Source organism: Ambystoma mexicanum, chromosome 9 (assembly GCF_040938575.1).
Source record: "Ambystoma mexicanum isolate Mex_15411 chromosome 9, UKY_AmexF1_1, whole genome shotgun sequence".
In the NCBI taxonomy this organism is placed as follows: domain Eukaryota; kingdom Metazoa; phylum Chordata; class Amphibia; order Caudata; family Ambystomatidae; genus Ambystoma; species Ambystoma mexicanum.
In genome coordinates, this window is record NC_090931.1 from 1,277,181,112 (window position 1) to 1,277,253,200 (window position 72,089).

At 45.3% G+C, this 72,089-nt stretch overlaps 1 protein-coding gene across 1 annotated transcript; it reads left to right on the plus strand.

The window, feature by feature from the left end:
* The first annotated feature begins 1,889 nt into the window (after nt 1-1,889).
* On the plus strand, nt 1,890-39,083 carry DBI (diazepam binding inhibitor, acyl-CoA binding protein). The gene is made up of 4 exons (XM_069616608.1): nt 1,890-2,012; nt 20,406-20,523; nt 22,283-22,345; nt 38,836-39,083. The coding sequence occupies exons 1-4, from the start codon at nt 2,004-2,006 to the stop codon at nt 38,907-38,909; spliced, it is 264 nt and encodes an 87-aa protein (XP_069472709.1). The 5' UTR covers nt 1,890-2,003; the 3' UTR covers nt 38,910-39,083.
* Nucleotides 39,084-72,089: the final 33,006 nt, after the last annotated feature.

Consider the following 72,089-nt stretch of genomic DNA (forward strand, 5'->3'; position numbering starts at 1 on the left):
CAAAATGCAAAACACAGGGCAGGGCCCCTGTGAAATTTTAATGAAGGTTGTTGTTTTTGTATACTGCAGGTTCACACCCATCAAGGGCTTTGACATAACATGATGGTAAAATCATAGCAGGGTTTCACCAGCTCCAGGTCTGTGTCTTTCAAGTCTGTTCTTTCATTATTAGGCTGGGACAGACAGAAGTATGAAACAGAGTGCTAATGCCCCCCCCCTCTAAATTCACAGCTCACTGGGAAGGGCGATTTGCATTCCACACCCCTCACCCTGTCTATGCTCCACAGTAAATACCTCCATCACATGAACCTTTATTTAATCTATTTTGTACCAATAGTAACTAGTCATTGACGTGTCTATTTTGATAACATGCAAACAGTGGGGCTCATTACGAGTTTAGTGGTATCTCTGTGGTAATACCACTGAGATACAAGGGTCCGACTTGGTCCGACAGTATTACCATTGGCAGTTTACATCTGGCGGTAATACCGGCATTTACAAATGGCGGTGTAACTCCCCGATTTTATTGAGTCCACGGGACTCCATTGGGGAATTTTGGTGGTATTAGAGGAGTAAAAGTGGAGGATTTACCTCTAGTGTCATGCTGGAGGTGAATCCTCCACTTAACCTCTAAAAAGCAGTGGAATTACCACCTTGTAATTCCTCTGGCGGTAATAATAGCAAACTATTTTGTAGTAAAAGTTTGGCAGTGCAGGAAAAACGTAGGTGCCGAAATGGATGCCACTTTTTTTTCTGCTCCACCAAACTCATAACGAGGCCCATGTCTTAATAACGTGTGCTTTAACATTTTATTCACAAGATGCTTGTGTGCAACAGTGACTTCTGTTTTAAACTACAGATGCCTATTTGGTTCTTGGACGCTAATACATTTCCAACCTGTGTAATTGTTTTACTGCCTCCCTGATTTTGGGTATAACGGGTCTTTCAAATGAATGTTGAAATAAGGGGCCGTTTTAGAAAAAAATGCCGACAAACACGGAGGAACTTAAAAATACGTTAAGTAAAAAGACACGCAGGAAAAACGTTACCAACGCCTTTCTCGTGGTTGCTTAAATGGCGTCCAGGTAAATATCAGAGTATAGGTACTGTTTACCCTTCTTCAAAGTAAACAGTAGAAATGCTTAAATACTTACCCCAAGTTCGCACTATGTATCAATGTTCCTTGCGAATTGACTAGAAAATGAAATATCGACACTTACAGCTCTGCAAAAGAATCATTTGACCTTAGGGGGAAAAAACGCCGCATGACTAGGTGCTGACAGTGACAAATCACAGCAAAGCAAACATGCCCCCCCCCCCCGTAAAATGGCAATTAAAAAAAAGATAGCTCGCCCAAATGACCCTCCCACTCATCCTCCAGTAGGCACAAGCTAACTTCTATCCTCACCCGCGCCGCGCACCAACCACTGAACTCGCTGAGCGGTCAGGTGATCTAATCATCCGCGCAGAAAGTAAAAATAGAAAAAGGACGTCTGTGTTTCGCTATGGGTTTGGTGACAGCCTCAGTAAAAATGATGACCATCTTGGATAGGAAAGATATGCAAACATGGGAACATTCATTAAAGTTTATTTAACCGTAGTCCCATTTAAATAGTGTATTATTTGCTCACGTTGAATAAAATATTTTTTAAATATACTAACCTATTGAAATATGTTAAGAATATTTTTATTAGAAGTCCAACTCACCTTCAAATATGTTATGTAAGTGTTTCAATGTGTTTAAGTCTTCAAGAAAATATGCCATTCTCGACTTTATCTTATTCTGTGTTGCAGTCAACTTGATATCGCCAGTCGTAACATGGCTTTTGTTTCTAATCAATTTGTCAGCAGGCCATGGACGTCCCCTTTCTATTTCTTTTTGGGCGTGGTCTCGCTGGGTGTGTGCCTTTTCTCTACGCCCATGCGCTCGTCTCCTTCTTTCTTTAGCAGCAGAACAGAGAAGTGACTTTGATTTTCTCGGACTTGTCATCGGAATTCTCACCATGTCTCAGGTAATCCAGTGAGCAAGGAGACATCGCTATAGAGAGTTGCAGAGGTTTGGGGGAGTATTTCAGTTTCCTTTGATGAGTCTCCATAAAAATAAAAAAGATTCCCATTTATAATGAAGGTGCCCACCTTCTATCCCAGGCAGTGGGGGGAGACATTGCATTCTCTGCATCTGTCAAGCAAATGGTAGTGCTCGAGCACTGCATGGGGTTTCCAGTAGATGCCCCCAAGCCCTTTGTTAAGCAGGCAGGCATACCTAAGTGTGTTTTCCACCCAGGACCTTTGCCTAGCTTTGTAGTGTGGTGACTTGAGAGAGAGAGCAACCGCACGCCACCGGAAAAGTGACCTCGAATCTGCCAAAGAAAGATGTATATGCAGGGAATTTAGGGTTGCGCCCATTCTGAGCGCCATACAAAATAATTGTCGTTCCTTCACGGAATGACACTTTTATTATTTTATGTAGAGCTCAGTTATGGGTCCGGGAGTGTCTTATGTAATCTTTAGAAATGTACCTGGCGGGTAGTATGGGCTGCACCAGTTGCTTAAAGGAGGTGGCAGAACAATGCATGGCAGCATACCTTGCCCCATGTATAACAGGTTCTCTATTATTCTGGACTGGCGCACGTTTCGAAGTGGCTTGCAGGGGTGTTCAAGTGCAGGCTCGAGGCAAATAAAGGGGTGCCGCCAGCTCGTACAATGTAAAATCAGCTTGCATTCTGGGAGCTGGCGACGCCTTTATTTGGCCATCACCTCTGTCACTCACTAATAGAAAATGATTGACCCTCTAGTCTGCATCATGTAAAGTGTCAGTCAATGACTTCTTACTAGTGAGTGACGGGCGTAGCTCCTCACCCTGCGCCAGGCGAACAGGTGCGGGAGCATGGAGGGCTGGCCCGGGAAAGCTAGTGCTTTTCCGGGCACTCCCTCCCACCTAAACTCATGTCATCACCATCCGAGCTGCCAGGGGGAAGGGGACCGGAAAAATCTAGCACAGGGCGCTGGTAAACGTGGGGCATGATGCACTGGTGGCTTGCCATTCGTTTACTAAGCATTTTTTTCACACAAGGAAGTTCGTTTTAATTACAGTTTGATTAGTATAGCCTACGACTCGTCTGTAGTATAATATTTTGTATGTTTGCGGATCAGTTCGTGCATGGTTTGGTGGAAACCCTAGTTGAACATCCCCAAACGTGATCCAGTTGCGGGTATGTAACGTTTTGACAAAATGGTCTGTTATATTTTGATTTAACCAGTAGAGTTTTCCATCTATACATATATAATAAACATCTGAGAAATACCGTAGGTTTTTTTTTTGTTTTTGTTTTTTGGAACTACCAATAAATTGCAGCCAAATATTTGTCAAAGAGACAGCATTGTGTGCTTTAAGTTATTACGTGTGTAGCGATTTTTTTTCCCTTCGAGTGCTGACCCTTTCTGGAGTGGTTCCTGTCTGATACAGATTTCCTTTCTTGCACTCAGATTACAAAACCTGCAATGCAGTAAGTACATCACCTGTAATCCAAGAACATCCAAAACATTTTATAGATGGTAAAATAGATTATCCATTTCATCCTCCTTGGAGACTCATCAATGGGGGGTGCTAGGGTGCTGCCTCAAGCACATTTGGGACCCTCTGGGTGCCAACAGTATTCTGGGTGATGTCGCAAAAGAAATCACTTGCATTATGGAACAAGATTTTATTTTCTCCACTTGTTCCAGAATAAAAACAAATCTGCAAATCCAAAGTCAGGGTGGTGTGCCTTACACATCACTGCGCATCAAACTTGTCATAGACCCCTAGGCACTGATTGATGGACAACCTGTGATCTCATTTACTTCCATGGATGCTGGAAAATACAGCACACGGAATAGATCAAACCTCTGCACTCCTCCCTCTTTCTCAGATCAAGGGCAGTTTCAGAATGCTGACCTTCCTATGGCCTGATTCCCCAACAGGAAAGGTGAGGGGGTTAAAGGACTAACCACCCCTGATCTGCTGCATGAATGTTTTGCTGGAGGAGGCTTGTGCAGGAGCCAGGAGGGAGAATATGTAATTGCGTGAAATACAGAAGTGTTTAAGTATGTATTTGTATGGTTGTGTAAGTAGGCGTCCATGAGCGAGTTTGAGTAACAAAGAAGGATGTATGCGTCCATGTGCCCATTATGTATGTCTTTCTGTGTATTCCTTTTTTACTGGAGGACCGGTCTGCACTCTACTTCTAAAACTGTGCATAGTGGGGCTGGTGAAATGTTTAGTGGGAGGATTGTAAACATTTTCTGTGAATATGTGCGAGCGACCAAGCGCGGGGAGGAAACCTGAAACAATCCAGCTATTTTGAGCTGCGTAGAAAACGCACTAGGAAATTTGGCATGTAAATAGCATGGCATCTCATTGTGTCTATTTTTATAATATTTCCCTGAAGAATCACCCATAAAGGGGAAACCAGTCAGGACAAGATTGCTCTTTGTGCAATCAACATCTTATTGTGTAATTTTATTTTAGAGTAGCGCTAATGTCTAGATTACGCCTCCGATGATGCAGAAAACCCTTTTTAAAATATAGTTCTCCTTTAAAATTTTATCTGTTAAAGAGTGTCTAACCACTTCCAAAATGTTACGCTGCCTACAGAGATGTTTTTCCTTCCATACTTAGCCAAAAAATATGTTGTTTGCTTTATAAAACGGCCCCAAAATAGATGTTGCCATTTTGCATTAAGTGACTCCAAAGTATTTGCTCTTTGGGAAAAGTTATCAGTTGGCAACTGGTTCGCTTTAAATTTCAGGTATATTCTTCCGTTTGGAGATGGGATTAAATTCAAATTAGGCTGCCTATCTAGTTTACATGCTCAATTAACACTTGTTTTGGCCAAGTCAGTTGGATATTTTCATTAATACATATACAGTCGCAGCACTGGTCTTCTAATATTTGTTCATAAATTCCCTTCCTTCCCAAAGGCCTACGGATTTGGTTTCTGAAAATACTGTCTTGAATTTTCATCAACTCTTCATCACTTAAAACATATTTTGCTATGGTATAGTAAACATTTAACAAATACCAAGTATGATGGAGGGGGAGGGAGAATAGAATACTAGTTCCAGCCAGATACCACCTAGCTGGTACTCTTCTCCTTTCCCGCCGCACATCCCAAACATTTTCAATGCACCATAATTTGTACAAGATGGAGAGGTTTGTGAGTTCGAAGAGATTTTAAAGGATCGACCTTCCAAGTAAGAAGTGATTCAGTCAAGGGCAGATTTGCAAAACCCAGGGTACTGGAAGAATGTGTTTAGAAGAGTTTTGAGTAGTGAGCGTTCTAGAGCAATTTACAGGCATGCATGAGTGCAGTCTCTGGAGTGTTTACTAAGGAAGCCACATTGAAGTGGATTTCAAAGGCCATTATCCTAAAGGTACTTATGATCTGCTCAGAGACCACCCGCTCAAGGACGTCTAAGTAATGGTGGAGTAGAGGAACTAGGCAATAGTTTTCTGCGCTGTTTGGGTCAGAAGAGGGTTTCCTCAATGGGGGGGAAAGACGGTTGCCGATTTTGACGGAAGTAGGGAAGAGTCCAGCAGGGAGAGAGAAAGAGAGGTTAAAGAACTTGGATAAGGGCAAGGGATTGAGAATAAATCTTTGACCATCAATGGAGAAAAGGGGTCGATGGCAGTGCAAGATAAGTTGGCACTGAAGGATGGGTCCTAATTCAGTAAAACAGATAGGGGAGCTGTAGTCAAGAGTTGAAGGGGTGGTGATAAGCATTGGGGATGGAGAGGGCAGGGTTAAAGGTAGCCAGTTCTACTGCATGTTTCACTAATGAACAGATATTTACAAAGCGCATTAAGTGTGTGTGAGGAGGATGATGCCGTGTTTGTCGTTGGCAGGATCTATTATATTGTGGATTAGTACTTGTGGCATGCGGATCAGAACTATGGGCTGATAAGGGTAGTGTTAGTAAATTTGGTTCATTAGCTGTGAGCTTACAGTTGGGTACCTTATCCTCGACCTTGCTAGAAGAATTGGGGAGATCCACTGATTTAGCCCTTAGTCTGGCCCTGCAGTTCCTCTGTATAGCAGAGATTAATTCACGTGACGGCATTTTAGGCAAGTGGTGATGGACTCTAGCGCGATGTACAGGCAGGGCAGGATGAGTAAGACGTCTGAAGCCACTCTCCCTGTAGCGAACCGGCATGGAAGCTCTGGCGTGCCTGTCAACGTCTAAACGGGGCTGGGGAACTGCAGACCTTCTGGGAGTTGGTTTGGCGGTGAGCTTCACGTACAAAGCAGGATCAAATCAATAAAGTAAAGTTGATGCAAGCGTAACAAGTTAACAGCGACAGGTCTGCTCCTAAAAATACATTTTGATAGATATACAAATTAATATATTTTTAAAAGCAGTTCTAAGCTAATAAGAACAAGAAAGTTAATAAAAACAAAGGAAGTTGTTAGTAGTGGTTAATTTAAAATAGCAACAAGGAGATTTCCTCTTGGTCATTGAAGAGGGGAGACGAGGCGTATAATGTGGAGGGACCAAAATGTTAAAGTGAACAATGGCGTGATCGGAGAGAGTGGTCAATTGAGGTGTGTGAAGTAGAAAAAGATACGGGGAAGAGGTCCTCACCCGAGTGGGGTGGCTAATCATGGAGGGAGTGTAGGAGGGAGTTAAGTTCAAGGCAGGTGGCTGCAGAGGGCTTGGGGAGGTTGAAGTCCGACCAGCATGGCATTGGGGATGTCGGTAAGAAGTGGCTCGAGGAGAAGGGCTAGATCGGTAAAGGATTTACGAAGAACAGGTTGATGGAGAGCCAGAACTGAGTAGGAGGGAAAGCTGAATAGTCGCAAATTTAAAAGGGGAAGAGTTTGTCAGACAAGGGGGTAGCAGAGCAGTGTTGAGGGCCTTATTGATGAGGAAGCTCCCCTTCCCAACAGGTTGGGGAGAGGGTAGCTGAGTTTGTGTGGAGATCTACTAGTTTAGCAGTCCGGAAGGGATATCCAGGTTTCTGTAATGGCTAGTCAATGATGTAGAAAGACTGTTGCAAAGGGATTGGGCATTCCAGAGGCCGAGTGATGGGAGATGGGAGTGAGGAGCAAGTGTTGTGCAGTAGGTGAGGGGATAGATGAGGTTGGTTAACAGAGGTGCATGGGAGTGTCTTATTTGAGGCATGTGGGGGCAGGGGAGACTAAGGAAGATGGGGTCGGGTGATGCTGGAGAGAGATGCAGAAGTTACACCTTCAGGCTGATGGATGTGTGAGAGAAGGGACGAAAAGTGAGTAGGGGGAATGGAGCAAAGTCCAGATGCATGAAGAAGGGTAGAAGAAATTGGAAAGTTAAGACCAGAAAGGCTGCGTACCAAGAGAAATCTGGTAGGTGGGTGAGCGGAAAGGGAACGGGTGGTTGATTTGCTGAGAGAAAACTGGTGCATTTTCTGATTTGAGTTGTAGATGCGCAAAAGACAGTTAGCTGGCCCAAAACAGAAATGTTCCTTTGTCGGTTGGGCTAGCTGGAGCTCCGCAGTGAATGGATATCGAATGGGTGGAAGGATCCCTATGCGTGGAAGCAGATGTCGGCTAACGGGTGAGCTCAGTGAATACACGGCTTGATCAGGGGTTGTTCTGGGCCCTTTCCAGCGTACCGGATGAAACTGGGAGCTGTCATTGTTACTTTTGTCCATTAGCTGCAGATGCCTGGGCTGAAGGCACAGGGGAGACAGAATAATGGAGGCAGCGTCACATGTCCCTTTGGGAGCCAAGCACAGTGCGCCAGATGGCTTCCACACTTTCAGGCAAAGTCCATGACCTCCATGCACAGGGTCAGCTGGCAGAGCAGGATGTGGCCAAGAATGAAAAGAAGTTGTTTTGAAAACGAGCCTCCAGGTACCCAAAGAGTATGTTTCTTTCGAAGCGATATACAGTAGCAACTTTCTGGGACTGTTAAATTTGACGGTCATTTGGGAGGAATATTGTTCAACAGTGACATAGCCCTAAGTGAAACATTAAGCAACTACCAGACTTGACCACCCAGTGAAAACAAAGTGCCCAGTGGTTACAAGTGAAATTTAAGTCCAGACGAGCAATGTGAACATTTAACATAGACTTGACTGATTTTTCCTGCAGGGGGCACGGAATGTGTAGTAGGACAACTGCATAAGAAGGGACTTATTTTCAGACAATGATTGTGATCTGAGGGGTAAATATGATTCCACACAATAGACCTGGGCAAGGTTTTGTATCATTGCCTTCACGCTCTGGGACGTTTTCTTTATTTTGGAAGGTGAGGAAGGGGCACACAATATAAGAACCTTTTATGCCTACTACCCCATATGCTCCACCTAACGAAAGTGAATGACGGCGTGTTATTTTCGTGCTGGTGTGGATGCAAAGGGCAGGGAAGCATATTTGTTGGCACTTGCTAAACGCAGGTGGTGTCTATTGTTCACCCCCCACCCCACCCCGAGCAAGTGTAAATTAAAGGCAGCATTTACACTGTCCACTATGAAGTGGAAAGAATGGCTGTTTTTGGCAGGTTTAACACTTTCTTTTTGTGTGCGCGCACTTCTGGAGCAAATGATGAAATTGGCACAGAGCAGTCCAAAATGCACATAAGTGCATGGGTAGGGAGCCCCCACCCCCTGTATGCAGTCTCATCAAGTCGGGCAAAATAAGCCACCAACTTCGGGGGCACCTTTATACGTTCTTGTTTAGTTTAACTTGTAGTGATGGCCTTCGCTGTTACCGTGATTCTACCACACTAGCATGAAGAGTACTACAGGATGACATTATGCAAAACGTACCAGGTTCATTGAACCGGGATAAGCAGTCTCCCCTTTCTAGTCACTGTCCATAGCACAACATGAATTTGGTATTCCAGGAAAATTGCAAAAAACACTAGAAAGATACACAAATGGACTGATGAACGCCTAGTTGCAAGTATTGCACGTAGCATCCCTGGTTTAACTGCATTCTCTCACGCTAACAATGTGTGGAATACATAGTGTTTATGTACTGGGCAGTAAACACTTTGGTAATCCTGTTACATTTTTCGAGGGGTGTCTCCATGTCGCACGATTTCACACGCATGCATGTTGGGATAATTAAGCGCTGCAAGGTCTAGAACACCTGCTGTTTTTGTGAAGATCATCGCATCTAGACTCTGTTTTTAAACTCTAAACTGCTTGTTAACCGCTGCCATGGAGTGTAATTTCACAATAAGATGAGGATCATGTCTCGTCTTTCTATTAACCTGTGCTGCCGTGAATACGTTTTTAGGGGGATGCACGCCGAGGGCCTCTTAAAGTGATCAGGAGGGGGCACTGCTTGCATGGTGTATTAAGGTCCCATGGCTCATTTGATATGATTGGAAGCCATCCCACCCTGAGTCCGTTTTTTGTTGTTGTTGCTTAATACAATTTGAAACGTCTAACCACGTAAGTGACAAAGCCCAGCCACGCGCCATTTTCTCACTCCGCTTCTGCATTAGTTGTAAATGTTGCAAAGCTCTACAATGTAAATCAGTTGACACTTTTTTGGGTGGATTATGTGTGGGACAGTCTTCTGCAACTTTCAATTTCCCTAGTACAGGCACTTTTTTCATCGTTTGAACAAATGTGTACATTTTATTTTTTATATGGTTTGCAAATAAACTTTTTTTTCACACATTGTACAATAAGAATGAATCACACCATACATCAATATTCAAAATTTTACAAAATACTTTTAGCAATATTCATCACACCCTACAGCTTCACACAATATAACATTAGTACATTTTTAAAAATTACATTTATACAGTGTTAACGTTAAAGGATATCTGTACCGCGAACTATCACCACTGGAGTGAGTGGTGCTCTGGCAGCTCTGAAAAAGGGAAGGGGGGGTGAGTTAGTGGGAATAAGCTGGAAAAGTGCAAGCGAGCAGTGATGTGCTGTTGGCAGCCTCAGCCCGGTGCGTCCGTTGGCTGGGCTTGGGTGTTTTACGGTAGTCGTTGTGCGAGTCTGTGTTGTTGTTGCAGTGTAGTGAAGCTTGTGCGGATTGTTGTGTTGTAGGCTTGTGGTGGTTTGGTTAGAGTTTGAGAGGTGTATGTAGAGGGGTGAAATTGTTAGTGGATCGGTTAATTGGCATTGCTGTCCTTGCAATCATGTCTAGGTGTGATGCTTGCTATCATTCACTATTCCAAATGAGTGTGGCACTTGGTAATCTTCAATATCCTATCTAGATGTGAGGCAGGCTAGTGATCACGATTCCATTTAAGTGTAGCACATGCTAACTTTCACAATCCTATCTGCATGCAACACAGGCCAATCTTCAGTTCTCTATAGGTGTGGCACTAGTTAACATTGGCAAGTAAGTTAGTGTGTAATGCAATGCAACATTTACAGTCCAGCCATGAATAGATTTAGGCTGGTGGTCACAAATGTCTCTAAGTATGCATGGTGTAAGTCTATGGCAGTCTACGTTATGTAAGGTAGAGTGGCGGGGGCTTTCTGGTGTAGAGTAATTGCTCTACACCCCACCCATGCCACACTTATGTTGGTGTCTGTTGACTGCTGGCTTCATTGGCTTCCCCTGCGGACACGTCTTGGAGCCACCAATGTAGTAGCCGCCCTTAGCTGCAGAGGGCTGCCCTGGGAAGGTCAGTTATGACCAGGTGTACGTACCAATCGGGATATGGCCGGGTTGGAGGGCGGGAGGGGCAGTGTGGGACTGGGAAAAGGCCAGACCCGAACAAAGGACTACACCCCACAGCTGCACCCTCTGGATGCAGCCCAGCAGAAAAAAACAGGCTCAGAAGCCACAAAAACACTAGAAAAACACACCAGTTTAGCACACAGTGCTCACCCAAAAAATAAATAAACAGAAGCGCACTGAAACAGTATTTATGAATTGATTAAACATGGATTATTCTCATGTCAAAAATAAATGGATGTCTAACAGTTTCATTTTGATTCCATATTTTGTTTTAACATAATTAAATTAGGAGGGTAAAAAATCGAATCCATGCTATTGTCATGGAGAGTTCAATCCCGGCTACTTATCGCTGCAAAAAGCTGTGTATTTACCCAGTACGTATTGTGGACACATTTTTCAAAGATTTGACACCTTACATTACTCGGGGAGGTGCATTCGATAACCAGGTGATTCTATGACATTAAGTGCTTCGCAGTATTTACAGGTATTTGGAATATTAGAGCCTTTACTTTACATGGGTATCTCATTCTTTCTAAATCACAGATTTTGGAGACCGCATTAAGAATTGTGCTGTGGCACCTAATGTCCCAGGAAAGATGTTTATATAGTTTACACGTTGATATCCCCTCCCTCATATCCAACCAATCCTTTTTAAAAAAATCTTTTTTTTCCGCCTCATATGGGTTGTCAATGAGGAATCTTAAAGGTAATGCATTCGAGGTTAAAATATCTCAATTCAGTTTCAAAACGTGTCTTAAGAAAAAAAATTCTATAAAATAGTAGTACTTTCCAATGATGCCATCCTCTTTGTGAAATCCGCCCCAGTTCATCTCTAATGACTACAATTTGGAAGATTTGCTCCATAGTTTTCCGTCTACCTTTTATTAAGAGCTATATATTCAACAAAGTGATTTGTTTCAGTCCCATACATAAGTGAATGGACAACCTTTCCTTTATACAAATCAATAGAAGTTGAATTGAGTAACAGCAGTGATTGATGGTTTTCATCTGTGACCCAAAGCCACTTGCTTTTTCTACTAACTCAGCATATAAAGAGATTCATTTGTAGGATTAGATTGCAGATGTATGCCAAAACGGATGAATTCTTTTGTGGTTGCTAGAAAGTTACCCATTTTCCAGAAATCGCCATAATTCTTTGTGGTGAATGTTATAATTTTTATTTTTGTGGTGGTCTTAAATCGTTGTCAGTGTATTGTAAAATATCAGATGCTGCAACCCTATCTGGGCATGGTCAATAAGGATACCATTTACATAGGACAACCAGCTGATTTATTCACAGCCTTTGTGTGGTATAATGAGCAGTGATTTTGAGGACTCTCTCTCTCATATTGCAAACATATAGGTTGAATAAGCAAGGAGCCAGTATACAGCCTTGACAAAGGCCTTTGTAGGTATCCACATCATTCGTCGTGACTCCCTGCAAATTCAACTAACTCTGATCTTGATCTCTTAGTAGATGTAGAGAAGTATGTTCAGTAGGCTCTTCGGAATGACTCATCTTTTTAGTTTTTTTCCAGAGTTTCTCCCCATTAACCATGTCAATACGCCAACATAAATCAAAGGCGCATCTTTGGCCAAGGCTGTTTGGGTCAAGATGTTATAAAACCATTCAGCGAAGTTTTCAAACCTTGGGCAAATAGCACAGGCGTTGGCCAAAACAAATCTTCCAAATCTCTGAGCACCAATGCAACCAACGGCTTACTGTCTGCTTCTAGAAGGGCGATGGGTCTATCATGTATGAGGATAATATTTGACAATTTCCGTTTTGCAAGTATGTCAATAAATAATATGGAAGCCAATATCTAGCGTGTTCTTGAACACATAATTACTCAATCCGTTTGGACCTGGAGCTTTGGAAGCAGATGCTTTGGATATTAGTCTTATAGATTCTATTAAAAAAAGTAAAGCCCACTTCTCCACACCAACTGATAAAGACTTGATTAGAGAGAGCCTTATATAAATTGGCATAATCCTACTTGTGGCATGGTATGGGGTTGGTTTGTGCAATCGCCTAAGTACAGTTAGTCTAGTTTTCTAATATCCAGCAATTACACTTGCACAAGCTCTTAGTATGGCTTTACCATCATTTTGAGCCATTGTATGGCTATGTCTTTTAAGCCAGTTCTTATAACCTTGCTGCAACGTGCACACTCTCTGAGCCATGTAGTAGCTGATAATAATCTAAGTTTAGCTTCTTAACTAGTATTAGATTTTTTTCTTGATTCATTCTTATTACCAACAATTGGATCATAAATATTTTCTCCTTTTCACTGTTTTGGGCACAGTAATTGGTTGAATTGGCTTTCAATAAAGAATGCAAAGTTTTCTAGCTTGAAGATTTTGTTTTCCTCCAAGGTAGTACAAGTGTATAATTTAGCCACATGTGTGTTACACACTTATGTCAGATTTTCCAGCATAAAGAATTTCTTTGCATTAACCTGCACATTTGTCATTTCTAGCGATGCATTGCTTTCTAACTAGTCCCGAAACTGTTGAAGGCACGCCCCTACATCCACACACCAGAAACAATATGCTAGGGGAAAAAGGCCCAAGAAACTCTTGCAAGGATAACAAGTTTTATTTCTGCAAAATTGGTGCGTCAGCAAAGAACTCTGCTGCCATGGAACGTTCTGGGCTCAAAGGGGACATTCATATACAGTGGAATCCCACGTGGCTGGTTAGTGCAACCCTATATATGGTCTGCCTACCCCATAGGTGATGCCAGGCCATTGACCCCGTCTGTCTTCATCACCTGGGATCTGCTGGGCTCATTGTCTCCAGGGAACCAAGGTCAAATAAACAATAGCTACATTTTGCTACTCTATCATTATACAGTGCACCTGGCATGTTCACTGGCACAGAAGTCTTGCGGTCTCACTGACCTGCACAAATGTCACTCATCCCAATCGCGTCATTTGGCTTCCACCCTCGCATTATAATTTATCCCTCCCTCTACCTTGCATTACAAATCATGTCGGTGTGAAATAAAGGTGGAGCAACCAAACCCTTCGATCTTTTATGGTGGATTGGTTTATGGTTGGTGGTCTGGGGTCAGCGTCATTTGCCACTTCCTTCCTTTACTTTTTTTGCTCTACCTTTTTTTTATTTTTATTTTTTTATTTTATTTTTCTTCGCATGGGAAATCTGCTCGCACAGAGCACAACTCCTGTCGTTAAAAAAAAATAAAAATAAAGTCTCCTGGGGTGGGAATAACATCCACGTCGCAGACACAGGATTTTTAACACCCTGCAGCCAGAGCCAATGCCCTCAGCTGATTAAGCCTTTTGTGACCGCAGAATACAATATTAAACACACGCAATATACCCAAATTCAGGATAAATAAAATGATCTATGAGAATACTATAGGATGAGATACAATGTACATCTAAAAACGACCTCAATAATAAGCTTATAGAACCACTGGGGCTTCCTGGAATCTATGCAGCTACTTCCCCTCAATCCCCTGCCGCTTTACCCTTCTCACACTCAAATCAAGGACTGCTTGGAGGTCAAGACTGGTGTCGGAGGATTACCAGTCTTTTGTTTTGGAATGCTGACTTAATGTTAAGTGGCTTAGCTGTAAAGTGCTGAAGGTGACTATTTGCACTGGCAGCCACAGTCTTCGTGCTTGGCTTAACAGTGCAGTCTTACCTGCTTGGGTCGCTCTTGTAAGCTACACTATCTGCTCCTGTGTATTCAGGGCTTTGATTAGCCACAATCCGTCTTAACGCTGGGGAATGGGTCTGCAATCTTTGGCCCTCCAGGTGTTTTGGACTAAAACTGCCATCAGCCCTCAACGCCATAGTCCATGATGAGGGATCTTGGGAGGCGTGGTCCAAAATCTCGGGGTAGCCGCAGGTTTCACATCCCTGGTGTAAAGACTAGTGAATTGTTTGGGTGAGGTACAGCAAAATGACTCTGCAATTCGTGCTGTTTGATCCAAAAGTATTAAGGGTCACTGGCCCTGTGTACATTTCAATGCACTTTGTCCCATTGACCTTTTTTGTCGTCTGTATAGAGAAGGCGATTTGCTTCCATGTCTGGTAATTGGGTGTTTTATTGCTCTGCCTTTCTTGACAGTTGGAACGCCATATTCCTCCTCCCCTTGCCACCTGCATGCCCCTTTGAACAAGGCCAGCACAGTTATCCCACTCCCATGCTGACAATGGGTAAACATTTCTGTGGCTCCATACTGTCCAATCGTTGCTTCTGATGCACCTTCCATGCATGCATCGAGCTGTCCCCCCTACAATGCTGCATTACAGGACACTGTGTCTGCGTGCTTGCACCATGCTCTTGATCCAGTGTCCCATATTCTGAATTCAGTAGTAAGAATTGTCCGTGTCATCCTACCATGCTGTTTCCTGGAGCTGCTAAGCTCATTGCAAAGTTTCCTTCTCGCTGGAGGTGTTGGTATAGATCATTCTTGCAAACACACCCCCTCCTCTGTACCCACAACTGAGGAAGATGATCAAAATAATATGGTAAATACCTTACCCCTCACTTCCTCTCCTGGTCTGGAACAGGCTACAAGCTATGACGTAGACTTCTCAAGTCTTGAGGTGTCACCAGGCTCTAGGTATGATTAACTCCACCTCCCAAGAGTCTAGATCGACTCACTAAGGTATTGGCTATATCACCAAGTAGGCTGTGTGCATTTGCCTCCATTGAAATGTCACAGTCCGAGAGACTACTCGCCAACCTCTTTTTCTCCAGCCTACTTCTCTGCAGTAACCACACCAACAATCTAGATGGCCACCCCAACTTCCTTATGGCTTCCTTCTACAGTCGTTTTATTGTTTCCAACAGCACAAACGTCCGAGTTTGCTGTTGGCTTGGCCCTTTCCCCTTGTCTGCAGATTTCCAGATGGGGTAGTGCTACAGTTTCACCTCCTCTCCTGCTTATTTCAATGTGTGTCTGATCTCCTGACTTCCCATGGTTGCTAATGGGCTGGCTGGGATGCCAGACCCCTGGCTATAACATTTGAAGAAGCTGCAATGTGGGAGATCGTGCCATTCCACACACATAGCCCGTTGTATAGGGATGACCTCCCCTTCATGAATTGTTTTGTGGTTCCCTTCTGTTTGGGGGGTGGGTGGACTCTGGGGGTTCATCCACCCCCAGAGACCCTCTTGTTCTCTTCCCCACTAAATGGGACTGTCTCGGAGGGCAGAGATCATAGGGATGACTGTCTGGCGAATCCAAATGTACCCATCTGAATGAATTACTGTTTCGCAGAAAGGAAAAGCAGGTTACAACTGAGTAATCCCAATTTACAATGTGAGGATAATGAGGAAGGATCAAATTCAGCCATTAAGCTGTCGGTGCAACATTCCTGTCTCCTTCGGGTTAAGGGAGACCCGAGTGGACCTGGAGCCACTAACATGCCACCCCATCCGAAAATTCTATATTGGATTAGTGTCCTAGGCTTGCCTATGGATAGTGTTCGCCATAAAACCAAGCAAGCTCTGGAGTTGAGTGGAGATCACTGCTCGCCAAACCAATTAAGATAACCGCTTCCAGTAAAACCTCATTTCAACAAGAACATATCACCTTTTAAACACGGTTAAAGCAAAGTTGTGCGGTTTTTCATTAAGAAGTTGCCGGGGGCAGATGTGGGTATGGGTGCTGTAGAACCATGGAAGATGAGCACCAATGAAAACAAGTTTCGTTGACTTGGCAGCCAGTTGGTTCACAAACGTGTGTTAACGGATACGTGACATTCTATGTTCCTTTTCTGGTTGCAGCAGTGCGAGTAATGGAGAAAAGCAGTAGTGGAAACTGCTTTTAGAGGCTATGACGTTGACGTACGCCTTTGCTGTGCGCTTGCATGACATGCAGTCAACATGCAAAGGATAATATATGGCTCTGGACCTTCTTTGGCTCACGGTAGAGGGCATGAACTGCCCCGTGCGAAGTAATCGGTCTGTTTTACAGGCAGGGCTCCACAAGATATTTAAGTGGGAATATTTGATTTTTTTTTTTTTTTTTTTTAATTTGGAAGAAAACTAATTTCCATTCCTAAGGGAATTCAAGAGTAACCATCTTCATTTTTACTGTAAAACTTTATTGGTAATGTTTAATTCACGTATATTAAAGGATAAGGCCCTCCTGTAGTACTGATCTGCCGATTCACTACCCCGCAAGGCCCTTTCCAGGAAAAAGTCTTCCCCCCCATCATGCTCAGTTTCTTTTTCATATTATAAAAGACACCACTACATGCTCCAAGCTACACCCCCAGAACGTGTAAAGTGCTTCAGGGGTGTTGTGCCAACTATCTGAAAGACGCTGTAGATCTGTTCCTATCTAATGACCCATAGAAAGTATAGAAGATCAATAGTTTGAGCGTTTAGTCAGTGGGCACGCTATACATCTCCCACAATGACTGAGTCCTGTCAATGGTTCACTGTTCAAATGTTGGTTCTCAGATTCAGTTCCGCTGTTCGGTAATCCGGTGTTATGGGAATACTTTGTGAAGCAAAAGATGGAACTGATGTTGCTGACGTGTTTCACACCAACAAGCGCTTTAGCAAGTCATAAACCTTTTGGTTATGTGAAAAGTATATTAGTGGTTGTATTTGAAAGGGAGGGGGACCATTGTCTCGGGAGGATAGCTCAGGGGCACCGTGCTCCCCTTGGAAGCAAGACGACACAGAGCAACACAGGCTCGATCCCCGGGTCCGCGCTTAGCCATTATAACTTATATATCGTATCATAGGTGATAAGGATGTTCATATTGTCAAAATTGCGTGATGGAAACCTGAATAACACTGGGTAGGAGAAACGATTGCATACACGTACATTTAGACCAAAAATAATTGGTCTAAATGAGTCACTCGAGCCACACATTGATATTTTCAGGGAACAGGTGTTTGTGAAATACATGGGTTTTACAGTGAAATACATGGGTTTTACAGTGAAATTTAAGTATGGTATGTGGTAATAAGCTAAATTTGTAGGTCAAAGATTGGTCGGGAAAGCATGCTTTAAATAGGTAGAGGCACAATTTCAGGAAAATATAAAGGTGCCGCCACAGAGCTCGAGTTAGTGTATGGGCACAGTAGCAATTTTACAAATAATAGAATAACAAATGTATTCGGCATTAGTTTGTAGTATTTGCTTCTGTCTGAAGTGACACCTGGGGGGGGGGGAGGAGCAAGCATATGTACAGTGCTGCAAGAATTTGTGCTAAAAACAGGACTTCTAGTGAGGGCAATCTGCGTCGTAGCGCTATAAAAGTTAAAGGTGGAAGATTGACTGGCTACAAGCAGGAGTGTTCGGTCTGGAAAAGGTCTGGGGCTATGCTAATATCGAGACTCTGGGCTAGCTAGCCTTTTGGTTGTAGCCCCTGAGCTTCTATCCGGTGCTACAGCCAAAAGACCCCGGCTATAGCGCACCATCCCGGTTCCTCCCAGCAACGCCTCTGGCTAAAAGTGCAGGTGGTGGAAAACATGGGATGGGCCAATCCGAGCCTGTTCGGTGCAAACCAAGGCTTTGCTGAACATACAAATAACGCACTGCACCTGTTGCCTCTTGAGATTTCCCTCGAATTGGCTTCTCGTCCTCTGTGAATTTCCGAGCTAATGAAGCTGAGCCTTAGTAAGTCTTCAACCTCAGAGGCGAGAATTTAAGAAACCTTACCCTTTGGTTGAGCATGGTATTGAGTGCCGGTCACTACTAGCGGCAAGGCTATGCAGTGACTCCGTGTTTAAACAGGCCATCGTGTTACTGGTAGACTGGAGAGTGAGAAGTGTGCGGCCTGGCGCCCATATGGAATGGATACAGCAAGGGGGCGGGGGGTGCATTTGAGGAATGGTGTGTGAAGATGCAGGCTAATGAATTTTACAAGAGGGCGCATATGTAATGAACCTGATTGGATAAGGGGATTCATGCATAAGGATTGCAAGGGGGCACTTTCTCTTATCTGCGAAAGCTCACCGGGTACATGCGAGTGGCATGCAATGATGTGATTTTACAATGAGAAGAGTGCTCGCCCATACTCTTCATTAAGACTAGTTGCAGTAGTATGTCTGAGTTTCTTATTGCCGCCTCCTGGCTGGTTGCAAGGGTTCCTGTATGGCATAGAACATAATTCTGATGTCCTCACTATCGTGGCTTTGCTGCTAGTATTAAGGGTAAGGCTCCTCATGCTTCTGTATTGCCTTTCAGCAGTTTCGTAAATTCCCGAGGAGTCGAATGGTGCTACCAATGTACGTTTGGTTACTAATGCTGTATCATGCAGGTGTCAACGTTTTTCAGTTGATGAAGTGTACATTTTAAATTCGAGATTAATAGGTAGCAGTCGCCCAGATTTAGTTTTTTCTGTCGCAATGGTTGCAGGTCTCAATATGGATTGCCGAGGGGTGGCCCAAAGGAAACTTCAGCGTAGAGTGTTATTACTCTTGCGGTTTCTAGATTAGGGTGATCTTGTTAGGTTAATAGTAGGGGATGTTACTGTGCTACATCGCCTGAATCCTGAGAATGGAGGTTGCAGGTGAGATTCCTGATACGTGTAGGAGAGTAGAGAAGTGGTGAGCCTGCTGGCAAGTTATCTAGAGCAATCGTACAAACGAATATATCTTGCATTGGATCCAAAGGTGTGATGCATTCACTTTAGCCTTAAGTGAATCCTAGGGTGGCGGAGGTCCCGTGGTCCTTATTTATGGGCAAATTATTCTATATACAGCATTCTTGACCAAACGAAGCTAGTGCAGCTTTGATGGGTTGGGGAATCGGTCAGATGTGTGCAGAATAGGGCACTTGTCGACATTGGCTGCAGCTGTTGCCATAGCGATAGTAGTGAGCTTTTATAGGGTTAGTCAAAGCTCCTCAATTTTGAATGTATACGGATTGTAAATGGGGCATAAGTGTAGAGCCAGTGATCAAAATTAGTGGGGGCATGTTACTCCTTTTTTTCAAGTTGGGTGTAAAGTCCCATTCCAAATAAGCAAGTAAAACTGTCAAACGTTTTTAGTAATAGTCGCTCATGAACATACATTTTTACCTCTTCGGATCAGCCAATAGTTTTTATGCCACTGCTTGTCCAAACGTATCCAAGGAACTGTGTGGATCAAAGAGCTGATGACCAGGGACTATGTTTTATTTTCTTTATGACTTTTTACACTCCATTTTTCTTTTTTTGGGAGCATTTGCCTATATAGGGAGCAAACGTTGATGATACGCCCCTTATCTGTAGAGCTCAGTAGACCATCTACCCATCTAAAAAGAAAACTTTTTTTTTTATTAGCTGGGTTCTCCTGGTTGTGATTTTATTTAGGTCTTTACTTTTGTGCGATGGTAAAAAAATCTTTCAGTATACAAATTAGCGGGTCCCATTTGGATAACCTTTTTCACGTGAGGGGCAGGCAAAGGTTTTGAATAGGAGGCTGCATGTATTCCCTGTACAGTCCCAATCTTGATTAAAAAAAAATGACTGGCAATACACTAAAAAAAATGCAAGATTGTAGAAGTGAACTGCTTTTCCCTCTCGCCTCCAAAGAAGTCCCCAGTGGAACCTGTGAAGGATCTCTCTGGGGGATTTTTTCATAGGCCCATAGTAGGACAGGCTAAATTGTCCTACCTGCATAGAGTCCTGCTAGAGATCATATCTACATTAGGAGCCTTAACCCACTGTTGGTTGATGGTGCTACTGCTGAACCAGTTTAACACAACACTGTTGCTCTGTTTCTCCCCACCAGGCTGATTTTGATAAAGCTGCTGAAGAAGCAAAGTGTCTTAAAACGACGCCATCTGATGACGAACTGCTGTTACTGTACGCTCTGTACAAGCAAGCCTGTGTCGGGGATATAAACACAGGTATGTTTGAAGAAATCCATAGCTGTCATCAATACTGATAATGGGGTGACCAATACCTGGTACGCTAAATTAATAGATTGTGGGTATGCTTCGACTCATTAAATGGCATCTACTTTCATACAAACCCTAGGTGATTAGGCTTTGCACGCTATGACCTAAGTGCACCTGAGTGGGTAATGGCTATGCTCACGGTTAGGGCAGAAAATTGTGATGAAGTGAAAACTTGTAACTGAACACAAATTGAGGTTCATTGTTGGGTGAGAGTCCTATGTTAAGCGGGATGCTCCTGTACCTTGGATCCCAAAGAAGCACAGCAGTACTTGCAGAATTCAGTTGATTCGGTATACGGGTCAGAAATCTGAATCCTGGCAGGGCTCGCGCCACCCTTCATTCTGAGTTAGAAAAAAATTAGGTCCGATTCTGTTTGGCTATAATAGCCTATTTTAGTGTTGCATTTGTCAGATTTATTGACTGTGCCTCTTAAATTCATCTTGGCAGATGGAGCCCCCAGCCTAGCGCAATCTCTGTGCCACTTAAATACGTGCACTGCTTGCCCACATGAGCAGAGCGGCTTGGCTCAGCTGGTTTCAAATATGGAGTGCTAAAAAGTATTACCTGTCAAGCATATGTATTCGGTTCTCGTTGTGTTCTGTATTGTGTCCAGTAGAAGACTCGTGTTGCTTAAATTGGTTGCAGACACCTGTGCTAGATGTTTCTGTACCCCCTTAGAAACTGTAGCAATTGAGCATGGTTGCATCTGTTAAAAGCTATGGTTGGGACAGTTCTCTAGGACACAGAAGATATTAACCAGTGAGCTAGTGATACATGCCAAATGGCTTGCTTGCAGAGTAAGGCTTTGGGTCAACATTTTGCAGAAGTTAGCCATTATCCCACCCCTCCCTTCCAGAGCCTAACGCTGGCCTCTTCCAAATGTGTTCTAGAACATAGTGCCTTTGCAGCTGACAAAAAATAGAAATTGGAGCATAGAGTGCTCTAGAACAAGATGGTTGCCTAATTCTTCCAAATTGGGGGCACCATAGCTGTCTGCCCACAGTCTCAGAAAATGGACGTGTCAAGATTAATTTTTAGCTACTGATCTCTGAATCTTCACATCTGGGCTCTTCAACAGTGTCTTGACCTTCACTCGGTCTAGTTCAAGGCCTGGATGCTTCAAAGGGAAGCTGGAGAGCATTCCACCAGAAGGGGTTTTGGTAACTTGGAACTCTACCGCAATCCTTGTTTATGCCGTCTGCTGGATTAAGGTCGTCTACTTTAGGCATCTGGTCATTTGGTAGGGCCTACTCGCGCAATTTCGTGTTTGGGGGTGGGCATTTTTTATTTTATTTTTGGCTCCATACTGTTTTAGGAACTCTCTGCAGGCTACCTTCAGGTCATTGTGTGGACGCCGCCTACTCCTCTTAAGCCGAATTGTAAACCAGTAACCGGTTAAAAAGTTCAAATGTACACTGCATTCAATAACAGACTATACGTTTACACCGACATTACAGTAATTCCTCATGTTTGATCTAGATTTCTTGCCGGGGCTAAGCAAGTTATCTATGTGTAGTTTGTTTCTGGCAAAGTTTGCTTCTGAAAATCATTTCTCTGGCATCATTTATATACTTCCTGTTCTTTCACATTGAAAGTGGGCTATTATCCCAAAGGCAAAATCGTTTATGTTGGACCATTCAGTCTGCTTTATAGGAGTCTGCAGTTGAGCAAAAAATGTAACATTTCGTTTTCGATTTTTCCCCTTTAGCCCGACCTGGCATGTTGGATTTCAAAGGCAAAGCTAAATGGGATTCTTGGGAGAAACAGAAAGGTGTGTATTCTACATACAGTACAAATCACCATATAAAATAACATGAAATGGCCATTATGCTCATTGTGTTTCTGAGAGATGCACGTCATCGTTCATGCATAAAGCGCAAGCATGCAAATGTTCAGGGTTTTGACTACGCAATAACCTACATGTGTAACTCTGGGCCTATAACTTAGATCTACTATTGATAACGCGTGCTAACAGGGTGGTTAAATGTGCCTAAAGCCCAGAGTTCTAGGCTAATTTGTTACACGCCTTCTTCTTTTGAGTATCTTCCCGAGGAAAGGGACAAGGATAGCCCGAGAGCAACACGAGCACTGTGTACAAGTGGACCAGCAGGGGATGCCCATTTGTTGCTTAACCCTTGCCCCCACCCTGATTCATGGGATAAGAACTGCTTTAACCAAAGGCACCATTTCCTTTCTTGAGGAAAGTTTTTGCTTCCTCACTGCATGGCAGCCACAGACCTTAAGGAGCCAAATAGTTCTCAGCGATGTAGGGATTTGTCTCCAGTCCTAGCTGGCAGGAGGAGTCCTTGTGACTTGTAATGGGCCCATGCCCCCTGGTGGAAGCCTTCTACATTGACACCTAAGCAGGTTTATGTGTAGCTTTTTTAAATTTTGTAATTTTTTAATTTTATTATTTTTTTTTTAGTCCTGTAGAATGTAAACAAACGGTATCGTTAAACTATCTGCCTCAAAAAAATTGTCACACCTTATCATTGATGCTCTACCCAAGTATGTTTTCTTTAGATGATGCATTTAATCTTGTCTGTCAAGTTTATAAAACTACCTTTCAGAACACAATGGATCCTTGTTTATTTTGGATTTAAACAAAAAGCCCTTTTGCCAAAGAATGGTACAAAAAAGTATAAATAATTTAAAAATAGCGCTAGACCTAAAGGACACTATAAGGCGATGGAGAAGATGATATGGATGGAACTGTGGAACGAAAAAAGGGAGGGGAAAAACGGAGTGTGTTCCACAGCTGGAGGACATTGACCTTAAAGGAAGCTTTAAGGTGCAAGAAGGCTGAGCGGCAGCTAGGCTATGGTGAAAAGTGGTGTGCAGATAAATGTAGAACTGGGAGTATGAATAAGGAGGGTGTAAGTTATGAAGGAAATGGACACTGAAAGTGACTAAGAAGTCTGGGTAGGAATTGTAACAAGCAGTTGGGCATAAGTATGGTGGTTGATGTGCAGTGTCACAAGTTGTAATGAACAACGCAATGGGGGGATTGAAGCTTGCGCTTTTTATCAAGGGTGTTTTGTTTTTGTTTTGTTTTTTGTCGTGGTAATGTTCCCAACCCTTTGCGAGGAAGGACATTGTAGGTTCTTATTTCCTGGGTCTTTTTTTCTTTTCTTGCCCTCCTGTCTCGTAAAGTTCTTTTTCTCAGGGATATGGTGCTCGCCTCACCATTCCCCACCAAGGCATAAAGTGCCCTGCTCACTAGTCTACACATAGGGATCTAGTGCTCACTCACCTTCTCTTGTCCAGTCCACTGCCCTTTTCCCCCTCCTGCCTTTCCCTTGGCCACAGCCTTCATTCTCGCCCTCTGTCGTCCTACTCTCTTCCCCATGGATGCTGCCATCTTGGATCCTACTTCATTCTGGTTGTTCCTAGCTGGGAAGGAGGTTCTGGTTTGTACCCCGCCCCTGAATTTCGTTTTGGTCTCCTGTGTCAAATGGCTCAGGGTTTGAATTAAGCATTGCTCCTGTTGGGTTGGAGTTTTGAAAGAACCGTTTCTCCTTTGCTTGGAGTGCTGGTATCGTTTCCTCTTCTTTTAATGGATGCTGCATGTGATTCCGTATCCCTTGTGCTGGCAATTGAGAGGGAGAGAGTCCTCTCCCCAATCTTCCCGTTAGTGTTGGAAGAAAGTTGGGCTTTCTGCTGCCACTCTGCATATCCAGGGTGGGAAGGGGTGTGTTTGTGTTCCCCCCAAGGCTGTCACCTTTTTTTTCAGGAGTCCAAATCTGTGAGTTTTGCTAGTCGTTCACCTGTTTCCCCTGCTGAAAAAACAGGATTATGGGAGATGTAGTTTCCTTCTTGTTGGTTTAACATGGTTTGGGCTGTCTGGCCCAGGGATGTGTTTTCACGCCTTCTTCCAGTCGGGTTTGGTTTGTCTGAAAATATGAGACCTTGTTTATTCTAAATGGATTGATCCATGCCCAGGGATATGCTTCTACTGCATAGAACTGTGGTTGTAGACTTGAGGGGGGGGGGGGTGGTTACCATGCCCAGGGTGATGTGACAAAAGTCAATGTTCTCACTTTGCCTTTAAAGGCAGTGGGTGGAAATTTAAAAGAACAGATTAATGGTACGTTTGGGAGGGTGGGAAGCAAGTGGAGGCAGACTAGGAGAATGAAACCATCCATTTCAGAGAAAATGAGGAAGTGGGCTTGTATTGGAAGTGTAAGACGCCAGAAAATGTGAATCTAATAACATCCCACACAGCAAAGTCAGTCTGGTTTTATTTTCAGACACCTGTGCAGCAACGGATCTAGAAATTGACTGAGCAACCCTGTCTCAAATATGGCCCTAGAGCACGCAAACCCCTATTTTTATATGATTTTACGTAATGGGGCTCATTTGTGGGAGGGCTCGGAAACAATATTTTTACCTTCAGGTGTGGGTAGCATAAAAAGTTTGGAGACCACTGCAGTAAAGACGACAAGATGTCTGTTTCATTTAACAATGAACATCCATCGGGCTTGGGTAACGTGGCTTAAATGGGTACATTTATTGCAGTGTGCCAATAAACTGGTAACTCCCGCTTATCCAAGACCCATTTGAGCACTTTAAATAATATCGACGCACAAAAGCTGAGGTCTGACTTAATGATTCAGTTACAAAGCCATGTGCTCTTGACTGACTCGACCTACAAGTAATCAGTTCGATGTCGATACATTCAAAGTTAGTCCCAAGAGAGATCTACTGCTTCCTGTGGGGATGATGGACCCTTAGAAGAATATCATTGAGAAAAATGAGTTGCTCAGTTCTTTAACAATAAGATATTTTCCTGCAACTCTGCTTAGGATTTCTGCTTATTTAGTAGCTTCCAAAAACAATCTGCTTTCCGTAATATGGTCTGCAGCATGTTTTCCCCTGCTCCCTCATCCCATTTTATTTAAATAGTTCAATCGTTCTTTTATAATTAGGATGAAACATTTATCATGCATGCCCATGTTCTTCACCTTTTTGATGTTCTTTCTCTTTACTACCTGAACCACTGGAACCAGAGGCGGTTTAAACTGTCGCCAGGCAGAGAAATGCTGAGCGGGCCCCTGTGCCATGCCCCTTCCCAGTCTCTCTGAGACGCATGTCGCAGACCCAACATTCAGCAGATCACGACATTACCCTGCTGCTGGCAGCCCTTCCCTTTCTTGCCTGGGACTTTGGCAGGTATGGGTGGAGTTGAGGGGAATGAGCTGGAGTATCTGACCCTTCGCCTGGAGGCCTTTGGTCCTGCTTCCCACGGTAAGGTGAGTATGCGAGGGGGAGCTATGCAGCCCATGTGGCGTTGCCCTGGCCCGCACGCCACAGCGGGCCGGGTCGGCCCCTTCCCATTCTCTGCCTTCGCATTACACTCCCCCCACGTGTTTCTCTTACTCTGCCTTCTCGACAGCTGCCCCTCAGTGCCCTTCTCTGTGCATCCGCAGGGATGGCTCAGATGCACACCTGCATCACATGTGGACCTCTGAGGCTGCTCGGGATAATTGGTTCAGGCATGTCCCTGCAGTGTGTGGAGTCTGCAGGACTGGTCAGTTCTCGGAGGTTGAGGGAGGGCTATGCCGTCAGCGCTGCACATCCCAAATGATCCTACTATTGGCTGAGGGTTGCTGCATTCCCATCTCTTCAGCTTGAGATGTCTGTGTAATCTGGGCATAAAAATAATTGGGGATGGCTGCGGTGTCAAACGAGCACAGGCTACAGTTCATATCTGCATCCTGAGAGTGCTCTGTCGTCTGAAGGGCGGGCACTCCTGTTTCATATGTCCAAACTCCGACATGACGCTGTTCCCCCCCATGTGAGGAGTAGCTCTGCTGTCTCAGACGGTATAGCTGCTATCTCACGTGCACACACCTGCAACATCACTGCATCCCGTGGGTAGCGCTGCTGGAGGCACATCTGCAACACCTGCGGGATAACGCTGCTTTCTAAGATGCAGACGGGCAACATTAGTTCAACCGCCCGGATAGGTCTGTACTTGGAGGATGAGGGACATATCTGCTATCTCAGTTGAACAGTTGAAATATCCGTGGGCTCAAAGGGAACATCCTCTTGCCGAACCTTGGGGATAGCAGTGTGTGAAGCCTTTCTTTTCATGTGTGTAAGGTGGGGCGGGTGGAGTTGTTTGTGCTCTGAGGTAAACCTCTGTAATAACCATGAAACCAGAAAAGGCGCTGCTGTCACAGGTGTAGCATGTGTGTAACCCGAAGGAAGGATATCTCCACCACCTGAGACCTTAGCCTTTGAGGTCTGTAACCTGAGGGAAAGCTAACTCTGTCTGAGAGAGCACTGTACCATCTGTGCTATGGAGATTTAGCATTTCTGTCGGGGTGGGGAACGCGGGGTGCACTGTAGGGTCCTTAATGGCTCAGCTGTCAAAGGTCCTCATCTCCTGGAGGAGGTCGGGAGTAGCTCTGTGTGAGCTAGTTGCCTCAATCAAGGCTGAACCGAATTGCATGGTCTAAGGTGGACATCTGTGTGACCTGAGGGATATAATTGGTTGCCGAGACACGAACTTCTGCGCAACCTGAATAATGGCTCTGCTGTCTGGGGCGTAAGCTTGCACCAAGTGTAAAAACGTGCAACGTCGGCCCCCCCAGCAAAAGTTCTGACCTCTACTAGATGGCCACCTATGCCATTGCTGTAATCGGACTACCCAGTCTGCTGCCTGCAGCACATCTATCCAAAACGAGGGGACACCAATGCTGTCTCAATGTAAACTACTGCGAGACTTCAGGCCCAACATTTTTGGAGACAGCCAGACATCGGAAAAATGGAAGTATGACCCATTAATAAATCAAACGGGGTATATTGATGCACTGTAAAACATGCTGCAACGAACACCCACAGTGGACTGATGGGTTCGGGCGGTTCTTTCCTGTGCCTGCTGGTGCCCTCTCTGCATGTCAGGCAGTTGAACCCATGTGGTACCTACCTAGCCCACTCCCCAAGTTGATGAAGTGAGAGCAAAGCGAGTGGTTAACTAGCCTTTATAACAACATGTCGGTGTCATTTAAGAGAGGATGCTCCAGTCCTGCGCTTTTCTTTCCATACGCTTTATGGGCTCCAAATGCTCGTATATCTGGCTCAATGAGATTGCGTGATTTGCTCAGGATTAAACCTTTTGTTTAAGTAGCGAACCCGGGATTCTGTCACAGGTGGAGATGTAAGAACTTGACCATTTATCTCCCAGGTATACTTCATATCAGTATTTTAAAGGTTTGTAATCCAAAGGGAAAATAATTATTTATCGAGCAATGCCTTAAAAAGTACACAAATCACATAAATTAACCTATATATATAGAAACGGGTCAAGCAAAAGAATGTGATTATACATTTATTTTTTCCATTCTGGTTGCCAGGTTTTCCTGTGAAAACCAAGAAAATTGTGATGTGCAATATATGCATGGACACTTTAATTATTAATATGCAACAACTCTAGTTTGGGAGCACTCCTTTACTTACATTGATATTTTAGTGTGTGGGGGTAAGGACACCAGCAACATGCACAAAATGGAACTGCATGCTGTAGGAATTATCCTCTATCACTTCCTGTAATGTCCCCTCCCATTGCCTTGAACCCTATCATTTCCAACATTAGCTTCAGGCTCGATTTTTCAATATTGCCACCATTGATGGCAAAACCTGGCGAGGCGGCCCAACTGTCTCTAGCTAGAGACAGACCCCCAAACACAGAGGGCACTGTTTAAAAAAAAAAAAAAAAAAAAAAAAAAAATACACAATTGAAAAAATGAATCCATAGCCCTAAAGTTCACTATTGTGCAACTCTGCCCACTCTAGGCTCCGCCTCCATGAGCCGCGCACTTGGGGCCCTCTTGTCATTTTAATCTGCCACTGCCTACAACCTAATTATTTCTCCTTGCTGACACTCTCTACATCTCTAAATAATGTTATTGTACAAAAGTCAGAGTGGTAGGCACAGGGTTGCAAGACAAAGTACCACACTATGCCTCTCTGAATACCATGGTCCTTTCATTCCATGTTAACCTATCTTTCGAGTTGTTAACTTTCAGACTGGGGACTCAATAAGGACACACAAAACACCCCAACAGGATAGAATGGCCACTAGGATTACGATTGCAAATAGTAAAACGCTCAGAGTTGAAACAATTTTAGTTTTTAACTCTGACTAAAACGTTGCCAAGTTGATCCGCCTTCAGAATAGCCTACGACACTGCCGTTCAAAGGAACGAAGTCCCAATGTTTAAAGAAACCATGCAATTTCGAGCCTCTTCCACCATATGTATTAGGCCCACCTCCCAGGGAGTAAGGGTTAGCCAAACAGTCACCTGCAATAATCAAAAGGTTCATTTCCTTCAAAATGCTCTATCAACACGTCCTGACTCCTCTCTAAATAATTGCAATACAGATTTATAACCAAGAGCACGAAAATCCCGATGACTCACCCAAGCAACTAAATCCATGGCGGATAGCGGAGTGCACCCAGACATTATTCGCTGCAATTAGTAAACTTCAATCAGTTCTACACTTGTTTTTCAGTGTTTGTTGGCACACATTGAAACTGTCCAGAATCACTTTGTCAACCAGAAATGTTTCCTGCAGCAATAATCCCTCAATATCACAAAGCATGGAAATAGCATTTCTCATGGGTCAGATGTGAAAAACCTTTAGTATTCCAACATACAATTCTAAAAACCCAGCCTAGTGAGTTCAGCCTTCGGTTTGTTCACCGTCAATGCCTCAGGTACCCATGACCAATCGGGGTAGGACTCATAAAATTACCATTTAGAGTTGTTTCGTTGCATGCCACCGCTCCCTGATGGTGCGACCTGATTGACTCTAAAGGGCTCAGGTTAATGCCCCTTTGGTGCATCTCCTCTACGTAGGCCCATTTGAGGCTAATACTGGGATGTCCAATCTTTTGTCTGAGATGAGTTTCAACTCTACAGATGTTTTTAGTTGAGCTGATTCTCGGGGCCGGGATAGCGTGCCACAAAGGTAATATAGTGCTCCAGTTCATAATGAGGTTATCCTCTCCAGAAATTAGAGCCTCCCTGATGAACTGATTGCGTCTCGCAGCCCAGTCTTTGGAATCTGTATGAAATTGTTGTCTGGACATTGGCAAAGAAGGTTTAATATTAGTCCTGCAGCCAAGTCTTGTCGGCGTGTAGAGGAGCAGGTGGACTCCCTATCCCCAACTCCTGCCCCCTCACTGCTGTCATAATGAAACAGTAGGATAATAAGGGCTGTATATGGGACTCCATCTGTTATGCCTATACCGCAGTGTATGAGGGACAATATGCACTCTGACATATGTATCCTGCAACTGAAGGAGTGGAAGGATATGATATTGCATTTGTAATGCACCTATACACAAGTGTTTCAAGGCGTGATGAGGCAAGGGAGGGGGAACAGAGGGAACACAGACAACGATCTTACTAGGCCAGGTGTTATTCAGATCGTGCAAGTGCATGGTAAGGGGGATGGGAATGGGGAGTGCGGTGGGAGGGGGATACAGTGCAGTACATGGGATGATAGAATAAACCACAGTAGGTAAAGTACGACCAACAGGTGGCAAGTGCAAGGGTAAGTACAGACATGGGGTGTCAAGTGCTGGTAGTGGGACTCAGAAACAGTCCCAAAGTGTGAGGGTTGCCAGAAGGACAGTGCAGGAAAGCAACTGGCAGGGGTAGGGGGGTGGCCTGGGCCCAAGATCAGAGGGTGGCCAGGTAACCAGAGCAGTTTTGGTATCGGCCAGGAAGTCTGCATGGGAGAGGAGAGAAAGTGGAAGCAAAGAGAGGTTTTGAGGTGCTTCTGGAACCGGAGACGATTTTCCTCAAGTTTCAGCGAGGCTGTTCCAGAGGGAAGCCCCAGCCGAAGAAAGGGATCTACCACCAGCTCGTTGCTTGGAGAAGCGACTGACCCTGAGGGAGCTGGAGGCGGTTGAGCGAAGAGCTCGAGAAGGAAGATAGGAAGAGAGAGTTGAAGGTATAGAGGCTCCAGGCCCCATAAGGCCTTCTGGACAATGCAGAGGGTTTTGAACTTAATCCTTGCAACCACTGGGAGCCAGTGCAGAGATTTCAGTCCTGGAGAGCTATGATCCCTGGGCTTGAGGCCAAGGACAAGTCTCACAGTCCTGTTCTGGTTGAGTTGCAGAGGGCGGAGGGTAGAAGCAGGCAGATTTGAAAGGAGGCTCTTGCAATAGTCAAGCCTAGAGAGAACCAGAGCTCTGGAGACGGTGAGCTTTTGGGGAGAGGAGAGGAGAGGAGAGGACCTTTTGGGAAGGTGCAGCTGGTAGTGTGACGACTTAGAGATGTCAGAAATGTGGGAGAGAAAGAGAGTGAGGAGTCGAAGATGACCCCTGATGTTTGTGCCTCATAGGTGGGAGCAGGAGGGAGCCCAAGAGGCCGGCCAGAGAGTGACGGGGAAAAGAAGGTGCGGGTGTGCCAATGAGAATCTCTGTCTTACTGGCATTAAAGCAGAGATTATTGGCAGCACACCACTCCTGGATGGTGGATAGGGGGGGGGGGAGGGGGAGGAGAGGAGAGGAGAGAAGAGAAGAGAGAGATTCCTTGCAGACTTTAAAGAGTTCAGCTGAATGGGGATGTCGGCACACACCACTGGATTTTATGTAGTGCTGAGTGAAATCTGATGTGGGCAGAATATTATAAAGAAGCTATATGAGGACATAAAAGAATATGAAAAGAAATTGGAGCGTAACCAAAGTGATAAGGGAAACCTGTACACAATGATAAATTAACCATATACATAAAGAAGAATGAAGTAACTTGTTGACCAATAAGTGTAAATATGCAGCTGCGCAAGGTAGATGAGACGCAGAGACATTTGCTATAGAGGCAAATCTAATGTGGCAAGGACGCCCTATGATGGGGAAAATGGATACTGGCTCATGCTAGGATTCAATTCAGCTACCTCCAGAAGCGGACCAGGACTGCAGAGTCAGGAGACGTTAGAGAATTGGCATTGTGTGCAAAACTAAGAGGAGTCTATGTTGGCCTGGGATCAAGGATGCCATTTCAAGGAATAGCTGCAAAAAGGAGGCAAATGGATAAGCCATGGACGCGAGACATATTTCTCTTAGATTAAAGAAGAAAACATTTGCAAGAGCCAAGGTATTGAACAATTAACAATGCTCCCACAAGATAAGTGAGCAAGTCTCTAGAGGCCAAGAGGAGCAATTACATGCAGCATAATTAAATCAAATCGCAGTAAATGGGAGGTCACAATGGACGCTTTGCTCCTTGCATGTTATCCAGAAGTCTAAAACAAGGGCTATTCATTAAGGTGTGGATGAAGATCGTGATGTGCTTACTCTCCTTTGCCTGGCCCAGAACAGAGAGCAGTCTACAAAGTCAACTACAAACTGGAAACTTTGGCTCATGGTCAGACAGATGAGAGATGACATAATAATTGGGAAAGCGGGGCGTAATATGACGCGACTCAAGTACCTTGGTTTCGTTTTGTTTGTGCTGCTAGACGAGGTTGGGTGGGAATGCCAACCAATAAATGGGTCTATGGGGCAACCTGCTATATAATATTGAATAGACCAATCTTCTGTTTGTTCTGCTATAATCAGTATTATACGTATTTAGAGTTAGTTGGGAGGCATGCCACACAGACAGCCGCCAATGATGTACTAACCCATATGTATTCTATTAGTAGAATGTTCCCCTAACCAATCCCTCCCGTCGATGGGTTTTACAGTTTGCCATGTATGATGATGTCATGGATGATGCATGAGTGTGCATGCATCAGTCAGATGTCTGCCGGTTGACCCTACTTTATTAAATTGAGAATAAAGTAGTACTTTGCCCTATTCTTTGAGTCTGCCCGGTTACTTGGTCTGAGATTTTTTTTGGCAATCCTATCGCAATCAACGCTTCAAGATGCTAGAGCACAAGGGTACTATTCCTTTCTGGAACGTCCAACAGATCTCCATAATGGATCAGCACATGCTTCTGTGATTTTAAAGGCCTGGTTGTTATACCCTGCAATTCTGCTGTTGTGATGACCAAAACCTGGGGGGGGGGGATCAGCAAATGCCACATTCATGTTTGGCGGCAACGATTCCTTTGATTTGTCAACCTGAGAGTGGTCAGACTGCTTTTGCCAGAGAAACTGCTGAGTAGACTGTCTTGTAAGCCACTTCTGCTTCTCCTTGGACTTGATTTTTTTCTTATTGAGGCAATACCAACTTGAGGGCCTTCAAAGATTGCATAAATCTTGGTGCCAAGGTCGGTTTGGTCATCGTGACGGCAGATTCTTCATTAAAGATGGGCCTCGATGGTTCCTCCTCATCCGTCCAGGGTAAAGAAAGGGCCCGCAAGAATTTTAATAATGGACTTTTTCTTTGTTCTTCTCCCCCTAGGATTACTATGTTTCTGCATATGTTTGGCAGGCCCCTTTTTTCCTTTTGCCACTTCTACCCTTATTTTTTAAAGTTAATTGTCTGTTCAGACTCCAAAGGTAGCTCATCCCTATTGAGTTAACAAGGGAGTTTTGCCAAGCATAAACATTCCTCCAATATGGATTGCGATAGCGGCTTGTCGTCCAAAACATTATAGCCTGTCTCATTGTCGAAGTCTATAATTATGGAAGTACTCAAACCAATAGATGTTCGATTTAGATGAGCAGGGGGTCAACCTCTTTAGGTGTCCAGTTTGGGTCTTCATTGCCTCTTTTAAATCGGCCATTAAAATTGAATGCTGTAATAGTTTGGCTTTCATATCTGCCCAAGGACCTATTAATCACCTACTTTAAGGCAACCAGAGTCAGTATTTCCTAGTTCAGTAGTCATTTCTAACTCAATGCCTGAATGAACAATGACCTCGCGCTTCAAAAGTTCAAAAACCTTTATCATAGAGTTGAGGACAAATATCAGAAAAATGGAATTGACTCGCAAGCAGCGTCGTTTTGTAAAATTCGTTAAGCAGAAGCTGGATGCGTTAGTAAGGGCCGATGATCGCCGCTCCTGTTCATCAAGAATTGCAACTGTCATGTTGTACATGCCCCGGATCAGAAAAATGAGCGTTCGCTGCTTCTAGATTTAATAACGAGGTCAATGGCAGAGATACTGCATGTAAATCTCCCAAGACGAGTGCTACGCCGATTCACAAACAAATCAGTAATTTTCCTTGTAATCTTTTAATCGTGGTGGACGACCATATAAAGTAATTCGGAGCTGGAGGGAAATCGGTAAGATTCAGTCTGCCACAGAGCTGAATGCCGAATTGTGACTTCTCTCTAGATTGCACTAGTGTAGACAACATACGAGGCAGATTAGGAGGCACTTCCCGTTGTGATACTTGGCTTACACAGTGACCACTCCCTGAGGCGGTGATCCACTTCAATTTCTTGGGGGCCATCACGCAAGCTGGCACTTTGAGAATAGAAGTAGAAAGTAAAATAACTTTCTCACCAATAAACAGCTGCTCTGTTAAGCCCTTGCCAAGTGGTGAAAAAGTTGAGTCCAAACATCAAGAGTAGCAGTTCCAACAGGCAAGTAAACCAGCAATCTTGAAGCTTCCTTTCTCCAAGTGAAGCAGGTGAATGAACTCGTGGGCCCAAAGTTTTCCGAGCCCCAATATTGATGGCAGACTGCCGGCTGCAGTCACTTCTCAACTGCTTCGTGGTAGAAGCCGGTTTTTGAAGTCCAAGGGATGGCGCCGCAGCAGAATACTGCACGGGAGCAGCAAAACAACCAGACTGCCGACTTCACTTTTAAGCCACTTCGCCACTTCAGGAGAGCTTTTCATTGAGGCATACAAGCAGTCCAGCCCAGCGCACCTGCCTTTTCTTTTTTTTAAAACAGGAATTGGTCCTTTTTTAAAGCCACTTTGGGGTAGTTCTGGTGAAGCGATACATTTTCCCTGTATCTATATTTTATATAATTGTCCCATTCTTTGGCAGACCTAGGATTTACCCGAGACCTTAACTGCTATCACTGTTGATGAAATGTCAGAAATGTTTGTGTCCTTTCTCAAAACGTCTAGCTTTTCTTGCCATTGGTTACAATTTTAATGTGTCGCTGCTGTCAAATCTAATATTCATATTGGCATTTGATTTTTTTTTCTTCCAAGAACCTCAATTTTCGTACTAGTTTCTGTATGCATAGTTTGTTCAGAAATAACTGAAGTAAATGCGACATATATTTTGTTCCAGTAATGAATTTCTTTATTGACCTTTTTTCTAGTCATAAAATAGTATATACTAAAATAAAGTTTCCATAATGTAGTAATCAACCAATATTTGTCTTCAGCAGTTGTAGCAACGTTCCTGAAATTTGTATCCGTCCATTTTAATTTGATTTTCCTCCGAGTGTAATATCTCCTGTATTGTCCTTACTCGACAACCTGGCAACCACCATTTCAAATGATGAAAACCAATATTTAACCTCTGTGTGGCCCAAGAGCAGCACAATGTCACTGCATATAGCTATGATGGCATGAATCTATTCTTTAAGTCGATGCTCAAAGATCCTGTTGCCCACTTGCTCTTTCTCACTGAGTGGTATGTAACCATCGAATTATTAATGTATTAGACAATACTTCAGATAAGTGCTCTGCTTCTTAATTGGCCTGCTGTAGTTGCTCACAACTGCCAGTCAGTAAATAGAATTGATTGTGATATAAATTCATATTGTCCTGTTAGAGGTAGAGGCTACCAGGGACATTTCTACAAGCTTCAACCTTTAAAACAAATATTCCTTCTAATGTTTTTAGCTGTAAAAGCTAACTCTGTGGTGGCATTAGTTTTGCCTTATTTAGACTTCGCTAATAGCGTATACCTTGTACAAGGATATTTTTTTTTAGTATGCTTTAGCGACCTCAAAATTCAGCAGCCCATCCTTTTTTTTATTACACTTCCATAAAAACAAATTCCATTTTACCTGCATGGACATCACTTAAGCGGCTTCTCCTTGAGGCCTGAAGTTTTAAAATCTTCTGCGTGAGCAAAGATCGCTCATTCGATTCCTTCTAGATCTAAACGGGCTTTGCGAGATTTATTAATGACAAATTCTTTCAGACATACAGATCTATTGTTGAATTGTCTCCCTTTTAATCTTTACTCTGTCCAGGATCATTGTGGATTCAGGAGAATTCGGAAACCATTCCTTATTTCTATTAAATATAATTCTGTAGTAGTCCTTAGTGTTAAGATTGCACGTTGTGGTGATGGCAGCGCTCTAATAAATGCTTTCTCTCTTCCCATGTAAGTTCTTGTCTCTGTCCCAATACGTAAGGAAGGAGGGCGAAACAGGATCGGAGTAAACAACTCCCACACTATCGCATTCTTCATATGCCAATGTCATTTTACTGCTGTTTGGCTTAACCTGGGAAATGTCAGTTGGGCTGCAAGAGCCATTGATATAATGGAGCCAGGTACCTGGGCATGTTACTGAGGCTTGTGTACCAGGGATTCTAAATTTATATTGTAGCATCTTTTTAGTTTTACCTGTTTGAGTGGAACTCTAGTGCTTGGAGCACCCAGGACTGTCCTCAAGGCAAGCCCTGATAATTTTGCAATAGCTCAGGATCTGAGCTGCTCAGATTTGTGTCATCAGCATATTGATGAGAGTGGATTACTTGAGCACAACGATCACCGGTGTCATAGAAATTGCATGACCAGGTGATGAGCCAGACACGTAGGGACCCCACAGTGGAGGAGTCTGGAGCAAGAACTATTGGGGCCAGGTAAGCTAAATGAAAGCGGCTCTGGAAACCAACTCTACACCAATCCCCAAAAGCCACCTTTCCAGACAGTTTGTTGTTGGTGGGGTTAGGGGAGGCACGAGTGGTTACGTTGCCTTATGTGGTCGTTTTTGTCACTTTAAAGCAGTTTTCATCTATGGCTTCAACCTATAACTGATATTTGAGAATTGTTTAGGAACTACTAATTTTAAAAGCCTAATTAGTCACTGGTTTCTTTATACATTGGGGGTTTGTAATGTGCAAAAGTAGATTGTCCATATTGGTCTGAGAACACTTTTACTTCCTACTATATCTTCATACATGTAGCTGATAATTTTGTAAACTGTTTAACCTATTCAGTCATGCAGCAGCCTCTTCTGCCTCACCCACCACCAAGGTAGTGTTAGGGTGCAGAAAGAGGCTGACATGAAAGTGGTATGTTTGGGGCTGGAGTCTTAATTATGAAAAGAAAGCAAGAGACATCCTATTTCTCCCTATTCCTAAGAGGGGTTTCCCTACCTCCAGTAAAGAACGAAGGTGACTGTCAGGATGTCTGTTAACAAAAAGTGTCCACCATCCTGCGTCAAGAAAACCTTACTTCTGTCCCTTACACTAGAAATGAAAAAAATAAGGCAGTATTGCTCTGGTCCCAAGAGAATGACTCCCTTCTGGGTTCTGATCAGTTGAAACAGTTCACAATCTTAGAATAGTCTCTCGTCTCACATGTTATCAGGGGGAATAGCTCCCTTCGACTGATCGCAAGGTTCCACACAACTCTCTGGATGGGCCAGAAGAATGAATCCCTTCTCCTAGCGTCCAGTCTCCAATAACCCGGGGGAATGACTTGCTGTTGGTCCAGATTACCAGGAAAATGTCTCCCTTCTCCTGGTATCTTCAGTTCCTTCAACCGGGGGAATGATGGTCTTCCTCTGGTGGTTTTCTCATTAAACTTCAGAACACCAAACTAAGTGTCAAGAGGGTCCACAGCCCTGACATCTCTTCTGTGACCTAGCCTGCTTGGTTCACTTACCTGCCAAGTACTGCCACAAGGAAGATGACTCGTATAGAATCCCTGACCCTCCTTTGGTTGTTAGGGAGTTTATCCCTGCCACCCTTGTGAGGGACTTTTTCCCCCCTCGAATTCTCTTTATGATGTTTGGGTCCTTGGTCCCTTCCCTGGTGATCAATGGGCTTTGTTTTACTACTTAAATGAGAAGGTTTGTAGACTTTTACGGCTGCAAGTGGGGGTCTAGGGACAATTGCATGCGCCCTCCTGGTAAGTCACACCCGCACCCTACAGGTGTCCTGTGCCACCCTTGAGGGGGTTGGGGGGGATGTGTTGGCACTTCACAGACTTCCTGGGATGGCAGGTGTTGGGTTTGGCCTCCGAGTCTTGCTTTCCCTCCGGATGTGCGACTGCCTTCTTCGTTCCTTCCTCCTCTCTATGCTGCTCGGCACCAGTCTGCTCCTACAGACCACTCATCAGGCGCAGTGGATTACCAGTGTCCTTGGAGCTCTCTCCCTCTGGATCAGCGACACCGGTTTGTCTCTTGCATTCAGTACATCTGCCGTCTTCCGTGGCTGCCCGAAACCCTGTTTAGTCCATTGTTGTTACTAATAATGTTTGGGCCCATGTTATAGTCTTTTGTCTTTCACAAGTTTCATCTTCATTGCTCCATGGGGCCAACATGTCCCAGTATTTGTATTACTGATGTTCCTGCCGATCTTCTTCGTCCCAGTACTTACAAGAACCTTGAGTTACTCTGCCTTATAGCAGTATATAGGACTACAGTCCATAAAGAGGTTAGCAGAGGTCAGAGAGGCTAGAGGGTGTGTTGTTCTCATAAGGCCTATACCCTAGAAGGGGGGGGGAGGGGGGGAGTCCCTATCCATGCGATCCTCCTGCATTATACCACCCCAGGGGGACTATTGGATAGTAGCTTCACCTCCCTGGTCTCATGGGAAAGGGCTCCCCCTCTAGCCAAATCTGTAATGGGTACTGTACAAGGGAGTTGCTGATGGAAGCCTCGCCATCTCCTCTTCTACATAAACAAAACTGATGCAGTAAAGCGCACCGGACCACTGGGAAGACCCGGAAGCAAAATAGCTGGATATGGTGACTGGTGGGTTCGTCTGCACCTTGATTGCTTTGCTAACGGAATCTCCAACCAGGTGCATACATGGGGCTGCTAGTGTATCTTGTAGCCCCTACCTGAAAGTACAGTTTGGAAAATGCACTTTGTAGCTAGTCAACATATTATTCGTTTTTGGTTAAATGGCTAATAATTGCAAAGATTTCAGAAACCATTTTCTGATATTATTCAAGCATTTGATTTGAAAAGTAGGTTACCTGTCTTCAACTTTGGCACTGGTATATTCCTTTGTCAGATAAAACGTAAATGCATGTGTTTTTTGTTGGTTTTGAGCATCCAGAAGTGTGGAAGTTTGAGATATATTGCAAAGTGTCTACAGCGTGGAGAATTATATTCTCTTATACAGAAGTAAATGTTGATGAAACCATGATTAACATTTTAATGAAATACAAAACATTTTAATATTTATTTTTCAGGAAAGTCAAAGGAAGAAGCAATGGAAGCTTACATTAAGCTTGTGGCAGAGCTAAAAGAAAAATGTGGGTGTTAAGAAGAATTCAATTTATCTCGACTCATTTCTGTGTTGAGCATCAAGACTGGACCATTGGTCTTAAATGAAGATCTGTCCTGGACTAGCGTTTCTCCTTGCGTTTTAAACTAATAATGTAATTGGATTTTGTATGACCACTAAAACTTAAATACATTTCCATCTTTGATTTTTAAACCAATGTAATTTATTGAAAGGCTATACCAAACTTGAGTAACAGGTTCACCTTGAAGTACTGGAGTGCCCTACCCCCATGGAAAGGAATGCGCTTGTGATGTTGGTTCTGATTGGTTTATGGTAGTGTACCAGGGGACCCCTGTCAAAAGTATTCCAAGGGAAGAAAAAGAAATCTAAAGAGCATACACAAAGCAAGTAACACACATGTATTGGACCCAAACAGCTGGGAAGCACGGTTCAGACAACCCCATGGAACAGAACGTAATTAAGTGAACCGGATTAAGTGAGCTGTCAACGCCGCCCACTGCAGATTAACTTTTTATGTAAAATTTGTTAAAGTATCATACAACAGTTTAGTTACACTTTTAAGCAGGTCCCAAGAGCGGATGGGTGGGACTACGTCGGTCTCCTATATCCAAATGTTTGTTGAATGATTCAAATTGATTGCTACAACTTTTGGCCACAATTATGTTACCACTCCTCGTGATGTCACAAACCTTTCCACGTCACCCCTCAATTACATAATTGTGCTGAACGGTCAAAAAACATTAGTTTGCCATTTGGTTGGCAATGGCCAATATACAAAATGTCTTGAGATGGCAAGGGGTGAGATTCACACCGAGTTGGACCAATGGTGTGCCCCGCGGACATCAGTGAGGACACTGTGCAATGTTGCACACTAGGGACACTGAAACCTCCCTCTGCTGATTAGCTCCCTGTCCTGCTCCCAATAGCCCCCAGCTCCCTTCTCACGCCTTGCTGCCAAGTGCGGTCCAAAAAAACTATACCACACCATGACTAGAGTTTTAACAGTATTCATTTCTAATTCTCTGTCGATACTCCTCATGCACCCAGGTGCTTAGCTTGTTCGCCTCCAATATCCTTTAGAACAACTTGCTGTGGCTGCATTCTGGGAACCTTTAGACGCATAACATTTCAGCACACTGTTTCTGCTGAATGTTCAAGAACTACATTCTGTGTGTTTCCACAAGGGCATGCAGCTCTTTTCTTATGAGCCGTCTGTGTGAAATGCTTCATTAATGCGGGCCTACAAAAAATGGCCTCTCTACTGTTCACGTATTGCTTCAAAGAAAGCACCAATGCCATAACCACCTCTACGATGTCTTGCACCCACTCCTCCTTGAGTTCCACTCTGGGACTGCTTGCGCTGTGCCAGCTTCTGTCATTTTATGCAAGCTGCTTTCAATGACTTCTTCACCTCTGTCACACGGCTCATCATACTTGCTGTCACCATGTTACCTGCGCAATTGGTACGTGCCCTTTGGCAGCGTTGGATCTGGACCTTTAAAACAATAGAATATATGCCTTTGCAACCCCCAAGTTTTGGTCCTGCTCACAATCCTTTGTTTTTACAGCAGCCAGACATCAACCGTGGTTATAACCATTGGTATCTAAAGGCTATATTGCCAGGTAATCAACCAGAAATGCTGCTCATTAGTATATGCCGATAAAGTGGTTTTAGCCAACATAGGGCTTGGGAGAGTTGCGATGGACATTCAGTTAGTGCTCCATGATTCAGAAATTGCATCTGGCTGGCCCATCTCATCAAGGGTCCACCAGCCACCTTTTAATGGTTTCTAATGCCCACTCTATTCATCCTTTAGAACATGTAAATATGTCAGCCTTGCCTTTCTTCTTCTCCCTTTGAGAGGGTCCTACATAATTCTCTACCTGGTAACGGAACAGAGGGGCAGTTGTACCTCTTGTGTGGTAGCTGCTGGAATCCTTGTGGAATTGACAACTGCAGGGTCTCGATATGCCTGCATCTAGTCTTGATGGGACAGGAATAGGTAATCCATTGAACCATAACAGAACATGCATGATAGTCGGTTCCATACAGTGGAATGCTGGCACAAGGTTGTAAATGAGAATCTCTGTTGGTTAATAATACTAAACACTGCATTTCCCCTAGGGTCAATCTGCCCTCTAAGTGATGACCCTCCCTTTACTCCCAATAGATAACTGGTATCTGAAACAAAGGGGGCAGATGACATGTGGCCACTTTTTTTTTTTTTTTTTAAAGCAATGGGTGTGACTGTGAAATTGGATGAGAAGTGCTTAACTGTTGAAGAAGGGAACTTCTGGTGCATCCTAGTGATAGTTTGGCATTGCTTTTCTCTGTAGTTGCAAAGTATAGGAACACTAGTGGGAGAATGTGAGACCAAACTTACTTGTGAATACATCACTCTGTTACCAGTCTCTGCTTTCGGTCTTGCAGTTTTCCTCCTCGATTCCAATCGTGATTGTTTCTCTCAACCTTTGGTCATTATCCTCTACCTCAAACTGGGACCTGGCCCCTTGCTGAACTTGCCCTTACAGAGTTTGCGTTGTTGGGTACTTTTAGTGCCTTCAGTTCTAGTGTTTACTGCATTTGTCTCGGGGTGATAGTGCTGTTCGGATTTCTGCGTTAATTCTGTGGTTTTGCAGCAGGGCTGTGTATCAATTTGCAGGTTTTGGCTTTCGAGTAAATTGGGATGCCTAAATTGGGAAATGTCACCAGTGATTAGTGCAGATTTGGGCCTTGGCCTTTCTTTGCTGGTGACTTGCCTTGGCGTTTTCAATGCTGTCATACCTTAGGCTTAAGAGGGTTTTCCATCTAGCAGTCAAGGCAATATCTAACGGCAACACTAAATAACGTAGCTGCGGCTTGGTTGGGGAGTCGATACTAACACTACAGAGTAGTGGAGAAACTGAAGACCATCCTTTGCATGAAAGGAGTTCATGATATTAAGTGAGATTAAAATCCTATTCTACTGTGTAAAGACAAAGGATCACTCGTAAGGATCCAATTCTCAGAAGTTGGAGGATGAGACTATATGAGAAGGTAAGTGTGGCTACATCCAGATATGTAACACGGAAGGAATTTGTAGCCAGGCTGAAGTGAAGGTACTAGGATCACCATGCACTGGAGCTTAAACTGGCAATTTTGCCAGTTTTGGAGATTTGCTAAGGAATGTGGGTACCCAGCAAACCCTGAACCACTACCCAACCTCGCACCTTAACAAAAGTGTGAAGAATCCACGACTGCATATTTGAATGATTTTACTTTAAATTATTTCTTTCTGTGCTATACACCCTTAGTTTTAGCAGAACTGATGGTCTGAATGCGTTTAAAAAAAAAAACATTTTATTAATGCAAACAAGCATTGGCATAAATGTAAGGTGAATATGATTGGTTCTGTGAGCTGTTATGGATGTAATGAATGAACGAACGAACGGGTGGATGGGACGACTAAATGAGTACGTGAACATGGATGTATGGGTGGACGTTTGGCAATTGGATTGGACTGAGATTGCATGATGGACTCCAGTTGTGTCTTTGTCCAAGTACATCGGTATCCCTTTCTACCTATACTGCAGTTGCCAAACTCGACTTTCAATATGGTCAGGAATTGTGGTCCATGCTTCTGTTGCATGCACTAATACAATACCTAATACTTTTTGGTATTTCAGCCCTTCCTTTACACCAACGAAAAAGCATCATAGCAGTGGTCCTGTTTTAGTTATAACCTGGGACTCCATTTCAGACTTTAGAGCCCTGCACTTGTTTTAGTGACCCTATACATTCACGCCTCTTTGCCTATTGACCTCCCAATACTTTTGTATGTAATACAGTTCTTGTTCGGGCAACAATGTTCCACACCCACTGTGATAAACCAGTAAAACATCACCTCCTGCTGGCCCTGCTTTCCCAGGCAAACATGGGAGACTTCCCTCACCCCCCCCGCCCACCCCCCAACTTAAGAACATACTCCCATTGGCTTTGCCATTCAAAATGCCTTGTCTAGACAAGTAATAACATACTTAACACAGATGGGGATTAAAAACATGTCATGCCAGAATAATAAATTACTAGACTGACTGCAACAAAATGATTGTAGCCACTAATAACACATTATACCCGTTTGATCATGGATAGCCATTGTTTTGGTGCACCTACCCCATGTCCCCTCACCCTACTTATCTTCTCCCCAACATCAGCTGCCCAGCCCAGCATTAAACACAAGCACACATTCATTCACACACCCATCTCTTGCTCATTTAAACGTGCATTGATACATTATCATTCACACATTACATAATCATAAACACACCCCACACGTCCTTTCGCCCTTCCACCTCAACCCCAAAAATCGGCTCCTTAGCCCAGCATTAAACACGCACACACGTTCACACACCAGTCGCTCGCTAAATTACACGTGCACTCATTCACCATATACACACAGCCACCTATATATCATGCACTCATTCACACACATAATATACATATACTGACACCCTTGCAGGCATGCACAGACATTTACAAAAAATAAATGTTCTTACCTTTTCAGCGAATCCATCACTAAGAGGGACTCTTCTGCAGGCAGGCCTCTGGCTCCATGCTCCACGCAGCAAGACCTGGTTCCAGTCATGTACAGTGTAGAGGGGTCAGGGGCCTCCATCCATGTCCGGAAAAAAAAATGTATCCGTTTCTTTCAGAAGCCAGAGTAGCTACAACTTTTTTTTTCCTGAGGTGTCCACCCTTTAGGAAATGGGATGGTGTTGTTTCACCCCGACGCAACCCCGTCCCCTGCCCCTCTTGCTCAAAATATTTATGGTGTAAACCATTCATAATCCTGCAAAGCAGTGACCAGGTAACAATGAAATCAAGCAATGAGGAGATATGTTCCAATTGTGTTCTTGGTGTAAGACCTGGCTGGCTGTTATTTGATCAATTGGAAGTGTAGAAAGTCATTTTCGCATAGGTCTGACAGAAAAATAATTGAACATTAGATCAGTGTTGCAATTTTGTATTGTGTTGCAATCCTACTTTAATATGTTCTGTTGATATATACTGTGCACTGCTACCACCCAATGACAGTCTCCAGGTGCTCATGTGGCTCTGCAAGAGAAGAGGGCTTGGTGTGTTTGTGGGGAAAGGATAGCTTCAGAACCAGGAGGAACTGGCATCTGTGAGCGTTGTCTTGTATGTGGGAATTGGTTCAAGAGCCCTGGCATGTTGTAACCATATGGGTAGGACTAGGTGCCTCAGATGTGTGCCATTGTTTAAGGTGCATGTGTTGTACGATGTTCGTGTGGGGTTTGCGGTCATGCGCACTGGTTATTTGTATCCTTAATGGGTCAAGAGTTTCGGTTGACTGCCAGGTGTTTGTATTGTGTTGGTGTACATTTGTGCAGTGTCTGTGGATTTGTGGACTATGTGCAAGGGTGTTCCCTCTAATGTTTCCAGGGTCTCCGAGTTGGTTGGGTGCACGCATTAGATTAGTTCTCAGTGTCTGTAGTGTGGATAGCACCTCGTCGTGTATAGTGGTGTTGGTTATGTTGGAGCAGGAGAAAAGGACCGGAATTAGGTTAGTAAATTGGTTAGTTTGATGATGCCTCTGGCGTGGGTCTTCGGCTTGATGGTACCTTCCAACATTCTTGGTTGCCATCAGCCAATCTCGCCTTCTTGCCTCCTCACCAAGTGTGTTAGCTGACTTCCCGTATCGGTTTACGGGGGCATCGGGTTGGGTGTAACTAGTCTGCTTCTGGTTACTCGGTTGGGTTTGGTCATAGCAGTTGGGATTGGGCCTTTTCTGCGGTTGGCTATTGAATGGGTGCACCCTTGGTGTTCTAATAAATTGTACAAGTGGTGCTCGACCGGACGGCTAGATGCATATATATGCAAATGTTAGGGTGATGCTCTGGTTTTGATGCTGCACCTGTCTGGGCTTTCCTTAGTGCATATGTTTTGCATGGGTGTTTCCCTGAGTCTGTCTGTTGCTTGGACGGCCTTCTCTTTGTCAATCACTATCGCTGTACGGTAAGGCTGGGGTGGGAAAATGTGGGCGGTGGGGTATTCAAAGACGCGACACACTACAGACCAGGACTCTTTCCACTGGCCAGGGATGTGTGGAACAATAAATATGTTTTCAATTTTATTGATTTCGGATTGCTTTGAGATGGCAGCCAACCCGTCTCACAACCCCCTCCTTGACGAACAACCCTGTTGCAATGGACCATGAACCAGACCGGTGTGGAATAATGAAGATTTATTTATTTTTACATTCAAATGAAAAACGGATTCAATACAGGGCAGCAATCACCAGTGTAGTGATGATACAGCAAAATGATATGAAACACTTAATTTAACTTTCTAACATCAGACACATCAATGCAAAAATGAATGAAAGCAGGGTTAGTTTTTGGTAATACTTTAAGATGGTACAAGTGTTATGCATTCCCCCTGCAAACCAAGTTTTGTGTGGGTGGAGAGTAGTTGGAAAGCGCCAGGTAGAAGAGGCAAGAATCGGATTGGAAATCCGACCTACCACTCCTGAATGGGAGGCCAATATCGGACCCTAGAAAAATGAGCAAAATGGCACTGAATAGTTATCTTACATGTGCGGTTGAATGGATAAAACAGGAACTTGTGTGGTGGTGCTAAAGAAGCAAGAAAACTTCCAAGCTGCTAGGTACAAAAAACATGCATACAGGTGAGAAAATCGTCTTGGGGAAGGAAAATGTTGCAGCAAACGTGACAAAATTGAAATGTCTTAGTTTTCACAGGTTTAAAGCAATCAAACAACTTAAATTAGCTAAACAGTAAAAATTGGAAACCCATTTTTACTGATTAGGTACAAATGCACATAACTGGTATGAGACTGAAGTGAAAGGGTGACTCTTGATGGTTGACTGTATGGGATTCTTTATAGGAAGGGAAAATCGGGTTTTAAATGGGGAAACTTTCACTTGCAAACTCGGTTTTGTTAGCAAAATGATTTGTTTTACTGCAACTATGTTTTAGTGGCCAGATTATTAAAGAGAGACACAGTATGCAAGAGGTTAATTTGCAAGGTTAACCTATTCACGCCGTGTTAATCCCTACGGGAAATTAATTAATTTATTGCAAATAGTGCTAAGAGCTTATACAAAGGACTGAAATAATTTGGAAAGAATTACGGTACACATGGAGACTAACACAGATTTTTCTAAGGACAGGGATACACGGAGGATTCTGACAATTTGAGAATTTACTAGGGTACTTATAGGAATTTTATAGGGTTGGACAGCATACAAGGTAACAGTGGTGTATGCAGCTGTTTGGTTTTAGGGAGGGTAATACTTACAAAATGCACTTGAGTTGGGTAGTTTGGACAGCTAACCAGGCCTCTGGAAAGCAGGACAAGGGTCTGGTCACTGCACAGCAGCTGGGCTCTCCTTTAAGGGAACAGTGGGGCAACTGGGGTCTGGTCACAGTGGACAGTGGGGTGCATCAGCTGGGCAAAGACAGGCCTGGTCACTGGAGTCTCCCAAAAGGGCCACAGCCTTTCCTCCTTTCTCCCTGAATTATTGGGATTTTTGTAGTGTTTAGTTCTGGGTAGGAGGTTCTGCTTGGATCTGGATCAGCTACCTCTGGCCTGGCTCTGGAGTCTTGCACAGTGAATGTCTGGATCTTGAATGTGGGATTTTTGAATGTCCTGACTCGCTATGCTTCCTCCTTTTATAAGCAGGATGCCATCAGAGGATTTTTACTATGTAGGCGGAAATAACTTGGACATACCTCTAAGAGGGGGGGGGATAGGTCAGGCTTTGGATGTTGCCTCCTCCCTGCAAGCAGATTGGATACAGGGAAGTGACATATGTTCTAGTGTGGGTGTTTTATGGTGTGCTTTGTTTCACCACAGTTCCTTTTGCCAAAATTAGTTATGAAATGAAACGCTTATATTTACAATTGTTATCCTGATGAAAATCAGATGGGCAGATCCCATATTTTACAAGGAATATGCCATTTCGAACCCCAAGTCTGTGCGATGCTGCTTGGCCCTTCTGGCACTCTTGCAATTTCTATGGAAAACAGTTCACTTAAAATTGTACAAATGGCTACACATAAGCTTAACGGTGTCGGGTATATTTCCATAAAATTGTACATCTGTGTCAGAAATGTCTCTTTAATGCTGTTCATGTCCCCCCACATGCCAGGAAGACTCACATCTTCTCATTGCTGATACAAAAACTACATTAGAAACATCATAATTTCACATTAACACATTTATTTCAGTAATCTGAATAAGAAGTAATGTAAAGTCTTAAATCAAACTGGCTGGCTTTGTTCCCAAATGTGGGCGGTATCTCCAATCCCCCCAGCCAAGTGTCTTTCCCTGGTCAGCTTGCCCAGGGGTTGTCATGACCCCCTCCTTTGAAGTCTTTCAGTTTGAATGCAGGGGATTTCACACTTCTGAGGAAAACGCATGGGTTGGAATCCCCCTTTGTTCTTGGGAGGATCTCTACCATGCAGTCTGAGGCACCCTGTAATTATCACACTTGTCAGCCCAAAGAACAGGTTCCCTGCCGTGGCAGTATCGATTCACGTGGAGGTGCGACATTTGGCCTTTAAGCCAAACGGGTCCAACAGGAAATCCCTGAGCTTCAGCCAGGCTGTTGGAAGTTATTTTTGTGAGGAAAAATAAAATATACAGAGTAAAATATACCTATATTTTTGCAGCTTTTCTTCCCAAAATATACAGTTGTTTCTGTGAATTTTACAGTACGATTCCCATTCAGCTTTCACACTCATTTTCACTGCTTTGCAAAGCTTTTCATGTTCATTTAACAAATTTGGGTTTCCTCTCAGATGTGCTTGAGAAATGGGTTCTTTGAAACTGACACCAGGCAAAGGAGAGCGAGCTTCTTAAAAGTCTTTGTGTGTGTTCATTTGTTTCCAAGTGAATGTTAGCCTTGTGGACTAAAATGAACTGCCTGCTTTTCACAGACTTTGACATTCAGGGAGGGATGGCCCTCATTTGATGGTACTCAACCTGAATATAGATGGATGTGGCTGTGCTTTACTAAAACCAAGCTGGGTTATTTTTAAAGATGAAAATAGCACCAGTGCAAGGTTGCTTTAAACACAACATTTTCTTGTGCAGTTTTAAGTTTTTGCAAATCGCAGCACAGAGCCACTCTGCCTTGGAATTCTTATATTTGGATTCACATGAAGAAAATAAATGCAGCCATTCTCGGGGTGTCTGTGTTCCATCTTGCCCCATATGTGCTCAGCAGACACAGTGCAGCCATTATCCCTGTAACTGCTAAAAGTTTTTTGATGCAGGCATTTATGTTGGGCTGGTAAATGTACCCCACAGAATTTCTCCCCCCTGCTTTCCTGGGACTTCTTGTTTAGGGGGAGTAGGGCAAAGTGGGGGTTCATCTGGTGGAGTTCTTTCATCAGGGAGCGGTACGCCAAGATCTCCTTACGTCAGAGTGTGGCGCGACACCCCCTTTCTTTCCAGGTTCCCTGGGAGGTTGTCATCCGTCTAGGAAGGAATGGAATTAATGATCTAATAGGAGATCGATAAAAACATTTTTAGAATCTTTCACTGGCAGTCTTCCCGGAAGGTTGACATCAGTGGAACAAGGCATAAATTTGTAATTTTCAGGGGTCTTTGAACAATATCCGAAAACCAATTACTCAACAAGGAAAAGACATGATTGAACTTTTACGCCATGGTTTTGTTATATATTTTCGCAATAACAAAGAAGAAAAGTACTCCCTGTTAGATATACCTATGGGCCTACCTACTCCGTTCTGCTTTTTCTTCTTCTGTCTTCTTATTCTCCAGATGTCTCCTCTATTTCATTTTGACTCCTCAATCAGCTGCAAAGTGTGTCGGGTGACGTTTTAACTGATTAGTGTGGACCCATTTCTCTTCTGACAGCTCTCCTTTGGGGATGCGGATTCTGTAGGCGACAGGTGAAATTTTGTCTACAATTTCAAAGGGACCACACCAGGAGGGGAGACCTTTCTGCTCCTTGGTCTGGTGCCTCAGAAAATTGTACAAGTAGACCATCTGTCCTATGTGGTATTCCTTTTTTTGATAGTTTTTACGTCATAGTGAGTTTTCATCCCCTCTGCCGATTTCTCCAGATTCTGCTGAGCGTATGCAAAAGCATGGTGAAGGTGTTTTCTTAGATTCTCAGCATATTCATGTGTTTTGGAGGAGTTTATCAGTGTCTGCTCTTGTGTTCTATAGAGCAGATGCTGAGGTAGCTCTATTTTACGTCCAGTCATTGGCTCAAATGGAGACCTTTTGGTCGCAGTAGATGGTGTAGATCTGATGGCCACCAGGACAAGCGGTAATCGGATGTCCCAACTTGGCCCAGAATCTGCCACAAACTTTTTTTTTAGAATGCTCACAATGGTTTTATTGTACCTCTCAACTCCCCTACTAGAGGATGGCCCAGTATGCAATAAGAAGTTTCCTTTTTACCCCAAGCATCTCCCACATCTTTATCATTTCGCTGGTGAAACGACATCCTCGGGCTGACTCAATCCTTTGGGGGGAGGGCCAAAACGTGAGAAGATGTGGTTGATCATCAGGGCAGCTGTCGTTTCTGCCTTGCAATTTGGGGCTGGGAGACATTCCACCCATTTGGTGAACAAGCATGTTACTGTTAACATGTACTTGTTCCTCCTAGAGGAGCGAATCACGGGCCTGATGAAATCTACTTGTAAATCTGACCAAGGCAGTGTCGTCCCCTCTTTTGGAGGGGAGCTTGGTGTGAGTAAACCTGGCTGAAATTGTGCACACACAAGACACCCCTTGAAATATCGGTCGAGGTCCTGCCCCATGTGTGGCCAGTATGCATCCTCCCGCAAGATTTCTAGAGTAGTATGAAACCCCTGATGACGGCTGTGGCCGTGTCATGGGCGTGACTTTTCATCAGGCTTCGGAATGAGGTAGGTACCACCCACTGGTCACATCCAGAGATGTATCTTAACTCTTCGTACTACTGTACTGCCCCCATAACGAATGTGACTACAAATGTGTCCACTACCTCTGAAAATGAGCCCCCCAGGGTAAAACCTGCGGTATGCAATTCTTCTACCACCATTTTGAATGCTATTGTGCCTAATGCTATGCCACATGTGTCCACTACCTCTGAAAATGAACCCCCAGTGTCAAATCTGTGTTGTGTATCTCCCCTAACACCCAGAGCGCAGCCCCCCCCTCCACCTCACCCTCTTTCATCATGAACCCCCCCACACCCCCAGCCACTACTGAACCCCACCTGAAATGCGCCATGATTAACGCTAGGTCCATCAATGCCCACGCTCTAGACATCCACGACCTCGTAACCTCCCGGGACTTGGATCTACTCATGATCTCAGAAACATGGCTACATGAGGCCTCCGGCCCCGCGCTCTCCCTCGCCCTACCCCCTGGCTACTCCATTACTAGACAAGATCTCATCTCCAAAGGTGGAGGTGTAGCAATTATTGCCAAAGACTGCCTCTCTATCAGAAAGGTAGAGAAATCCCTGACCAACAACAACAGCGACTACCTCCAAGTCAAAATAACCCTCTCTCCCCACTGCACCATTACTGTACACACTGTCTACCGCCCTCCAGGCCCAACAGGAGACTTTCAAGCCTCTCTCATCCACCTCCTCTCTGACAACCTCAAAAAACAGTCTAAAGCCATTCTCCTTTGGGATGTCAACCTAGGGCTCCGGGATAGCAAGGACGTAGCAGCCAAATCCCTTGACTCTGCCCTCAATGCTCTAGGCTACAAGAACACCATCCTGAGCCCAACTCACACCCAGGGCAGAACACTCGACTGGTTAGCACAGCACAACTGCCCACTCATCATCACAGGAAACAATCCCACCCCATGGTCTGACCACCACATCATCACCTTTAGCATCCTCACCACTAGCTCCCCTGCTGCCCCCTCACCTCAACCGCTCCCACCCTGCCTCGCCAGAAGCTCCCGCCAGCTCACGAAGGAAAGGCTACTACCCTTCCTCCTAGGCCCAGCCTTCAGACCACCTTTTTCATCAGACCCAGAAACACTCGCAACAACCTATGATGTTGCCATTAAAGCAGCTATCAACTCCATTGCCCCTCTCAAACCTCGCAAATCCAAACCCACTACCCACTCCAACTCTTGGTTCACCCCCGACCTCCTCACACTCCGAAATGAGAAAAAAGCTGCACTCACACAGTGGCAAACGTCCCACTCTGAAAAAGACAAGATGATCTTTAAAGCCCTATCCACCAAACACAAAAAGGCAATCACCCAAGCAAAGGCCAAATCCTTTGAATACAGAATCTCGGAAGCCCAATCTAGCACAAAAGAAATCTTCGCCATTTTCAGGGACCTCGAGACACCCACTCCCGCCCCCCAGAATTTCATCAAAGACAAAGACTGGTGTGATGAAATACAAACGGCCATGCTAACCAAATTAAGCCTCCTCAAAAACAAAATACTAGCCACTAAACAAGCCTTACCCAATAAGCATATCCCCTTCCCACCACCTGCCCCGGATCCCCCCCTACCCTTCTCCTTCAAACCCATTCAGGAAAAAGACATCATCAACATAATGAGGAACATCAAACCCTCTAACTGCAAAGGCAATGCATGCCCAGCCTCCATTATCAAAGACTGCACGGAAGCGCTAGCTCCCTTCCTAACAGCCTTCGTGAATGCCTCCTTGACCACAGGGAAAGTCCCCGCCTCCCTCAAGGAAGCTTTGGTACGCCCTCTTTTGAAAAAGCCAACTCTCGATCCCACCTCACCCAACAATTACAGACCCATCACCACTGTCCCATTCCTCCTCAAAATATTGGACAAAGCAGCCTACCTGCAGGTCCAGCACTTCATTGAAGAGAACAAACTCCTTGGACTCTGCCAATCTGGCTTCCGCCCCAGACACGGGACCGAAACCGCCCTACTTGACCTGAAAAACCAGATGGACGATGCTAGAGACTTGGGTAAACCAGCACTTCTTCTGCTCCTTGACCTATCCGCGGCCTTCGACCTCGTGGATCATAGTGTCTTATGCCACCACCTTTCCTCCACTGCCAAATTCTCCCCAGAGGCCACAGCCTGGATCACCTCTTTCTTACAAGACAGTACCATGCAAGTATTCTCTGACCTAGCCGCCGCATCACCAACCATTATACTTTGTGGTGTACCCCAAGGCTCCTGTCTCTCCCCCACCCTATACAACATGTTCACACGACCCCTCTTCCTCATCCTCGACGCTATGGGCATATCCTACACAAACTACGCCGACGACACGCAGATCCTCCTCACTCTCACAGGGAACTATGACACTGACTCCCTAACCCTCAACCTCTACAACACCATCCAAGCCTGGATGGCAGACAACGGTCTATGCCTCAACTCTGACAAGACAGAACTCCTCCTGGTAGGTTCCCCCGACACACTAAAAATCTAGATGCCCAATTCAGCCACTTCACCATTGACCCCATTAAAATTCCGGTCTCCGACTCTGTCAAAACTCTGGGAGTCTACCTGGACTCCAGCCTATCCATGGATGGACAAGTCAGCGCAATAGCCTCAGCAGCTGCATATCATGCCAAACTTATCAACGCAGTCAGACCCTTTCTCTCCAAAGAGAACTGCACCAACATAGCCAGAGCCATCACCGGCTCTAGGCTAGACTACTGCAACGTACTCTTTCTAGGAACCTCCAACAAAAACTTAGAGAGACTACAAGTAATACAGAACAATGCTCTCCGGGCAGCCCAAGGCATTGCTAAAAGAGAACACATCTCTGAAGCCAGAAAACTAGCCCACTGGCTCCCAATAAAGGAAAGGATCGTATTCAAAGCCCTGACACTGACCCACAAGCGCATTCACCTCACTGCTCCAGCATACCTCTCTCAAAGGATCCACCCCGTCTCCACTACCAGGCCAACCAGATCACCGTACACCAACATGCTCTCGGTGCCACTAGTAAAAAGAGTAAAAGCGGGCGGATCCAGCTTCCCCTATCTAGCGCCCACTCACTGGAATGCCCTACCTCCCACTATCCGAGGGGAGGCCTCCCTCACCACCTTCCGCAAAACTCTGAAAACTACCCTCTTCACATAAGACCCGACACACCAGCACGAATACTTATCATATATGTTGTAATATACGTCCCAATGCAATATCTGTAACAACAGTATGATATCTTGTAGTATTCATAATGTTATCAATCGCTTTCATGCCTGTACCATGTAACTAAGTTATTGCAAGTAACGGCGCCTCAATGCCCCTGGGCTTCCTGCGCGCTATATAAATAAATAAATATCTCCTTACCAACAAATCGGAACATTTTGGGACACTTCATCAACACCCTGAGGTTCTCTTTCCCAATGTAATCGGTTGCAGTCAGAGGAAGTTCTCATGGTCCTCAACGTGTTGGTAACATTTCTCAATCGCATCCCCCTTTTTGTGCTGTGATTAAATCGGCATCTGGGGTCTCCCTACTCCACTGGGCAGTTGAGAGTTCATTGTGAGCATTTGTCTGGGACCTGGTGACAGCAGTGACCTGGATTTCCTCCAACAGGGAATCAATTTCAAGGGGATCCCCCCCCCCCCTGGATGGCTCCAGTTTTGGCAAACTGATCAGCCAGGTCGTTTCCAGTTTTATCTGGCTACTCTATTCTGGACTGACCCATCTTTTTCCAATAGATGGTCATCCCATTAGAGGTGAGCAGCACATCAATATTTTGTATGAGCTTGCGAAGTTTAAGTGGTTTATTTGCACACAGCATGCCTCCTGGTTCTCCAATTGATCAGGTGCTCCACGAACCCGTTCCGGACATGATCTGAATCTGTGATTATGACCAGTTCATGGAGTTGGTGTTGCACGGCAGTGAGGATGTCCTGGTGAACTGCCATCAACTCTGCAACCTGACTACTGCGCTGACCGATTTATTATAATTTTTTTTTTTACCCAGTGGAGGACTCTGGGGCATCATTCACCCAGGCATTCCCAACACCGTCCACCAGTTCTTTTGCCTGTTCTTAACATGGTAGGAGCACCAGTTCACGTAAACTCTGGGCATCCCGTCTTCTTCATAGACTTTGTGTGGGGAATTCAGGTACGCCTCCATGTTGTCTTGAGATTTGAGACTTTCGTCCTCGAGACAGTTTTCTCTGGCACAATCCTGCAAGTCAGCCAGACCTTGCGTGAGGGACTCTTCTTGTTTTGGCTATATCTGACCTCCACAGAAAAGCCTTGCATGGACAGAATCCGGGAGGTAATTTTGTAATGATTTACGTTTCCTGCCTGGATTCTGTCACTTTGAAGATATTGCAGAGGCTGGTGTGGAGTCTCCACTATGATGTGCTCCCCCTGGATGACCGGGTAGTAATTTTTCAATGCCCACACGGTTGCCAGGAGTGCCTTCTCACAATTGTAAAATTTATCTTCCCCAGAGGATAGTATTACTTGCACAGGAGATGACTTTATTGACCTTGTCATGCTTTTGATATAGTACTGCTGTCAAGCATGTATTCGAGAACCCCAATCTCCAAGAAGAACTCCTTGTTTTTGACAGGGTAAACTAGACAAGGTGCTTGTGATAGACTTCTTTTGAGTTGTTCTACTACCTATGCTTGTTCTGGACCCCGCTCCCACTTGACACCCCCTTCAACAGATAGACCAGCGGTCTTGTGACCTCTGTGTAATCCTCAATGAACTTCCTTTTGTAATTAGTCAGTCCAAGAAGGCTTCTTAGCTCACGCAGAGTTGGGGGGGGGGGGGGGGGGGCGGGGGTCCTTTCAGTTTTAGTAGTGCTTCCACTTTCTTCGCCTGGGGACAGAGACGCTCACGGGTTATTTCATGTCCCAAGAAGTTTACACGGGTCCTGCACCACTGTGCCTTCTGGAAGGACAGTTTTGCTCCGGCAACCCTCAACTGGGTGAGAACATAGTGGATTGCCACTATGTGTTCCTCCACAGTTGAGCTTTTAATCAGGACATCATCCACATAGGCCAGGTTACCCCTTTCACCCGAGTCAGGCATGGCCTTGTGTAGGAAGATGTTGAATTAATTGCCGGAGTTTATGTATCTGAAGGAAGTCCGGGTCCATGTGTACTGCTGCCCCCCCAAAAAGGTAAATGCCAGCTTGTACTGGTCCTCACTACTGATGGGCACGGTCCAGTATCCATTGGTCAGGTCAATGGTGGTGTACACCCTGGATCTGGGCCAACCCTTGGTCAATGTAGGGAAGAGGCCATTGGGACATGTGGACCCGTTTATTCAGCTCCCTGTGCAGTCTCCATTGGCCACCTGCGCAAAGTCTCCATTGGCCATTTGGTTTTTAAAATGCCCAGCACCGAATTATTAAAGGTGCTGTGGACTGGACGAATTATCCCACTGGACTCTAGGTTTTTGATAATTTCTGTTGGACTCCATAGATGCAAGAGGCAAGTGATATTGCTTCACAAATACAGGAGTCATCCCAGGGTCTGTGGGAATTGAGGTAGTATGTATCTCGGTGCGACCACAGTCGTGTGATTCTGCAGCAAAGATAACGTGAAAATCAAACCACTGTTTCAACTTTTGCTTTTGTTCCTTAGACTCGCAGGCATCAGCGAGGTTGACCCGCTCTTCGACCATCTGCCTGAAGCCTGGAAAGACTTTGGGTTTTGCGATCTCAGCAGCCTCCTCCAGTTGTGTGGAGAGGTCTCTGGTTAAGGTGTTGACCTGGACAGAGGGGTGTCAGGAGAGGCAGTCGGTGTGGACCTGGAAGATCACCCCATCCTTCCTGATGTCACAGGTCAACTCCCCCCGCCCTCCCCCCTGTAAGGGCAGGAAGAGTACACCAGGAAATGTCCCCCCTTGCCGGGTGAAGATCCTTTATGGTGGTATATCCTGGTCATTGTCATAGCCGTCATTGGGGATTGGTCCTATCAGTTCATTTCCTAAGTCCATGGAAAAATGCTGGTCATCAACTGCCATTCCAACAATGGTGCCTGCACCTAGAGTGATACTCCCAACTTCGCTGTTATCCACCACTATTGGAATGGTGTTGTGTTCTACATTAACTAATGGTGTTGGGTTTAACCCCGACCCCTGCTGTTGGAGATGGGCATTGAGGTGTAGATATGCATCTGGATTTTGTAGTTTGTCTTCTCTTAATTTTTAAGCCAAGTGGGAATTGTCGGGTCCGTCCTGGGATGGTGACCTCATCTCCAATTTGAACTTCAACCGCGTACGGCAGCAATTGAGCTGACCGAAATGCCTTTTCAGAATCATCAAAGCTCATGGGAATGCCCTCCTCTCTCCCTCCCCCCCCCCCCACCCCTCCAGTCGGGACCAGGCCTTGTAAAGTAGAAGGTCCAAATGAATTGCAAAGTAATGGAGAATATCACTGCCTAAAAAGAATGCAGCAGGGACATCTTGCAAAACTCAAGAATTATGCTTTTGTCACCTATGGGATATTTTGAGCATACACCTGGAGATGTTTGGAATTGGGAGTTTCCAGGCCCATTTCCCACTTAAATCAATTTAAATGTGGGAATGGTTGGATCTTTTGGTAGTTTCCTGAATAGTGATTTGCTGAAGAAGCTCTTAGCATTATTCAGGCATGCTCTGGCGAGAACAGACTCCCTTCCCTCATTTAACTGAATAGGGAGGAACAGCTGCTCCCTTATTTTCTGAATGTCAGCTAAGCTTTGAGCTGGTTTTTCATCACTTTTGACTACAGGATTTGGATTCTCAGATTGGGATTTTGATTCTGAATCCGTCCCCAAACCTACCCAGTCTGAATTATGGTCTCTTGGGACCCATTTTTCTTTGGGAGGAATTCCCCTGTCCTTGAAGGAGAAGATGTTCTTCCCAGAATCCTCCAAGGGTTCTTCCCCCTTCAAACAGGAGGACACTGACTTCCTCCACAAAATGGGTATTTTTTTTTTAATTTCTTTGTTTCTCCTACCCCCCCTTCTGTTCCCTGGGTTGCAGTTTTTCAGGGGCAATAGATTTTAGTTCTGGTCCTGGGGTGCTGAGAGGCATTTTACAGGTGCGGAAGGAAGCTTCCTCTAGGGCTTTGCAATCCCCTTCCTCCTGTGCCGCCTCCTCTGGAACCGGTGGGTTGTCGGGGTTCTCTCCCTGTCATTGTTCTGGGGTGCCAGACCCTTGATTTGAGGGGTCCCGAGCAGCCATGTTCATCTGAGGCTTCTGCTGAGCCCTCAACGTGCGACCCAGATCCTGAGTGTGGTTCTGGACCTGGTGCTCCAGTTGGGACACCCTCTTGGGCTGGTACGGGGGTCTTTGATGAAATCTAGGTCGTTCTCGGGAAGGGTAACTACTCCTTCTCCCGGGTGACCCTGGGTATTGGGGATCCCCTCGGTAACTCTACACCCTTGGCCTCCCTTCTCCCAGATTGGGTGGTCTGGACTCCTGAAAGCGGTGAGAGAAAGGAAGGCTGTCCTGCAGGTTGGGGTTTGGAGGTTACTGGGGGAAGAAACTTAACCCAGGATTTGGAGGATTACTGCGCTCCTGAGGAAAGTTTCCTGGGGAAGTACTAATTGGATCCCCCCCTTGGGCTGGGAGAGTCCACACATACCCCAAGATAGGTCTGTTGCCCTTATACGTGGGACTGATATAATTGGCAGAGTTAGAGGTAACATTGGTGGGGTTTCCTACCTGACTTTCACCTGGTGCTGATTGATCAGAAGGTCTTCTTTGCCTCTGATTTTGGCTGGTTTTGGGAAGGTGTGTTTTAGGCCCCTGCCCCCCCTTTCTAGGTCCAAAATGGGAGCAACCTTCACCCTTGCCACCTTAGCAGCAGCTGGGATGTTGGTTGGTTTGGGGTTTTTGGTTTGGTGTTTGCTTTCTACAGGTTTTTGGACCTCATAGATCTGGGTAGCCTGCTCTATTGCCCAGTCCAGGGTCCTGTTGTCATGAAAATATCTTACCAACTGTGTCATTCTATATTTTGGGAGCGCATGAAAATAGGTGGTTTTAAATTCCCTACAATTCATGCGCACCCGCCTGGTAGTTTGCGCAAAGGTGTGTTTTAGCTCCTGCACGAATTCTCTTGGGGCCTGATCCTCTCCACATTGCAGATTGTAGGCCTCCTGAGGGTTTCTCTGTGTGGAAAAGTGCTTCCAGATGGCCACCTTATAGGCGGACCACCTTGAATGGTTCTGGTCTTTCAGCCCAGCAAAGAAGCTGGAGTACTCTGGAGAGAACGTCCATTTGGCATAGTTTATGCAATTCTGGCTATTTTTGATGTTAAGCGTTCATCCTCTGTTCATATAGCTCCAGATGCTCCCAGACAGAATATTTGGCATTTTTGTGATATACGGTCATGACATTTCTGATAGCTCTGGTGAAAGACCCCAATAAACAGATTAAAGCTATTTTGTTTATTAGCCTTCTTTTGCTGCTTCACCTGAGTCCATTCACCCTCAGAGCTGCTACTATTTGAGGTCCCCTTGTTATCTTCTAGGCGCTCCCTGATGCTTTGTGCCCTGAGTTGCTTTCAGAATGGTGGGGCCTTGTTTCTTCTCCCCTGTTGTACTTTGGGCTCTCTGGGTCACTCCCCTTGGACTCCCTCTTTCGCACAGGAGAGTGGTTTTCTGACTCCACCCTGCTTCCAGGGTTGGTGGAGAATTTACTCCCTGCCCACCCCCACCCCCACCGCCCTGATTGGGTGGAGGTTTTCAGAATACTGTTTTGGGGCCTCAATTCATGCTCTTCTTCTGCAAAGCGAACCAAATGGTCCCTTTTGTAGATGATGCTTCTAGAGGTCTAGCTCCCTGAGCTTCTCCTCATAGGTGTCTTTCGGATCAGATATATCGGCCATAATATTTTGGAATCTGTACAGGGATGCCCGTCCATCAATCTCTGATGGGCGGTGGCCTGCCTGTTCAATCAGGCGGGGCCTACTACAGTCTTGCTGCCTCATGATTCCCGGTTCTTGTGAACCTGTGGACATGAACTTGTGCATACAAGGTAGTAAATGGTTTTGAGGCCCTTGGTACAGAGGGCATCACACTGAGATCAGGGGTGGCTCTGTCCCTCTATACTTGTTCAGGGTTCCTCAAGTTTGGATTCAGCCTAGCAGACATTTTTTCCTAACAGCACAGGTTTCTCCCTCTCAGCCTCTATTTCCTGACAGTAGGCTAAGGCCTGAGCCTTTTGCTCTGCTATGAGGGCTTCACTTACCTCTATTACCTGCGCTTGAGCTGCCACCTGCTTGTGGAGTCCACTGTTCTCATCACAGAGGGTTTCATTGTCTTTTTGTGCTGCCTGTACGGCCTGGGAACACAGACCATTTTTGTTGCAGTAGGTGCATCTCCTGATTTTATGCATTGTTAGCTTGGGTGCTCTCTTCTAGAGCACCTTCTACTCGTTTTGTGTGCCCAATAATTCATGTTCTACTTTTTGTTCAGTTCCTGGAGGTCTAACTTTCTCCTTTCTGTAGGTCTGTTTTTAAGTTGCCCACTTCCTGACATAGTGTTATGCTCACCTGGTATCCACAGGGACGCCACCCAGCTGGGTTACTCACTGGTATGCTTCTCAGCTTTGCCCTGATGTGGTCTGCGGGGAAGGTTCTGCCTGAAAATACAGGAGGACTGTGTTCAAGACTGACCGACTGGGGTAAGTATCCTCCCTCCACCCCGTATGATTTCAGTCCCTCTGGCGCCCTCTCCTCACCTTGTGGTAGAATTGGGCGTGCTCTCCATCCTGCCTTCTTTGCAGGGGCCTGTTGTCTTTCATGGGCAAGTGCGGTCCAGTTAATTCACTGACGTCGGCCCGCTTGATATTTTTCAGGTAGGTCTTATGCTGTTCTTTAGTTTTGTTGCTATCCTGCATGTCTGTCTTTGTTTAAAATGTCTCTCTTTTTATCTCCCTTAGGTATGCAGAGCTTCAGCACGGCGAACTGGCTTGGTTGAGCCCCGCTGGTAAATGATGGCGCATTAAGAGTGCTATGATGCGTTAAGTAAGCACTATGCGCAGCGCTGCAAAGTCTTGCCTTTCTAACCTGTGTTTTCCTTCCTTGTAGGTCACGATGTTCTTCAGTGCGAGTGGAATGACCGTAGTGGTGCCATCCGAGAGGCGACCAGCCAGGTAAGCCTTTTGAGCAGTTCGTAATTTGTAAATGTCTCTACGGCTTGCTTTAATGTTGCCTCCATCTTCCTCATTCAGGTCATTCTGTCAGGGAGGCGTGCATATTCGAAGAAGCTGTTCTCAGTAGCTGCGAGTGTTTAAAGATGAAGACTGCAGGTAAGATGATGATGCTGCTAATGATGTTCCTTTTGTCTCCTTGCAGGTTCTGCTTCTCTGAGGTTAGAGGGAATAGCTGGACACGGTGCGTGTCACGTTGCAAGCTGCAAAGTAACGCGAAGCGTGTTGTCTTGCTCGGGTGTGGTTTAAATAGCCCCAACAAAATAGTCCAGGTAAAGTAGTCCCTAGGCTACCACACCCAAAACACTAGACCGCATAGCTTGGTTCTTAGGAACCAAGCTATGTGGATGCCTCCATGTTGGCTGACAATACAATAAAGTAGTTCCCAAGCACATTGTTTTTCATGGTGTATGTGCCTGGTGCCTATGGCGCGACGACTGGCCCCATGAGGGATTTTGAAGAGGATGCCAGGATCTAGAGGCCTGAGTCCTGACTCCACTTGGCCAATGGGTTTGCCAGAGGGGGTTTTGGGCGAGGGTCGTGACAAATAGGGCATCTTTTACCTGATACAGGGTACCCCTCTGTTCAGCCAAGTCATCCCGCTGTTTGATAGTACTTAATGTCTAGCGTTCTTGGTCGAGTTCTGTTTGGAAGTGGAGTTCTTTAATGATTAATTTATTATTCTCCTCTTCCCACTTTTTGATATGATTTTGTGTCATGGTTATTTGTTCTGAGCAGGCCCGGTTATATTTTAGTTGTTGGTTCAGTTTCTGTTGAATCTCTTCCAGAGAGTCAACCTTTTCCTGACACTCCTCTTTTAATGCATCTAATTGGGCATCTTGTTCTGAATTATTTTGTTGTTGTATAGCCAAGTCCTCTTTTAAATGTTTGATGTCGTTTTCAAATTTGATGTCAGAATCTTGCCTCTTTTGCAATTTCTCTTCCACTAGTTTTAATTCAGACTGGTTTTGCGCAAGCGTTCTGTTTTCTTCATATTTCTCCTCCATAACCCCCATGTGAGATATATGTAGGCTGTCAGTCGGACTATTTTAATCTTCTCCTCTTTAATACTTGAAGTCATATACAACTCGCTCAAGGCTTGATGTAACAGGCCACTGTCCTGCCACACCGCCATGTTCATGGGGGTGACCCATTGCATCATTTCTACTAGCCAGGCGTCCTGATCTTGCTCTGCGCATTCCCCTCTGACGAATAGTTTGTGCAGAAGGTGCTGCCTAGCCATGTTAATGTCAACGGTGCTCATTATGAAAAGTGTTCTTCCTTTATAAAATTATTTATATAAGGACAAATCTGTAATCTGTTGCTTTTTGTCTAGTTCAGGGTTAGTTTTACTTTATTTTTACACAGAAGCATGTTACTTAGGGTCTATGTTTTGGGATGGTGCTTTTACAGTGTAACACAGTTTTCCAACCACAAAAAGTATCCCTACTTTTTTCTGGGTTAGCCTGCTGTGTTAAGCTGCCATGGGTGGAAACACTGATCTCAATCCAGGCAATGAGCCCCCACTGTGTAACTGATTTAAAGACATGGCACACTCCAGACCAGGACTCTTCCCACTGGCCAGGGATGTGGCGCACAATAAATACATTTACAATGTTATTAATTTCGGGTTCTGCTTTGAGAAGGCAGCTAACCCGTCTCACGCACCCCTTGATGAACACCCTGTGTCGCAATGGACCATGAACCAGGCTAGTGTGTAATAATGAAATATTTATTTTTTTATATTCAAATGAAAATCAAACCGATTCAATATTGGACAGCAATCACCAGTGTGGTGATAATAATACAGCAAAATTATATGAAACACTTAATTTAACTTTCTAACACACATCAATGCAAAAATGAATGAAATCAGGGTTACTTTTTGGTAATAGTTTCAGATGGCATAACTGTTATGCATTCCCCCTGCAACACTCCCCCAAACTCCTGTGAACAAGGTTTTGTGTGGGTTGAGAGGAATGGCAAAGATGTACTACCCCTGAATGGGAGGCCAAAATTGGATTCAAAACCCCTGAAAAATGAGCAAAATGGCACTCATTTTACATGTGCGGTTGAATGGATAAGACAGGAACTTGTGTGGCTGTGCTAAAGAAGCAAGAAAACTTACAAGCTACAAGGCAAGGGTCTAAACATGCATACAAGTGACAAAATCAACTTAGGGTAGGAAAACGTTGCAGCAAAAATCACATGTGGCAGAATTGCAATTTCTTAGGTTTCACGTGTTTAAAGCAATCAAACAACTTAAAGAGCTAAACAGTCAAAATCGGAAATCGTTTTTACTGATGAGGTACAAAGGCACATAACAGGTATGAGACGGAAGTGAAAGGGTGACTCTTGATGAGTGACAGTATGAGATTCTTTATACGAAGGGAAAATTGGATTTTAAAAGGGGGAACACTTTTACAGGCAAACTTGTTTTTTTTTTTGTTAGCAAAATTATTTGTTTTACTGCAACTATGTTTTAGTGGCTAGATTATTAAAGAAAGACACGGTATGCAAGGAGGTTAATTTGCAAGGTTAACCTATTCACGCTGTGTTCATCCCTATGGGAAATTAATTTATTCCAAATAGCACTAAGGATTTACACAAAGGACTGAAATAATTTGGACAGAATTACGCCACACATGTACACTAACAGATTTTTCTAAGGGCAGGATACACGGAGCAGTCTGACAATTTACTAGGGTACTTGTATGATTTTTTTTTCCAGCAACATTTTATTGATTTTACAAGATAAAATATTACATGCAACAATGCAATACATGTCAATATAAGCATTACTTAGAGCCTTTATAGTCTATTGTGAGTTGTAGAGTGGAGGAGAAGGTGGGAGGTTCCTGGGTTTGGTGGTTGGGCGGACAAGTTCTGGGTGAATGTTCCCCTATGTTCTGGAGTGTTCGGGGTCCCGTCGGGGGTTACTAGAGGGGGCTGCATTGGAGCCATCTGGTGAGCGGAGGCCTCCTGGTGAGGGCTGGGTATTTGGCCGCGTAGTCAAGGAATGGGTCCCATATATTCAGGGTTCTATTTAAGGAGTCCGAGCGAATTGCAGAGATTTTTTCTGATACTGCAATCTCCCAGCATTTGGCCCACCATAGGGCAATCGAGGGACCATTTTTGTCTTTCCTTAATCGTGCCTTTGCAATCTTCGCGGCCAGTAGTAGGTGGTTGCAGAGGCGGGAGATATGGCCTGAAATTGGGAATGCGCCGTCGCCGGTTTCGCCCAAAAGGACAATTCCTGGGTCCCATGGGATTGAGAGGCCAGATATTTCCTTAATGTGCTTCAGCACTTCTTTCCAATATATTTCTACCTTGGGCATGTCCATACTAAGTGGTAGAGGGATCCGGGAGCTTGGCAACCTCGCCAGCATGAGGCGGGAAAGTCCTGGTTGGCTTTATTGATTTGGGTGGGGGTGATGTAGTATCTGTAGCACAGTTTGTAGCCTCCTTCCTTATTCGTGACGCATTGTGAGCTCTTATGTAGTCTGGCCCAAATTTGCTCCCAGCTTTCTACTGCTATCTCCCGGCCAATATCCCTTTCCCATTCCGTCATATATCTTTCTTTGCTGGATCCGATCTGTCTAGGAGCCGGTATATGGTGGATATTCTGCCTTTGTTGGTCGGGCATGTTAACGTGAGCTCCAGGGCTGTTGGTTCTCTCGAGCATTTGTCCCGAGTCCTTCTGTGGGACAACCGGTGCCTAATTTGTGAGTATCGGAATCTTTCCCGTTCACCCACTCCGAATTTTGTTTTGCATCTCTCGAAGGTGATGGGGGAGCCATCTTCCATGAAGTTGCTGGTTTTTGCTAGGCCCCCTGTTATCCATGCGTGGAAGTCTCTAGGTGGGTTTCCAGGGGTGAAGTCTGGGTTGTTCCAGATGGGGGACATGGGTCCCAGGTAGCTGCGAAGTCCCCATTTCCGCGCTGCGGTTTTCCAGCATTGGGTTGTGATGGTCGTGGCAGATAGTGGCCCTGAATTGGGTTGTGGTTTTAGTGTTGGCAGGTGTGGGAGATCATGTAGTGGGACTGGGCACCAGGATTCTTCAATTTGACGCCATAACGGGGGGGTCTACTTCTTGCACCCAGGCAAAGGCGTGGGATAGTTGAGCCGCAAGCGAGTATCCGGCAAGGTCAGGGACACCCATTCCGCCAAGTGGCTTGCCTTTCATCATGATTCGCTTGTTGATCCTGGGCCTCTTCCCTCCCCAGACAAATTCCATTAATTTCTGTAGTGCTCGTATGGCAGCGGGTGGTATTTGTAGTGGTAGAGATGCGCATTGATATAGCCATCTGGGTATCAGGTTCATTTTCACGGCTGAGATTCGCCCGAACCATGAGATTTCTTGTTGTTTCCATCTTTTGAGATCATTTTGCAGAGCGCTGAGTAATTGTGGGATGTTTTTTGAGTATAAGCGCGTTGGATTTCCAGTGAGCTGTACTCCGAGGTATTCTATGGCATCTTTGGCCCAGGGAATTGGTGAGAGTGGCGCGAGCGCGGCCTCGTCTAGGTGAGATAGATTGATGGGTAATGCTGAGGATTTTGTTAGGTTGACTTTAAATCCTGACATGGTGGCGAACGTCTCGATCTCTTTCCATAGGGTCCCCAGGGAGACTGGGAGGTCTGTCATAGTTAACATGACGTCGTCGGCATAGAGCGATTTTTATACTCGCGGTTTCCCACCTGGATACCTTTTATGGTTTCACTTTGTCTGATTCTGGCGGCGAAGGGTCCCATGGATAGGGCGAAGACCAGGGACGAGAGCGGGCAGCCCTGTCTAGTGCCTCTCGTGATACGGATGTGTTCGGATCCGGTGCCATTAACTCGGAGTTGTGTAGTGGGGATTTGATAGTTGGCCATGACCCATGATATGAAGTTAGGGCCAAAGCTGAAGCGTTGGAGGACCATGTGAATGTATCCCCAGTCCACTCGATCAAAGGCTTTGTGGGCATCTAGTGAAATTAGAGCCATTTTTGTTTTGGATTTATGAGCGCATTCAATTAGGTTTAGTGATCGCCGTATGTTGTCATGGGTCCCTCTGCCAGGGATAAATCCTGTTTGGTCACGGTTGATTAAGCTTGGAAGGGTCGGGCGCAGTCTTCTGGCTAGCACTTTGGCAAAGATCTTCCCGTCGTTGTTCAGGAGCGATATGGGTCAGTAGGAATCTGGCAGTTCGGGGTCTTTTCCGTGTTTGTGGAGCAGGATCGTGGTTGATTCAGCCATGGATTTAGTGACCGGTTTCGTGGTAGGAAGGAGTTGAACAAGGCGGATAGTTGCGGGGCAAGGACTCTGGCGAATCTTTTGTAGAAGGTTGTGGTTAGGCCATCTGGGCCTGGTGCGGAGGGTTTGAGAGCTTTGATGGCTTCGATAATTTCTTCATCTCCGATGGGAACCTCCAGATGTTCCAGGTGGTCCGTATAGTGGGGCGGTAGTGCGTTTAAGTATTCTGGTAGACCTTTTAGTTTTGACGGATCGCTGGACATTATAGAGGTATGGTATCTCAATAATTCGTTTATTATCTCCGACTGGGAGAAGAGCAGTTTCCCATTTCCCCCTCGTAATTTGAGTATGTTGTTCCCGACTACGGAGCGCTTTTAGCTTCTGTACTAATATCCTATTTGCTTTGTTTCCTTTGGCGTAGTAAAATTGCTTTGTGTACGCTAAGGACTTGGCTGTCCGGTCAGCGCAGTGCATTTCCAAGGCTGTTTTTGCCTTCCTCAGGGCTCGCTCGGTTTACCTCGAGTATTGCATTTTTAGCTGTGATTCATGGAGGGCTACTTCTTTTTCCAGTTTGGAGGAGGCTATGTTTGATATCCTTCGCTGCTCTGCTCCGGCCCCTATTAGTACACCCCTAACCACCGCTTTCATTGCGTCCCAGATTATACTGATGGGAGATGTTTGTGTGGTGTTCTCTTCAAAGTATTTTATCAATGAGTCCTCCACTTTGGCCCTTATACTAATGTCTAGAAGGAGTGAATCATTCAGTTTCCAGTATCTTTGAGGGGGGGATTTCTGGCCTGAGATAGCTAGGTTTACAGATATCGGGGAGTGGTCGGAGATCATGCGTGTGTGGATTTCTGTGTTGATGACACATGGGAATAGGATGCCGGGGATTAAAATTAAGTCAATTCTTGAGTATCCCTTATGAACGTTGGAGAAATGTGTGTAATCTCTTCTGTTGCCATTTTGTATTCTTCATGCGTCTACTGTCTCTGTTTCTCTGAACAACTTAAGTAAGGCAAGGGCCTGCACGTAATCATTATTCGTGGCGGGGAGAGTTTTATCTAGCAGTGGGTTAGGGATGCTATTGAAATCTCCGCCGATAAATAGGTGGCCTTCCCGGAATGATAGGATTGTTGCTAGGATGTCGTTTAAGAACTTGCTTTGGGAGGAATTGGGGCTGTAAATTGAGGCTATCGTGATGGGAAGTTCTTCGAAGGTGCCTTTGAGAAGCAGGTAACGGCCTTCTGGGTCTCTTCTTATAGTGATGTTGAGTAGTGGAATTTTGTCGCTGAGAAGAATTGCCACCCCCCTTTTCTTTGAGCCAGAAGTGGCGAAGAAGGACTGCTTGTATCTCTTGAATTTTATGCGGCGTTCATCCTCTGCGAGTAGATGCGTTTCTTGCAGTAGCACGATGTCTCCGGCCAGTTGACTCAGGCGGTGCTCTACCGATCTGCATTTTCTTGGTGAGTTCATCCCCTGAATATTCCAGGAGAGAAATCTTAACTCGCTTGTATTAGTCATCTCTGGCGGCGTTGCGATGAGGCTGTATCGTGGAATTTATCCCTGGACTGATCTGTGGAGGTTGAATAAGGCCTGTTGAGTGTAATGAATTGTGGGCTTGTTTTCATATGTTGTTGCATGTTGTGCTGCAGAGTCCTTGGATGACTCTGGGAACGGTGAATAACCGTACTGAATAAAGCACTCTTGTAAGTTTTCGTACATCTTTCTGTGTCTTTTCTCCTTTCCCAACATTGAACTGGTAGATGGAACTTCTACCTACTGCCACTGGGTAACTTGTGGCACCAATGCGCTCGGTGTGGCCAACTGGGGCGTCGAGATGAACCGGGGGCAAGCTCGTCGGAGGGCACATCTCTGTATCGGTGTGTGAGTTGTTTACGATGGTATCAGAGGGGTCTCATTTGGCCTTGGGAGAACATTGCTTGAGGGAACCATTGTTTCCTGCACCGGGGAGCTGCTGCTGTGTGCTCAGCCCCTGTCGCCGTCTTTTTTCGGGGGGGGGGGGCCTCTGAGTCTGCGCCGTCTGTTGGACTTGGACCATGACCCTCCTGGGGAATCGTCTCGGGGAGGGTGAGCTGACTCTTCAGGTTCGGCGCTGGGGTCGGTACTGCCTATGCCCATGAGTTTCTCCGCCTCTTTCAATGACTGTATTTGTCTCTGTGTTCCGTCCCATTTGAATTTCACTGAAGTGGGGAATCCCCAGTGATATGGGATTTTCTTTTCTTGTAGCCAGGTTGTCAGGGGTCACATTGCTTTCCGTTTCAAGAGTGTTGTGCTCGCTAGGTCTTGGTAAAGAGAGATCGTAGACCCTCTGAAGGTGATCTGTCTCATTTGCCTTGCTTCTCGCATAATGTCCTCTTCTATCTGAAAGAAGTGTATTCTGGCCAATACATCCGGGGGGAGCGCTGAGGTTTTCCTTGGAGTAGTTCTGTGCACCCGGTCCAATTCTAGGGGGGGAAGTGTCTGGGAGGGTGATGATGAATCGAAAGAGATGCGATATGTAAGCTTTCAGGTCTGGCTCCGGGATAGTGGTTGGGATACCTCGGACTCTACTGTTGTTCCTCCTTGATCGGTTTTCCAAATCCTCCTGTTTTGCATCAAGGATGGTACATCTTGCTTCTAGGGCAGCTATCCGGTCCTTGTTATGTTCATCTTCGAATCTTTGGTCACAGATTTCGGATTCAATTTCGGCGGTCCGATGCTCCACGTCCCCTATTCTTTTGTCCAGTGTGTTTATTTTCTTAGAAATTTCCTCAGAGCTTTTTTGGATTTCTCTGGTTAGGGCTACTAATAGCTCTTGCAGGTCTACTTTGGTTGCAGCTTGAGGTGGAGTGGGATCTGTTCTGTTTCTGTGGCTGGTGGAGTGCTATTTTTGATAATATCCCCCGGAGGGTCGGCTTTCTTAGCTCTTTCGGCAGCAGCGGAAGATATGAGGGTGATAATGTCCGATTGTTTAGGTGCCTTCCCGCTTTTAGACATTGTCGTGGGGGATTGCGGAGAGTGGCAGTAGCTCCGTATTAGCGAGGTGATGAGAGCTATGAGATGCTCGGGAGATTCTAGGGCTGGGTCTCTGAGTCCAGTAGCGGAAGTTGTCTGTACCGGAAGTGTGAAGGCGCAGTAAATGGGGTAGTGGCTGTGCCGGAATCCCAGGTGGGTCAGGAGGGATCTGGTGATATAGGGCTCAGAAAGTCAGGCCAGCAAGTCCGCGAAGCTCTGCTCCGCCACACCCCCAGGGTGAGTAGATTGCCCTCCCCCCGACTCCTTACCTCCCGACCCCGGTGCTGGGGTGTTATGCAGCTGTAGTGATTACGTGGATTTCCTGCGACCAGGAGCAGCCTGGGAGGATGTTGGGGGTAGCAACCCCTGCAGGTCAATGGAGCGATAGTCCAGGAAGGGGGGCCAGGAATTATGAGGAGTGGGTGGCAGTTGGCCTGGATGTGGTTGAATTGGTGGTTGGGGCGGCTGAGGGAGGCGAACCAGGGCGCACTCCGGTGGTGATGTGTGGGGGGCAGGAGGGCCCGTTGCTGTGGTGGGTGCTCCGGGCTCTGGTCCGCAAGATGGCCACCGGGCCTGGAGGTGCTGGAGCTGCGGGAGCAGTAGTGCGGGGCCTAGGACACTGGAACATTGAGTTAGTCCAGGCGGGTAGCGCTGTGATTAGGTGGCTGTACCACCGCTTGCGATGTGCCCTGAGAAGAGAGATGGAGGCCCGTGAGTCGGAGCCTCCGTGGATCTGATGCAGTCCTGTGGGTGGGCTCAGGGCGCGCGCACTACTGGCGGGCTTGATAGCCGGCCGATATCAAGGCAGTCGGGCTCCGGTGGCGATGGGAAAGCTGATGGCCTCCTGCGGTGGGCAGTATGCATGGAGGCAGGCTGGCTGTGCGGCAAGCAGCGCCATTTGATATCGGGCTCAGGAGGGATGGGGACTGTCCAGCGGCTGCGTCCCGGCCGACGGGGGGCGAGGAGAGTTGGCTGTATCTCTGCCCGGGGAGCAGTTCTGTTTCAGGCGTGGACGAGGCCCACTCACGTCGGGCTCGGATGCCGTAGGTTCTCGTGGGGACATCCGCGTTCGTTGGTGCTGTAGGGAGCTCGGAGGGTGCCTGTGGTGGTATGAGTGAGGGTAGATTGCCTCGGCGTGAGCAAAGCCGATCCGTCCGAACCAGGAGCAAAGGTAGCGGTCAGCGGCCGCGTCTCGGCTGGCGAGGATCAGGGTTGACGCCTTCGTTTCCTAGGGCGCAATGTTGTTTCGGGCAGTGCTTGACGCGGGAGGCTGGGGGTTGGGTCCAGAGGCAGTGGGACTCAGCAGTAGGCGACGAGCCGGCACACGCCGGATCATCTCTTACGGTTGCCGATCGGCAGGGCTTCTGTGTCCGCTCCGCCCCCTCCTGATTGGCCTCTGGCTCTCAAAGCTGCGGCGGCCATTTTACTGCCGAGTGGGCCCCGGGGCTGTTGAGAGGTCTACCACGGGAGTCTCGGGATGAAACCGGGACCCACTCGGTCAGTGGGTGCAGGGGAGGTTCACCCACCGGTGGCTTCAATCACGGCAGAAAACGGAGGCTGGAAACGGGGATTTTATGGAAAGGCGCATTGGGCCAGACGGGAGCTCTCAGGAAGACATTCCAGATGACACATGTACGATTTTTATAGGGTTGGACAGAATGCAATGCAACAGAGCGGTGTATGTAGCTTTTTGGTTCTAAAGAGGATGATACTTAAAAAATGCACTTGAGTTGGGTAGTTTGGACAGCTAACCGGGTCTCTGGACAGTGGGACAAGGATCTGGTCACTGCACAGCAGCTGGGGTCTCCTTTAAGGGAACAGCGTGGCAACCAGGTTCTGGTCGCAGTGGACAGCGGGGTGCATCAGCTGGGCGCATCAGCTGGGCAAAGGCCGGTCTGGTCACTGGATTCTCCCAAAGGGGTCAAATGCCTTTCCTCCTTTCTCCCTGAATGATTGGGATTTTTGTAGGGTTAGTTGTGGAGAGTGGTTCTGCCTGGATAGGAGGTTCTGCCTGGATCTGGATCAGCTACCTCGGGCCTGATTCTGGAGTCTTGCAGGGTGAATGTTGAATGTCTGGATCTTGAATGTGGGATTTTTGAATGTCCTGACTCTCTCTATGCTTCCTCCTTTTATAAGCAGGATGACGACAGAGGATTTTTACTATGTAGGTGGAAATAACCTGGAAATACCTAAGAGGGGATAGGTCAGGCTGTGGATGTTGCTGCCTCCCTGCAAGCGGATTGGATCCAGGGAAGTGACATCAGTTCTAGTGTGGGTATTTTATGATGTGCTTTGTTTCACCGCAGTTTCTTTTGCCCAAATTAGTTATGAAACGAAACGCTTATATTTACAATTGTTATCCTCATGAAAATCAGATAGGCAGATCCCATATTTGACAAGGAATATGCCATTTCAAACCCCAAGTCTGTGCGACGCTGCTTGGCCCGTCTGGCACTCTTTTGCAATTTCTATGGAAAACATTTTCACCTAAAATTCTACAAATGGCTACACATAAGCCTAACGGTGTCGGGTATATTTCCATCAAATTTTACATCTGTGTCATATATGCTTTGCTCAGAAATGCCTATTTAATGCCGTTCATGACCCCCACATGCTAGGAACACTCACATCGTCTAATCTTGCTAATACAAACATTACATTAAAAACCATCATAGATTCACATTACTGCTTATTCAGATTACTGAAATAAATGTCTTAATATAAAAAGTCTTTAGATCAAATGGGCTGGTTTGTTCCCAAATGTGGGTGGTATCTTTTTGTGCAGAAAAATAAAATATACAGAGTAAAATATACCTATATTTTTGCAGCTTTTCTTCCCAAAATAGACAGTTGTGTTCCTGTGCATTTTACAGTATGATTACCATTCAGCTTTCACACAGTTGTTTTCACTGCTTTGCAAAGCAGCATAACACAGGTTAATTTTATTTTTCATGTTCATTTAACAAATGTGGTTTTCCTCACATTTTCATTCTGAAGGTTTTCATAGCTCTGGTCAATTTCTATACACAGGAATGTGCCTGAGAAATGGGTTCTTTGAAACTGACACCAGGAAAAAGACAGAAAGAGCTTCTTTGAAGCGCTTTGCGTGTGTTAATTTGTTTCCAAAGTGAATGTTAGCCATGCAGACTGAAATGAACTGCCTGCTTTTCACAGACTTTGACACAATAATGCTGTTCAAGGAGGGATGGCCCTTGTGTGATGGTGCTCAACCTGAATATAGATGGACATGGCTGTGCTTTACTAAAACCAAGCTGGGTGATGTTTAAAGATGAAAATAGCACCAGTGCAAAGTCGTTTTAAACACAGAACATTTTCTTGTTCCGTTTTAAGTTTTTGCAAAGCACAGCACAGCAGCGCTGGGGCACTCTGCCTTGGATTTCTTCTCTTTGGATTCACATTAAGAAAATAAATGCAGCCATTTTCGGGGTGTCTGTGTTCCATCTCACCCCATATGTGCTCAGCAGACACAGTGCAGCCATTATCTCTGTAACTGCTGAAATGCAGTTTTGTGATGCAGGGATTTCTGTTGGGCTGCTAAATGTACCCCACACTGGCTGGTAGCAGCTGATCTTGGCTTGGAGGAATTCTGCACCTTATCTGTGTAAGGCAATACAGAGGGCTTTGAATCTGATGACTTTTTATTTTACTGGTAGCCTTTTCAAAGCTTGAGTGATGTCACTTCTGTTTAATCCTGGCTGCAGTGTTTATTTATTTGCATTTTTAAAGCGCTCACACAGCCCGTGGGCATCGAGGCAGTTACAGGAGTTTTTTTGTTATCTGTTGTGT

Bases quoted from the DNA above. Each gene is read 5' to 3' on its own strand.
- DBI (XM_069616608.1), top strand. The intron at 20,524-22,282 runs GTATGTTTGAAG...TTTCCCCTTTAG, and splicing joins TGTCGGGGATATAAACACAG to CCCGACCTGGCATGTTGGAT. The intron at 22,346-38,835 runs GTGTGTATTCTA...TTTATTTTTCAG, and splicing joins TTCTTGGGAGAAACAGAAAG to GAAAGTCAAAGGAAGAAGCA.